A 71,310-nucleotide genomic window follows, 5' to 3' on the forward strand; every position below is an offset into this window, starting at 1 on the left:
GGAGGACTAAACAACCAATTAGAAGCCCCAAAATCAAAGGGTTTTTTTTTTTGGGTAATTAAAAATAGAAAATAAAGGTCTCTCATCACCGTCTTCTCTAATTTTGTAAATTAAAAGAAGAAGAAGAAAAAATAGAGCATGTGCAAGTGGGGCCTAAGTTTCTTAGCATCTTTGAGAGCCCTATCCCAAACATTTGCATGTGCTCTTACAAACCCCCTCGTAAATGACTTCAAAAAAAAAAAAAGTTTGCTATTTGGTCCTTTGAAATAGTTATAATTACATGTAGAGGCTTCAAATGTAAGTCCCTCTCTTTGTTTTTCTATCACACACATGGCCTCTTGCCCAATCCTCTTCTATATAAATCTCCCATTTCTCCCTTTCTTCTCTTCTAAACCCACAAACCCCACTTTTCACTACATTTTCAAATTATAACCGTTCTTAATATCATGGCTTTTTATTCACTATTTTCCTCTCTCCTTCTTCCTCTCTTCATCTCTTTTCGCTTTGCTTTTGCGGATTACGGTGGTTGGCAGAGCGGCCACGCCACCTTTTATGGCGGCGGTGACGCATCTGGTACCATGGGTATGTCTATACTAATATCGCGAGATGTCAAATTTTTTTTTTCAATTCAATTTTGTTTAATTATTTTTTGTTAATAGATGCTAAATATGATGCATATATATACTTATGATATTTCCTTAGTGTGAGGTTGGTATATGTAAAATTTAATGGAGAAATTAAGCTATCAAGAGAACTAATTCCCTCCAAAATTTTAAAAACGTTTCCATCTTTCTTTTTCTTTTTGCCCCCTTTCTTAAACAACCCAATTCCTTTGTCAAAATTTTATTCAACCTGAGGTAGCTAGGCAGAAATATATAATTTCTTGCTACCCACTATTAAATAATTTTGTTTGATAGATAGGAAACATAGGAAGAGAGAGAAGATAAACTTTTCCAAATTTTAAACCGTACTCGTCAAACATTCAACATAGACACAATAAGAAATTTCTTACCATCTAGTTATTTATTTAGTATAACAAATATGTGTAGGAGATCATTTGAACCTCAAACTTCAGAAAATGAATACATTATTACTAGATTATAGTCATATTGACACATTAATTAATAAGTTAAGTTTTTCAAATATGTTTTAATGTTATGATTTGACTTCAAATCACCTCCTCCTCTTACAATCTTCGAAGAAGTCTCAACCTCTCAAGCATGATATGATAAATGAATTGTGTAGGAGGAGCTTGTGGGTATGGAAACTTGTACAGCCAAGGATATGGAACGAACACCGTGGCACTGAGCACGGCACTATTCAACAATGGGCTAAGTTGTGGGGCTTGCTTTGAAATGACTTGTACAAATGACCCTAAATGGTGCCTTCCCGGAACTATCAGGGTCACTGCCACCAACTTTTGCCCTCCTAACTTTGCTCTCCCTAACAACAATGGCGGCTGGTGCAACCCACCCCTCCAACACTTCGACATGGCTGAGCCTGCCTTCCTTCAAATTGCTCAGTATCGAGCTGGAATCGTCCCCGTCTCTTTTCGTAGGTAACAAACAATTTACTCTCTTAAACGTCTCAGTACATGTTTGGGAGTGATTTTGAAATAGTTAGAATTAGTCACTTTTGTTTTTTTAAAAATCATTATATGAAACATATTTTATAATTATTGAACTTATTTTGATGGTATGAAAAGTGTATTTAAAAGTGTAGATTTCAATACTAAAATTAATTTTCGTATTTTAAAGTGATTTTGATGAATTTAAAGTCACTCTCAAACATACATGCATTTAATTACTCAAAATCTCAATTCATGCTTAATTTTACACTTTTAATTTTTGCACTCTTTAGATTTAATTATAAAAATGATAAAAATGAATTTAACTATTTCAGAATCCTCCCAAACAAAGTTTTTCACTCCCTCTCTACCCTTTTCCCAAAAGGTTACTAACATCTTAACCATTGAATTCATCATTTTTCACATCTTCATTTTTTTTTTTTTTGGACAATATGTGGAGTGGGGGAATCAAATATCTAACTTCGAAATTGATAGTACAAACACTATGTCAATTGAATTATGTTCATTTTGAAGCGTCTTCATTTCATGCCTCCCGAATGTTACTAATTAATATCTTAACTACTCAATGTAATTATACAAATTTTATTTATATGCATGTTTTTTTAGTTAGGTTATTGAAAATATGACTATAGTACAACATTTGCCAAAAGAAGGAAAGATTTCAAGAATATACATGAAATATATCATTCCTAAGTGTCATACAATTGAAATATCTAAATCAATAATAGTTCAAAATTGACTTATTTTTTATCTAGTAAATATCTATCAATATATACATAAAATTGAACTTATAATGTCAATATATTGACATTGATATTTAATCTTAGGTGTGTGCAAAACAAAGGCTCTTTATGATAATTGAAAATGATAAATATATAATTAAATAATATTATATTGCATATATAGTTTAGTGTGTTCAATTTTTTTTTTTAACTGAACAATGTATGTAGTTTGAAACCCAAAAATAATATTTGAATACTATTATAATTACATATATAGGCCTTATGCTCATATTTGGATTATAAGAAAATTTAATTCAATAAATTACAAAATCATAATGAATAATTAAAGATTATACGTGAATATGTAAATTATGTTAATAACATTTTAAAATTATTAAAAACAACATCAATCAATTAGTATAATGATTATACTATTAATTTTGATGTTAGATATTCGATTCCTCACCCTATTTATTGTCAAAATAATAATAATAATAATAATAATAATAATATTTTTAAATTATTTTTGGAACATTGAATTGGATAATATTCATTAATTACTAAAAAGTTTGTAATTATTAAAAAGAGCTAGGTCTATACAAAAAGTTCTCTACAAATTGACATCTTTTAAATGGAACCTGATGGAAATTGTTTTATCATATATAATAATGCACTTATGAAACAAACAAAAACTAAAAGTGCGATTCTAAATTTCAAATAAATTATTGAAGGATTTATTTTACTATTTTATAGGTCATGTGTTCAAATAATAATAAGACAAAAGTCAAATCCTCTTAAGCTAGGACTAGATTGACAATTTAGAATTTGCCTACAATTAGAAATAATTTAGTTTAAATTATCAATTTGGTTCAATAGTTTTGATAACAAAAAAAAAAAATTGGTCTTTATAATTGGGAGAATATTAAATTTAGTTTCAAGTATTTAACAATTAATTTTTTTTTCTTAAGATTTGATAAAATTCTTTAATATTTTGCCAGACATGGAGATTATTATAAAGTTTTATTGGAATTTTATTTCTAAAAACTAATGGGTACTGAGTTTTAACTCTCTAAACTATAAATATTCAAATTTCACTATTGTGTTTGTCTAGCTCTTTATTTTGAACTTTTTTCGTTAGAATATTTTTTTTTGTTTCGAAGTTTGAATTTCTCCTTTCATTACGAAAGTAGAGATTTTTAAGGTTAAAATTCACTTGTAGTCAATAAACTTTAGCTTGTAATGGTTTAAAACATGTTTGAGAGTGATTCTACACTTATTAAAATCACTTTTGTTATTTTACAAATAACTTTGACATATGCTTTTAATCATTTAAAACTGATGATATATGAGAATTGCAAAAGTGAAATCAAATATAAATTAATTTTAGTGACTAATTAAAAATGTGTTTTGGAAACTTTTGAATATGACAAAAATGATTTTAACTCTTTCAAAATTATGTCTCACGGACCTCTTTGTATATTCTTCAATTTTGTAATATTTTTGTTCTTAAACTACATATACTTTAAAATTTGTAACGATTTAATCCCTACATCTGAAATATATTGTTAGGATCATTTAATAAAATTTCTTACTTATAAAGATCAATAGATTAAATAACGACAAAGTGTTTACAAACTACAAATACTAACATAAGTCATGAACATAATAAAAAAAAGTAATACTTATTAATTTTGATGAGGTTTTTAACTACATGCAAGGATTACATGGTAAGAAAAATTTAAGTATAGAGACTAAGTTATAAATTAAAGTTGATGAAAGACTAAATTGTAACATTTTGTCTTTGGTGGAGTTGAACTTCCGTCGATATGTCAACATTTTCATCAATATTTACACATATCTACAATTCAATATCGATATAAGTGGTGAATCAACATTTCATTATATCATAACAAAAAATGAAACATATAAGATAAAACAAAAATGTTATTAACGTGAATATAATATAAATAAAAGATCTTTTAATTAACTTATTGAAATAGTCTTTTCAAAATTTTCCATAGACATTTTTCGAATATTTTCATCTCGACATCTTCATCAACTTTGCATTTTAAAACTTGCAGAGTACCATGTATGAAGAAAGGTGGAGTGAGGTTCACAATCAACGGCCACTCGTACTTCAACCTCGTTCTGATCACGAACGTCGGTGGTGCAGGCGACGTTCACGCCGTGTCGATAAAGGGGTCTCGAACCGGATGGCAAGCCATGTCTAGAAATTGGGGCCAAAACTGGCAAAGCAACAACTATCTCAATGGCCAGGGCCTTTCCTTTCAAGTCACTCTCAGCGATGGTCGCACTCTCACTGCCTATAACCTCGTCCCTTCCAATTGGCAATTTGGCCAAACCTTTGAAGGCCCTCAATTCTAAACCATCAACCATTACTACTACAACTACTACTACTTTAAAAACAAAACACACAAAACAAATAACAATAGAACGAGAACGAGGATCGAGAATCGGGGCGCATTGTTTCGCTTTCTTTTTTAAGTTTTTTTGAAAAAGAAAGAGAACGTTTAAATTTGGTGTTTTTTTCCCTTTTTTTACATCTTTTTTGGTTTGAGTGTGTGATGTTTATTTTTTCCTTCAAAAGAGGTCTTGGGAGAAGGTAGGGAGGGATCATAAAGAGGGGGTTATATGCATGAAATTGCCATAATAATGGCACCTTTGTTGCTGTGGTGTTATAATCTGGCACCCGCTAGGCTTTCACATTTATATATATAAATATATATGATATGATATGATATATATGATGATAATGATTATGGTTGTTGTAATTGTTGAGAATTTATTATGAGATATAAATAAATACATAATAAATTAAATTATATTTCAAACTCCTACTTCACAAATTAGAGCCAAATAAGTAATCAATCATAAAATTGTAAATAAAGATGATAAGGTAAAAAGAGAACGACATCGAAAAATATATACTGGTTCGCCCAAAACTCGGGATTACGTCCAGTCTTCTGCAACTGTAGGTTATGTTATTATGAAAATTACAAATATCCTAAACTCGTGCTACAAATCTTTCCCAAATAGTCCAACACAAACTATTTTTTATTCTAGTACCACAACTCGGTATCTTGAAATTAACAATAAAAGAGAAATGCCCAAAACCCAAAGAGATACTCACTGTATTCTCTCATTTTCCTCACTATTGCATGGAAGATACACAGACAAAATTTCTAAGTGGCCGTTTAGATTGAGGTTTTCTCAATACCCAGGAATTAAGGATGTCTGTGAATTATGGGAATAAAATTACTAAGAATCAAGGTTGACTATATTTGGTTGTGCATGGGAAAACAATGTCTGAGAATAGTATGTGTGGAAATTAAAGATAACTATGTTTGGTTGGGTAGAAAATGTTATCAACTTTTCCTGTAATAAGTAATACATGTGTTTTGTGTTGCATGAGAATATTATTAGATCACTCAAGTAAATATTATTTTTATTTAAATTGTGTGATCACTTTCAAAATTTTGTGCAATTATAAAGCATATAACTAATAAAAAAAAAACTTGCCTTAATTGATTTTAAATAATTAATTTGTGCAGTTTTATTTTTATTATATAATTATTAAAAACAACCTTAAGCAGTTGCACTATATTTTATTCCAAAAATCAAATATAACCAAAATCAAAGTATAAATACTAAACATAAACAAAAATAAGCATTTATATGGTAGTAGAAAGGGAAGAAGAAGTGAAAACCCACACTTCTCAATGAGTATGTAATTTCTTCACTTGTGTGGCTAAAAGATGTATAGGAAATACCTTTTTCAAGATAAATAAACAAAATCCACAAACTAAACATGGGCTTTGTAAACCCATTCCTGTTTCCACCCTCTTTTCCCTCCAACCAAACTGTGCATGAAAGGGAAAAAAAATAATAATAAAAATAAAAGAAGCTGCCGCAACCTCCAATTTACATTTGCCTTTTTTTTTTTTTTTTTGGTTCACTTTAACATATATATATATGCAAGCAAAGACCTAATATTCAAATGGGCCCAGCCCAAATTAATCTTCATTTCAACCCTTTATTTTTCCTTTCAATTTTGACTTTGGTCAAAATAGCTTGCCTTCTATTTTGACTTTGGTCAAGGGTTATATAAATATATACATACATATATTATGTATTTCCATTAATGTGGAGTTTTGTCTCCACAATCCTAATATTCTTTGGATTTTCAATCAATTTCAAGATCTTGATATTGAAGATTTTAATTAAAAATCTCTTCTTTCCAACATTTTAAGAAATTTAATTTAGATATCTTGAGAGACTAAACTGAAATTTTAATTTTCTAAATTAGAATTGAAAATTGAGAATTGATAGGCTGCAAGAGATTTAAAGGCATAATTTATTCTAAAATTTGCCTTAATTTATAATGCATGGCGTTACAACCAATCATAAAGCCCTATGATGGGTCAAGGGATCTAGTAAAGCACCTTAATACTTTTCAGTCGGGGATGGGACTTTAGGGAGTACAAGATGTAATCAAGTATAGATTATTTTCCTTCACTCTCATAGGCCTCGTAGGGAAATGGTTTAGACAGTTGAAGTGAAAATCAATTTCTTCTTTCAGAAAGTCGACTCGACTATTTGTAACCTAGTTTTTAGGAGAGCGAGATCAAAGAAAAGCACCGACTCACTTGCTCACTATTAAGCAAGGTAACAATGACACATTAAGATAATATGTCTCCCATTTCAACAGTGAAGTGCTTCAAATCGAAGGATACATTGACAAGGTAGCCCTTATAGCCATCGTGACATGACTTAAGGATGAAAATTTCCTATGATCTCTCATTACTAGTGTAGACTTATTGGTTTTTTTTTTTCAATAATTTATGGTGTGTTTAGAATACATTTTCAAGTGTTAAATTTAAAAAATAAGTCGTTTTAGAATAAATTAAAATGTTTTGCAACCATTCCAAATAACTTTTCAAGTGTATTTTAATTTCTTTTTATAAAAAATATTTAAATAAAAATGATTTTTTTAGAAAATATTTTTTCTCAAGTTAATCTAAACGACCCTTAATTAGGTTAGACAAATTTATGGTAAATTTTTTAAGATTCTATATTATTATTATTATTTTTAATTAAAATGAATCCCTCTATATTTTGGAAAAGTCATATCTAGGAATTAAATAATTTAAAATCTACCCATATTTTCAATCTTTTTATTGAATTGTGATTAACAATATCTGAGTACAGGTTTGAAGATTTTTTTACCCATGTCTATTAGATTGTGATAAGCAGAATAAGAATCGATGTATATTTGAAATTAACGATTAGCAAAATGATTAATTAATGCAGATTTATTGGTTTTATTTAATTAAAATTTCTAAAGGTATTGATAAACCTATATAAAAAACATGAACAAAGTCATTATTTGTATAATACAATAGCATGACAACAAAGATATAGTTCAATCGACATGAAGTTATCTTATTGACCTTAAGGTTCAAATTTCAATTCCACATCCTATAATGAATCTATACTTTCTAAATGTATTATCTAGTTATAAGAAAAGCTAAATTATAAAAATATCCGAAAGTTGCTATTTGTTTTTAGAAAAATTATCTTCATACTTTCAAAAGTTTTAATATTATCTTCAAACTTTTATAAACATTTCAAAATAAATATTGGAATATAAATTATTTAGAATTTTGAATATAAATAAAGACTTAGAATTATGTGGTGATAACCATAAAATAATGTGGTAATCTAAATTTTCTTTTTATATCAAAGCCATACCATTTCTACTTCAAGATTTGTCCAAAATTGTAAAGAATTTCTACCCTCAAGGTATTCTTGACATAATTGTGAAATTTAAGAGGGTGTTTGGGCCCCAACTTCAAATAGATGAAATGAGCTTATGTACCCTCACATCCATGTTTGAGTCTTCAGTTATAATATTTGGTGTTTTCAACTATTATAATCTACAATTAACTGTGACATTACTTTTCAAATCACTATTTGTTACAATATTTACTATTTACTACCTATCATCTCTTTCTTTATTATATGTTTACTATTTTCTACCAAAGCTAAAATAGTTTACTCCAAACACATACTATTATAACTTAAACCAAAATAGTATCCTAAATACATACTATTATAACCTACAAACTATAATAACTAACTCAACGCTCCAAACATCCCCAATCGGCAACATTCCTATTTTTGAAATAAATGACAAATTTCAAGGATATATATATATATATATATATATAGTAAAGGAAATTTTTTACAGATAGAAAAATGTCAAACTATTAATAGAAATAACAAAAAAAAAAAAAAAAAAACTAATAGACACTGATAGACATTATGTCTATTAGTGATAGACTTCTATCAGTTCCTATCACTGATAGACAATGATAAACTTCCATCAACCTCTATCAATGATAGACTTCTATCAGTTTCTATCATTGATAAACAGATAGACTTCTATCAGTGTTTATTAGTGATAGACTTGTATCAGTTCCTATCAACCTCTATCAATGATAGACTTCTATCATTTTCTTTTACTGATATATACTGATAGGTTTCTATCAACCTCTATAAATTATAAACTTCTATCAGTTTCTATCATTGTTAGACGTTGATAGACTTATACCTGCGTCCATCTGTAATAGACATTGATAACATTGTCTATCACAACTATCTAAAAGTAATAAAACTCAAGTATAACAAAAACTTAATGGGTGTTCAATAACCAAACAAAATTAATCCAAAATGCCCAAAATCTTACCCCCAATGGCAAAAAATCCAGCGAACTCTAACCTTGGCGATGACATGACAGCGGCGACGAGGATTGGGCTGCACTGATCTAAGAATTAAAGGAATAGAGAGAGTGAGTTGGGTAGAGAGAGAAAAATCGACTCACCGACGGCGACATACAACCAGATTAGACTCAAACAGTGGTGGATTGACGATTGGGCATGAGTATAGTGGTTGCTAGATGTTAGAGTGTGTGGGTTAGAGAGAGTCTGAGATCAAATTGAAGAAGAAAAGAAAGTGTGTGGGTTAGATAGAAACAGAGATAAGACTGAAGAAGAAGAAGACGGAGAATGGGGAAGATGACTAAATTTTGTTATTTTGTATAAATAGTTTATCTTATTTTTCTATTTTTGAAAATTTCTTATAGTAAAACCGTCGAAAATATTTTCAAATATGACAAAATGTCACGTAATAGACTTCCATATACAATTATATATTTATAAATAAGTTGGTTCATTTTTTTTATTTGAAAACAACCTATATATAATTATTATTTTAAGAAAGACCAAATTTCGGACTTCCGTCAACTTCTATTTGTTCTGATGACAAGCACGGCTCGGCGGAACAGTGTAGCAGTGGGCAGCTCCATTCTCCGCAGGGCATCGCTATCGCAATTCCAATCCTTCACTCTCTCTTCAAATTTATCGTTTTCACCTCATTTCCGACGATCAACAGCAAGAACCTTGGCCGTTTCAATGGCGAATGAATCGGGGAGTGGAGTGGTTCGCTTCAAAGTATCTCCCTCAACCGCTTGCGTTATTCAGAAGGGTGATATCACACAGTGGTTCATCGATGGTTCTTCTGACGCCATTGTCGGTGACTTTATCTCTCTCTCTCCTTAGAATATGCTATTTTATTAAGGGTTTATGTTTATTTGTTTACTGGAAAAGGGTAGTGGGAATTAATCCGTTGAAATCTCCTCTGCCTTGAGTAATGATCAGAACTATCCTTTGTTTAAATGATGGGATGGTTTGTTTTTTATAAATTGCTTTCAGTTTGTAGTTGAATAAAATGGGGATAATGCTGTAGGGTTGGATTGTTTCCCATTGCTTTGCTTCGTGACCTGGAGGTACCTAGAATCATCAATGAAGTTACTGAGAATTATTTTGTAGAATTTTGATTTTTTTAAAAAAATAAAGAAACGGTTTCATTGATGAATGAAATACATAGAGGTGAATTACAAAAAGACTCTCTAATTGGAGATTAAATAGGAAAAGCTATAAAGAGTAAATTGGTTGTTTGTTCTTGCACCAAAATTTAAAAAAAAAAAAAAGAAAAAAAAAAGATGACCGACTGAAATATCTAGAAGAAAGCATGACTGAAAACAAGCCAACATTCTTTTTAATACCATGAAAAGGATGACCGACTGAAATAATTGTCAGGAGATGGGAAGTATTGTTGGGGAAAGGCAAAGACCAACCAAAAGCCTCCAAAATAATGGCCCAAAATCAAAAAGCAAAACGATAGTGCCAAAATCGTGAAGTTTTGTTTTGTAGATTTGTGATTGTGGGTTTGTATTTGTATAGATTTAGGTTACTGTATGGACTAGAGTTCATTAGGCATGATTCTGATTTCCATGATTTCCAAAGGATATGACAGCCTTGGTGCGATCACATTAAGTGAAAACAACTAAAAATGTAGTCACTAATTTTTATTATTTTCTTATCTTTTATATACTACATAAGTGAGAAAAATAGTTTTTAAGCTCAAATTCGAAATGGCTCCCGTCCAATATATATAATATATTTGATTAAGTGTAGTTGCATTATAAACTGTACCATAACTCCAAGAATGAAGATAAAGAAGGAGGGTACCAAACTAATGAACTACCTTGACGGTCTAAGGCAAGATGACCCTTTGTCACCTTTTCTCTTTCTCTTGGTGGTTGATGACCTTTGTTAGGTGTGGAGGAAGGAGTAGATAGTGGCTGAGGGGTTTAAGGTGGGGAAGATTTGGTTCACCTTTCTCATTTTTAGTTCACAATTGACATACTCTTTTTTCAATTGGGCCAAGTGAGTTCCTTTCTTAACCTTAGCTGGGCTTTTTCGCTTTTAGAAGTGATTTTTTGGTCTTAAGATGAATAAGGGGAAGAGCTCCATATTAGTGTTGAATTATTACAACCCTAATATGGAGTTATTTCTATAAAAAAGGGTTGAATTATTACTGGTTCAAGTTAGGCTCTTGGGTAGCTATGGTTCTTTTGGGTGGTAATTCGAATACCTTGTTTTTCCAGAACCCTGTCTTTGAAAGTTTTCAAAGTGGTTTGTCTACATGGAAAAAAAAAACCCGTTTCTCCAAAATAGGAGCTTACCCTCATCCAGGCGATGTTGAGTGAAATTTTCATTTATTTATGGTCTTTTTTTTAGAATTCCAAACTCTGTGAGTAAGAGTCTTGAGAGGGTCATGAGGAAGTTCAAGTGGGAAGGGTCGAGAAGGGGTAAGGTTTGCAATTGGTTATGCAGGAGGTCTAAGAATTATATCAGATTGATGGAAGTCTAAAGCTCCAAATCGAATTAGTATTCTATCTTGGATTTTGCTTAGTAATAGTCTAAATACTATCGAGGTGCCTCAGAAGAAGATTTCTTGTCTATCTCTTCTCCTACTCTTTCTGCTTTGACTTTCTTTGCTTTTTCCTCGTGCTAGAATGTTAAAATTCCAAAGAAGGCTAGGGTTTTTGCGTGGCAGATTTTACATGGGAGAGTTAGGAGCTAGGACCATGGATCATGCCCAAAGACATTCTTCCTATGTATTGTTCCCATACTGGTGCATTCGTTTTGGAGGCATGACTATGAGGAGAATCTAAATCATCTACTGTGAGATTGCTAGTTTTCTCTTTACCTTTGGGGTCATGGAATGAGCTTCCGAGGTTTTTGGGGTTCCCAATAAAATGGGAGATCTATGTTGGAGGAGGTGCCTTTGAATCTTCCCTTTAGGGAGAAGGGAAAAGTGTTGTGGTTTCTTTGCCGTTGTTATGAAATCGGCAAGTAAAAAATACATAAAACATAAAAGAATAGAGAAGATCAATACATAGATTTACGTGGTTCACTAACAATGCGTTAACTACGTCCATGAGACAAAGGGAGAACAATTTTATTAGAGAGAATGTTACAAAATACAAAATAATATGGTGCCTCTAGGGTTAGAGAGTTTATATAGTGCACTCCTCTCTCCGTACTAGGTCGTTCGAAGCGCCATAACAGATTCAGGACATTTCAATAGCAATTTTGTGGGATATTTGGCTTGAGAGGAACAATAGATTTTTTTTTAAAAAAATTATTATCATTTTATTTATTTATTTATTTATTTGACAATATGTGAGATGGAGTGGAGAATTGAATCTCTGACCCTGAGGTGGATAGTACAAGCTTATGCCAATTGAGCTATGTTCATGTTAGCAGAAACAATAGAATTTTTAGATAGGTTAAGAGATCGGGTGAGGAGGTTCTAGGAGGGGGCTAGGTTTAATGTCTCCTTGGAGGGCCGATCTTTGGACCTTTCTGTAACTATGATCTTAATATTGTTCTTTTAAATTAGAGTCATTTTCTGTAGTTAAGGTTGGACTCCCTTTTTTGTTGAGCTTGTTTTTTGTATTCCATTGTATTCTTTCATTTTACTCAATGAAATTGTAGTTTCTTACCTAACCAAAAAAAAACTTGTCTGCTACCTTGCCTTGCATGCCAAAATTGCAAACTGTCTTAAAATGATTTCCTGTCTGACCGTTATATGGCGATAGTGTTTCTATGATTCATCTAATATTGTGCATCTTAAATTCAATGTCGACATCACTCTTGACAGAATTCAGTGTGATCATACTAGCTTGGTTTGGATCAATTGCATGCCTCATGAAGTTTAATGTATCCAACTTTTGGGACGCTGTTTGTATCTCCTTATTAAGCACCTGTATTTAGCTCATTGTGCAGTGCAAGTGATGCAATCATGCATCAAGCAGAGAGATCTTCAGGAACTCTGAACCAAAAGTGTTTATTATTATTTGAAGGATGGCTAAAACAAGAGATTAACCTTTATATTTATAGAATATTTAGCCCCACTAACCAAGTAAATTAACTAACCAACCAGCAAACTAAAGCAAACTCAAAATTAAAATTACCAAACTATTACTAATTATACTACATCTGTAAGAAGGATTCATATGGACCATGTGCTTTGTCCTGTATTTTCTTATTTTTAGGAGTTTTCAATACCATGAAATCTATTAAACTTCAGTTTCTTTGGCCTAAATTTTATTTAGGTTAATCCAGCAAATAAGGTAATGCTCGGGGGTGGTGGTGCTGATGGAGGTAAGGAGTTTCAACATTATTTTAGCTTTATAACTTGTTGGACAAACTTACCATCTTAAATATTCTTTCCTCGCTGTTTTGTAGCCATACATAATGCTGCTGGGCCAGATCTCGTACAAGCATGTTATTCTGTCCAAGAAGTCCAACCTGGGATCCGTTGTCCAACTGGAGAAGCAAGGATTACACCGTAGGCTCTTCTGATTCAGTAACTGATCATGACCAATAGTTTTGTTTCTACATGCTAACGTGATCTTAAAATGCAGAGGTTTTCGGTTGCCAGCATCTCATGTAATCCATACTGTTGGACCTATCTACAACGTCAGTAGTAACCCCCAGGCCCTACTGAGAAGCGCATATAGGTTCTTGTTATGTAATTGCATTCTCCTTTTGAGTTTGATTTACCATTCAGGATATAACGTTTTCTATTGTCATATTGATTTAGAAATTCCTTGGCCGTGGCAAAGGAGAATAACATTCAATATATTGCCTTTCCCGCCATATCCTGCGGTGTTTTTCGGTAAGATATCATATTGATATTAGAAATTTTGGTGTGTGTTTTCTTTATACCCCTTTTTTATAATTAAAAAATAGTAGTTTCATGATTGATTGGTAAAGTTCCTCTAAATTTAGTTTTCTAATGGCTTGTGCGTGCGTGTTCGTGTTAGTTTGTACCATATTTCTGTTATTACTATTAGTTGGTCAATGATGGATTGATCCAGATTCCTATTGAAACATATATTTTTTTATTGATTTTTATTATACACTTGCAGGTATCCTTATGATGAAGCTGCCACAGTAGCCTTATCTACCGTTAAGGAGTTTTCCCAGGGCTTGAAAGAAGTAAGGTGTAATGCTCCAAGAATTCAATGACTAATCTTGTATTAATGAACAAGACTGTAGGCTAAAAGCCTATTTATACACACTGAGTGACTGGACACCTAGGTAGCCGGTCAACCACGTTTAGTAACCGGTTTACAAAGGGAATTACAACCTCTTAGGCAGCCGGATAACAAAAGCATAAAAGCTACAAAACTTAAAACTAATATTAAAAAAATTCAACAAAGGAAGATTGTTATAATTCCTACATCAATTTTCCTATGGTACACTTAGGAACGTGTCCTTCTTTTCGTTGCAGGATGCGAATATGTTCTTCAAATATTTTGGACGTGTTGGGATCATCCCATCATGGTCCTCTTATCTTTGATAGGAAAGTTTTCAGTTAGCCTTAAAGAGAGGGATTAACTGCCTTGGTGGGCCTTGTCGGTTTTTCTTGTAGTCGCTTCTTCTATGTGTGGTGAACCCTCACCCGCTAGTTCCTCCATCTTCTGCTCGGTATGGAAGGTCAAATTTCTCAACCAGGTTAGATTTTGTTTGTGCGAGTTAATACCATGGATCGTGGTTCAAGGAAGTTGATGGGTTTGTTAGGGTCATAGTGTTGTATTCTTTACAGGGGCGGCTTAGGATCTTGACCACCTTTTTGGGGGCTGTGACTATGTGTTTTCGGTTTGAAGCTGGAGCCTTCAGTTTTCATCTAGCTCGGCCTAGAGGATGTATCTCTGTATCTCTTTGATTCCTATTGTGACTTCTTCACTTGCCCTTTTGTGACGAGGGGCATTGTCTGTGGTTCACTAGGGTTTGTGTAGTTTTGTGGGGATGTTGAGTTGAGAGGAACAACATAATTTTTAGGAAGTTTGAGAGACCTAAGTAAGAGGTGTGGTTTGTTGTGTTGTGTGATTTTTTTTACACCATGCATAACCATAAGTGTACAGTATCTAGTTTTAATACATTGATTGAATGCCAGTATCGTCCATAAGATTGTGCCATTAATTTAGTTAAGTACTACAATTATTTCTACCTCATTTTATCTAGAGAACTTAAACTTTGAAGATGGATTCTTTAAATTATCACCACTCCTACTCCCAACTAAGTGGAGACACCAATTGGAGAAAAAGTTTAAATATGATTCATGCAATGAAATAAACTCAAGCAAATAAAAGATTACTTTTATCATGCAACATACACAAGCCAAGAAAACGTTGTGGTTATTAACTTCCTCTTTTGGGCTCAGTTAATTCTCTTGCCTATAATTAAAACCTAACATAGCTGTATAATTTTTAAAGACAAGCAAGACATTATGAATCTTTTGTTAACTACTCCTAAAAGTATCCCCGATCTATCCCATTGTCACTACAAGTAGAACATTCTTGTCTGTCACTATAAGAACTCAGGACTTCCCTTAAAAGTAATCAACGACCTCGATTAGAAAATATACACTCTCATGCAAGATCCCACTAATAGTCATGCATATGTTATTCTAATCTAAATTCCACCCTCTCGAGTTAAAAACTTAAATCAAAAGAACAATTAATCTTTTATCAGAAGAATAAATGCATTAATTACACAAATACATGAATGGATTGTTGCATAATATAAGTCTTCTAATTAAATCAAGAATAAAATGAATTACTAATAACAGGCTTTAGTCAAGTTCAGATAAGTCTCATGCTTAGAGTTAAACCGTAACATGTCTGCATGTTTTTAAAAAATGAGTAAGGCATTGAGCTCCTTCTCAAAATGATCACTAAATGAACCTCTCATGTTTGTTTTAGGATTTACAAATAGCCATGCGAATATGATGTTCTAATTCAAGTCCCCTTTTGTCGAGCTAAAACCCAAATCAAAGATTATTCATTAAATGGCCTAAATAATAAAAGTTTAAGCATTTAATTTGCATGCAAGATAATTGTAACATGAGAATCTTTATTAAAATTAAATAATAAATCAAAAACACTGATCCATAAAATTAGAGTTCCACAACTCAAATCACTAATAAAAATTAAGAACTCTAATTAAAATATCCAAATAAAATCTACAAAGAAAGGGAAAAGAAAGAACTTCTTATGTGTGCCACGTTCGTTACTATCATGAGCTCCACAATCTTAAGAACTATTATGCTATTATGAGCTCCACGATCTTAAGTCTTAAATTTCGTCATTAGCTCACAAGATGTCAAGATGTCACTCAACAATTCCTTCCATATGCAGAAAATATTTAAGAACTTTTCTCTTCATTAACCTCCATTGAAACGAAATGGTTGGTTCAATTCTAATCTTAATCTATTTAGGTTCCTTTAAATATTTTAGGAATCCTATTTACATTTAGACGAACTCTCCTTTTCAAAATAGGAGATAAAAAGATAAAATTTTGGCTGAAATGGAAAAGAGGTGCGCAGCTGCTGCTCTCTGTCAAATGTCCTAGCATCACAATGCTGCTCTGCTTCGTCTTCTCACTTTTTTTAATGCCCAAAAAGCTCCCATTTATCCATGAATTCTTCTGTTGTGCTCTAATTGCTTATAAACCTGAAATTCAAACAAATAACCCGTGAAAACTCATCTATTTATACATAAACTAGCTAAACTAAAACTCAAGCATATTTATGCCACTTATCATGGTCCCTTGTCGGGTCCATCTCTCTCTTTCGGGTTTGGTCTCTATGTCCTTTTGTGATTATTATATGGGTCTTATTTTACATTTTTTTAGTATATGATGTTTATTAAACATTGTTATAAGTTTCTCGGACTTTTTGGATTATCTCTACAGGTTCTCCATACTTATGTGATGTTAGTTTTTACTCGAGCCTTAGCTTTTGTTTGATTAGCACCATGTCTCCAACTCAGAACTTCAAAAGTTGACGCTGAACTGCTTTCTGCCTATTTCTTTTACGTGCCTTGAGAGGCTCTTTTTGTTAGCTTGACTTGAGCCACTTTTGAAGTTCGGTTGCACTCTTTCTAGCGGAGAATGATCAATAAGATGAGAACATCATAGGTTGCCAACAACTAGTAATCTCAAGAGAACCCTTTTGAACTGGTTACTCTTTTGACAATTAAAACAAGACTGTGCCCCATTCAGCAATTGGACCAAATTCTTTTGTCATACATCAGCAGCTTAAACAGCTTGATCTAAATGGTGCTTGTAAATCCCTCATTTCTATTGCGAACAATCTTTTCAAAGATTCCTTAAAGCTTCACAGCATTTTTTAAGAATAGTAGAGCGATCATCTCAGCAAAGCACAACTTGATTGTGGGAATAGCAGTGTGATGTACTTTGAAATTTGGACAACTCTTGGATGCCATTCTTATTGTTAAAAAGCCGGTAGAGTGGACATCTTTAAAGAAAAGAAGTTTCAGCTGAATGCATATTTTGAAAAAGTCTATGAGGTAGGTTGGTCTTACCTTGACGACCTTAGAGCTTAAAGGCTTTAGACTTAGCCTAGAAGTCTAGTGGATAATATTAATGGATTCCGGATTCTGTATTTTTGCCAACACAACAGTATTATCAATGAGAAATCAAGGAATAAATTGTTGATTGTAGTAGCCTAGACTGGCGGACCCTTCACTTCCTTCCTTTTCATGCTAAAGGGATACTCCTTTGGCTGCCTTATTCATCATTGTTGTGATAAGAAGATCCTTGAAGGCTTCAAGTTGGGAAAGTAGAAACTAGAGGTTTTTCGTTTTCAGTATGTAGGTGATTGTGACACCTTTAATTCTTATCCTCTATGAGGATAGTTTGTTGGAAAGTTGGGTGTTAATTGTTGAGCTCTCACTTGAAGCTTGTAGCCTCTATCAACCTGTCCCTACCCTCCATCATAGGCCTCAGTGTCAGTTATGTGGAAGCTGCTTCTAAAGCGGTTCTTGGATGTAAGGTAGAGTCATAACGGTTTCGTTTTTGGTTTTCTGGCTTCGAAATTTATGTTGTTTCTTCTCGATTTCCTTGGATTTTGACATTTCTTAAAGTAACATTGGAGTCATGTTTTTAAGTTTAATTTTGAAAAACCATAAAACAAAAATTAAATGATCATTAAACGGGCCTTAACCATCTAGGTTTTCCTTTTGGAGATAACGCTAGACAAGCCAGATAATGGCTTGTTTTTGGATCAGGTTAGCCAAGTGGAGGAACATCTCTACCACTACTCACTTTGGTGCAGGCAGGTCTTTCAGACATCCCGGGTTGTCTCCTTCAAAATTCCTAACAGAGTGACTAAAACCTTGGAGAAAATTATATGGGATCTCATGTGGGGAGAGGAGCTAGTCTTGATCTATCTAGGTGAAGTTTTGCTGGAAATGGGACTGCCCTTACTCAACTTTCAGTGGTTCTTCCTACTGAAAAGTTTCAGTAGTTCTGGAACAAGTTCTTTAAAAGAAGAAAGAATGCGGAATGCCCTTAAAGGCAAGTGACCACTGATCAGCAAAAAATGCAGAGCTTCAAGTTATTATGCTAGGCAGTTAAAAAGCTTGCTGTCTCGTGTCTATGACCATAGGCAAATAGCACACCACCCTAGACAATCATGGTTATGACATGATACGCGAGCCTTCCCCCTTCCTTCTCTTTAAAAAGAGAGAGATGTTCAGAGAGATGTGTGAAGTAGGGGTGTAATCAGTTTGGTTCGGTTTTACAGGTTTAAGTGTCAAATTGAAGTCGAACCGAAGTCACTTAAGTGTCAAACTGAAGTTGGTTCGATCTGGCAATGCTGATCAGTATAAGTGTGAAACTGAAGTCGAATGACAGAAGTTATATAAAAAATTAGATAACTGAATCAAAATGGTATAGACACAACTGAACCGCTTGAAACCAATAAACAAACAGTTTAGTCAATTCAGTCTGCCGGTTCACTGTTTTGATAACTGCAGGGATACATGGGCTGGGCCTAGGGAAACTACAAATGGACACGGCTGGGTTGAATTGGTTGACAAGAAGGAAAATCATCATTAAATATATTTTTATAATAAAAAAGTTGCATCCCCCCTTTTATTGAACTCAGGACCATAAGGTTATAGAAACATGTCGTGAGCCAACTCCACTGCTAACGATTTTTTAAATTCAATTTTAAATATACTATGTTGTCGGTCAGCTCAGTATATCAGCTCAGCCTTGACAAACATGAAACCAACCTAACATTTTTGGTTTTTCATATTTGCACACTCATACCATCAAACCAAATTGACAACCGTTTCATTCGGTTTAATCGAAAATTTTTTGGAAAAAACTGGGGTGTAGCCTAGCTGCACCCATCTATTGTGCAGTTACTGTTGCACCCAATTAAAAATGACACCCAATTAAAAATTGTCATGTGATAGTTCATTTTTTTCTTTAAAAGGAAATTAAAAAAATTATTTTTTAGTGTGTGCAGGGGAAGGGAGAGCAAGCTGTAACCTATCCCATTAGTTTCTGTAACCTATAGGCTTTAAAAAATGAAAAGCCATTTGCTCATAGAATATACACCTGACGTTTCTTATTGTTCTTCTCAAATCTAATCTTGGTTAATGACTTTCTACATTAATGCAGGTGCACTTTGTCCTTTATGCTTCTGATATTTACAATGTTTGGTTGGACAAAGCAAATAAACTGCTCAAGAACTAGTGCAGGCTGCGTTAGTAATGGTAATGGTATCATTCACCTTTGCCCTTTAAAGCTTTTGTGTTGTATTCATCTGAACAGAGTCATGCTTTCTTATCAAATTCTCTGAAGGGGTTATTAGAATAAACATTGGATCCTTTCTCCAATGTAGAGTGCTAAAATTGCATATGCTTGAATCCTCTTGATCTACTGCTAATAGCTTTTATCTGTATATTTAATGCTTGGAAATGGTTTCTTGATCAGACAATGAAACTTAATGAAGAATCTAATGGCTCTCATGAGAACAATTTGTTGAGTGAGGTTGCCACAATATTGTGGGATCCCTGTACATGGTGAATTAACCAAATTTCAATGGAAATGAAATCTTTAGAATAAATTAATGCAAGTTAGGATTTGCTGACCACACCAATTCAAATCCAGCTCAAATTAAAACCATGAATCAAGTAGCCTACAAATCAAAATTGATTATCCCAATTCTATAAATGTTTAAGACTTCCAGTATCTTATTAATGGCCATCGAGAAGTGCTGTAGTTAGGAGATGTAGGCCAGTTCTTCTATCCTTTTGGATTTCTTTTCGTGAAGGGGAGAAGACTCTTTTTTCATTACTTCCCCACCTAGCTACTTTAGGTTAGCAACCCTCTCAACAATTAAGACATACATACGAGGAACACAAGTGACTAGAGTTCAAATTTAGGAGCCAAAGAAGTGGACAGAGAAGAAAGATGGAACTATGTAAGGGCAATCCATCTTGATGACGAATGCCACGATAACAAGAAATTTAATTGGGGTTTGTGATGCTAGAGGAATTGGATCAGATTCGGAATAAAGAGGTTCTTGGAATCCTTTAATCCAAAACGAGGATTAATCGTAGGATATAAGATTTGAAGATCTATCTATTCTTTAATAGCTATTATATAGCTTCAAAACTGTTTTTTGTAGTTTCTCTTTCATCGATCAAACACTATTAGCAACATTGTGATAGTATTCACTAATAGATTTTCCTTTATAAGAGGATCGAGAGAGATGAATGACAATTTAGATGGTAAGAATATGTTTGTAGCAAAACTTTATGGTTTGTGTTCTAGACATAGTGAGGAGAATATTAACATTAATTCGATTAATCGTCTTTATCTTGAAAAACCTTGTTCCGGTACAAGGATCGATTAATTGTTGAAGGATGTTTGTTTGAGTTTCGTAAATGCAATTGAAATTAAATTACGTCGACTTTCGTAATTTTAGTATGAAGAGAAGATTCATTCATGTTGATGGAATACATTACATTCTAAGAGTAAGCTATTTGAGCTATAAGATTATCTATCAACATTACTAATTTGCAAGGTTAACTGTTTTGTCAAATCGCATATATCTTAGATGCAAGATCAACATTCAACACACATATTCATCACTCCATTTTAGATTTAGGATTTAATTAAAGAGTACTTTTATAATTTTTTTTATTATTTATTTATTTATTATTATTATTTTTTTGTTGTTGTTGTGAAAGTAACAGATAGTTATAGCAATTGTATTAAAAATTACAAATTTGATCGGTAAAATTTGAAGTTTTGAGTTTAAAGTTTGAGTTTATTTAGTTTTTTAACTTTCAGAATTATAAATTTAACTTTTAATGTCTCGTTGGTAATTATTTTGCTTTTGATTGTTTGTTTTGAAAATTAAGTCTAGTTTCTCTCAGTTTCTTATAATAATTTGCATATTTCTTAAATACAATGATTGGATTCTTAGTCAAATTTAAAAAATAAAAACAAGTTTTTAAAAATTACCTTTTTTAGTTTTTAAAATTTGGCTTGTTTTTTAAATCATTAGTAAAAAGTAGATAACAAATGAAAAAAAAAATTGGAGGTGGAATTGGTGTCTTAATTTTTAAATTTAAAAAAAAAAAAACTAAAAACCAAATGGCTGTCAAATGAGGTCTAAACTTTCAATTTTTTAAAAAATCTTACAAATCTACTATCCATAAAATAGAAAATTTAAAGTTTTATTGGAATTAAAATTCAAATTTATATCTAATAGATCAATTACTTTATTAAAGTTTTAATTTTGGTAGGGAACTACCAAAGACGAAATTAAAAATTTACAAATCTATTAAATATTTTTTGAAGTTTAAAGACTGAGTTGATATAAACATTAAAGTTTAGGGATGCAACTTGTAATTTAACTTAACTTTTATATATATTCCAACTTAATTATAAATGGATTTTATGAAAGAGAAACCACTACTAACCTACCATAAGAGATGTTACATTTGACATTTAAAGATTGCAAAATGGACAAATCATGAAGTAACAGGGTTTCTTGTTTATTTTCTTAAATTGTCCGGTTGAATAGTAATTTAAACATGATCAACATGAATATAACTCAATTAAATTAAGATATTTTTTAAAGAAAATAAATAATAAATAAATAAAGATAATATTTTAGGTTGTAACATAATTTTTACGTATTCTTGTTTCTCCCTCTCGCCATTTTTTCATTTCGCTTTTTTCTCTCGTTTCTCATCAAACACAACTACAATTTTCTCTTTAATTTTTTTTTCCGAACATTCGGATTCTCTCTTGTTTTTTCTTCTTGCTTCTTGCTTCTTGCTTCTTCCTCTTGCTTAGCACAACTACACAAAGGGACAAATTGAAATCTAACGTAGTTTTTGGAAATCATGTTTTTTTAGCCTTTTGTTAACATCAACATGTGGTGAAATTAATAAAACGTACAAATGATGCATGTGTTAGGAGTGTTCAAATGACCCGACAACCTGGACTACCTAACCCAAAATGTAAGGGTTGAGTTGGGTTAAACCTTTTCTATTTTTGTTGGGTTGGGTTGGGTTGTGGATTGGCTAAAAAAAATTGGGTTGACTCAATCTAAGTCGAATTATATATATACACATTTGTCTTTGTTTAAGTTCGATTACTTTGCATTGATTAATTTGTGAATTTTTAATATTTTCCTTTTAGAATAGTTATAATATTTGTTTTTGTTTAAAGTTTGCAATAATATCATACATATTTGGTATTTAATATTTGAATTTTATGAGATTTTAGTTATTAGTCATATATTATATATAAATTTACATTTTTTAATTAAAAAGAAAAAGAAAAGTTACAATCCGACAATCTAACCCAATCCAACCCGACTTTTAAGGGTTGGATTAGAGAGTTTATTTGAGTCGTTTGGATTGTCAATCTAGTCAACTCGAATTTTCGGATTAATCCAAAAATACCACAATCCAATCCAACTCAATCCATGCGTCGAGCATGTGTGATACTATGTTTCTCGATTCTTGCTCATCTCTTCTCACTCCAGATTTGGAAGCTTCTGCTTATTCAATTTTCTTTTCTCCGTTGTTATTCTGTACAACTTCCTTTTGTTAGAAAAAAATGTGCAGTCACTTTTTTTCTTCAATCAGTCGGCAGCTTTTTTCAATTTTTTCTTCTTTGCCATTGCCAATACACCTCCTCCTTTGGCAACTTCTTTCAATTTTTGAAACCTTTTCTTCCTCCTTTCTTTTTTTTTCTTTTTGTCTTCTGTGTTTCTTCCTCTTTTCTTTCTTGCATTCCTTCTTCTTCCGAATCCGTGCGAAAGGACGAAACGAGAGAGACCCACGAGATCAAGGAGCAAGAAGAAGAAGTGACAGAAAGAATCCAAATAAAGAAAGAAACTCAATTTATAGTTGTATCTAATGAGGAACGAGAGGAAGAAGCAAGAGAAAAAAAAACGAAACCTCATGTTAGCATCAAGTTCTCTTGTGCGTTTTGGATTAAATAGGTGCTTTCGCATGTACCTAACTTCAACAAAAGACCATTTTTTCTTTGTTTTTTTTTATTTGTAAGTCAGATTTCAATTGGACACCTAAAAAGAGGCATTCATACCAACTTAACAAACTTATGTGCTTAATTTTAGGGTTTTTATTTTTATTTACAGAAAAAAAAGTCAATTTATACCCCTGAACTATGAGGTTTGTATCAATATAAACCTTAAACTAATAATTGTATCCATTTAAACCTTGAACTTTAGGATTTTTACTAATTTAAATCTCAAACTAATATTTGAATCAATTTAGACCCTAAACTTTTATAAATGTATCCATTTAAACTTTGAAATTTCATAATTGTATCAATTTAAATCCTCTATTATGTTTTATTCAGATATACTTATGAAAGTTGAGGGTTTAAATTGATATATTTATTAAAGTTTGGGGTTTAAATTGATACATTTATGAAAGTTCGGGGTCTAAATTGATACAAATATTAGTTTGGAGTTTAAATTGAACAACTCTCAAAGTTTAGGGTTTAAATTGATACAATTATTAGTTTAAATTAATACAACTCCAAAGTTTAAGGGTATAAATTGATATTTTTCCTAATTTATATTTAGGGTAATTGTTTAAAATAGTAAAACTGTTAAAAATATTTATAAATATAGTAAAATATCAAATCTTGATATTAATAGATGTCTATAACTATCTATCATCATTGATAGTAAAATTTTACTATATTTGCAAATGAGCTGTCTCATTTTTCTTTATTTGAAAATAAGCCTATATATATTTCTTTGGCAATTTTACATTTCTCTTTGTTGGTTTGGTTCGGCGGGACCGGATATCTCAATAAAGCATTCACCGGTACAGATCTTATTTCTTCATTTTCCCACAAAAACCCTAATCGGCTGCTTCTCTCTCTCTCTGTCTGCTTCATTTGAAGATCTCCAACCTTGTAACAATGGTAAGAAGATCATCATACCGTTACCTTTTCCTCTGAATCTTGTTGTAAATCTTTCTCTCTTCATCTTTTTTCCTTTTGGCTCTGCCAGACTTTCAAGCGCAGGAACGGCGGACGTAACAAGCACGGCCGTGGACACGTTAAGTTCATACGGTGCTCCAACTGCGGCAAATGCTGCCCTAAGGTTGTTGTTTTACTCATCTTTCTGCGTAATTCTTTGCGTGAATATCTTCTTAGTTTAATGGCAGCGATCAAATCTATATACCTTGCAAATGTTTCCTCTGCGGAATTGGGTCATTTTGTGTTTAATTAGGTTTTTTTAATTGCTTGATTGCAAGTGTTAATGGTGTGTTTATGATTGATTTATCTGGAAATTGCAAAGTTCTGGGGATATGATTTTTTTGTGTATACTGTTAGTATCTATATGAGTTTGTGTTTATATTGTTGTTAAGGGATTGTTCGGGTGGTTTTTTCGTTGAGTTAAAAAGCTAGACTTGATATTTAGCTGAATTTTAAATTGGTTTTTTGATGAAACACATTGATAGCATTTTTTCCAGAACATTTTATGGAAGTGTTCTGTTAAGAAATGGAACTCCCGTCAGCATTCCAAGATTCGATGCTTTATTAGGCTCGAGGCTGGCATGAAGACAAGATTCTAACTTTTAGCCTTGAAACTTATGCCTTCTTTGGTCTACAAAGAGGTTTATTCTCTTATATGATCCTCCCTGAAAATGCACTAAGGCTATATAGTCTTTACATTTCTTGAAAAGATTAGGAGAATAACATTAGGTTACCCAATTTCTAAAATATAGAGGGTTCCTTTGTGTTTGTAATGTTAATAAATGACTTGTGGCAATTCAACCACTTACTAATTTGACCATCTATTATTTAAGATTCTGTATAAATAAGTCAATCCTCATAGTGATGATGTTATCAAGTACTTATTAGAAATTTGTCCAAATTATAAAAAAAATATCCATTAACTTTGTCATTTGTTTAATAAATACCTTTATTCTTTCAAAAGATACAATACATTATCCTCCACTTTTTCATATAATTTTTCAAACTATCCTTGAAGTAGAAATTCATTTGAGTTTTGGATAGAAATTGGGACCTGAAATAGATTTGGCAATGATTTGGAATAGTGTTGTGATATTTAGCTCTCAATTTCCTTTTGAAGTCTCTACCACAACGTTTCAAGTCGCAATTTTCATCCAATATTGTAATGGATTTCTACCCTAAAGGTAGTTTTGATACATTTATGAAAGTCTTAAGTGCAATATTGCAATTACGGTAAGAATATGGGTATTTTTGTAATTTAGACTAGAAATTTTATATAGGTGGTAATTGATGGGTAATTTTTTCATTACTTGAAGAAAAATCTTGAGCCCACCTTTTGTCATTTTAAACATTGCATGAGCACACTAGTTTTGAATGGAGTAAATTTTGAGCATCCGTTGACTATTGAGCAAGAGCAGTTTAATTTTTTTTGTTTATTTATTTATTTATTTTTTGGCAAAGAGCCGAAGTTGATTAAATCTAACTTCATTAGTTTTGATTGATGAGAATAGGACAAGGCTATTAAGAGGTTTCTCGTGAGGAATATTGTGGAGCAGGCTGCTGTTAGGGATGTCCAAGAAGCCTGTGTCTATGACCGTAAGTTTTTCTGTTCACTATGATACATTTTGGTTGCTTTATTTCATATAACAACGGTATTTTTGTTCAGTGTTTGATATAGATCTTTGTTTATGTTTTCTGAGCAGAATATACTCTTCCTAAGCTTTATGCTAAGATGCAGTACTGTGTCTCCTGTGCTATTCACTCACATGTTGTGAGAGTTAGATCTCGTACCGATAGAAGGAATCGGCAACCACCACAGCGTTTCATCAGACGCAGGGTTAGTCTTTGCATAAAATATTTATAGCTTTGATTCATAACGAAGTAACCACAATCTTAACAGTGAATCTGACGAAGTCTGTCTATTTTATTTTATTCTTAGTACTCATATACGGTGGTTGGTCCTACGCATAAAATATTTATAGCTTTGATTCATCACGAAGTAACAATGTTCACAGTGCATTACTCTTAATATTTGATTAGCTCAAACTTTTTTGATAGGCTGTAGAAAGAGTATTTGCATCATAAGTTATCTAAAATCTCATGCTGCTTTTATAATCATTGAGGAATGTGAAAAACTCCAAGTTTCCAGCTACAATTTTTTAAGATTAATTAATATGGATACTAGAGACTTTTTGATTAGGTGTACTTTATTTGCTATGTATTAAGAAAATAAACCATCAGACATCACCATATTTTAAGAACTTGGGGTTCAAATGATGCCCCTACAATTACTTGTGGTCTGACCTGTTAAAATTCCTACTTGTTTTGATTATGTATATATTTAATTTTACTGATGATACCAACTATTCAGTATGATCGACTTTCATTGTATACTTATTAGTACATGCAACTCATTATATGTAGTGGTGCTCAAGCATGTTTACTTTCGTACAAACAGACGGAAAATTTTGATTTGATGATAGTAGTGATATTTGGAGTGGCCTCCTATTGTTTGTTACCTTATCCCATTTCTGTGTTCATTTCAGGAGGATCAGGCAAAACCTGGTCAGCCAGGTCAAGCACCTCGACCCGTTGGAGCTGGAAATCCTGCTCGTGTATAAATGAAACCTTTTCATGGCTTAATACGAGATACTCATAGGGATCTTTCAGAGTCGCTTCACTATAGTTGGGTTGTTTCTTTTGTGGATGTAAGTGAATTTTTGAACATGGAAACAAACTTACCCGAGAATTTTGCAATTTGGTATGAGGTAAAGACCGTTTTTTGAGTTAATGGTTTTTCTTCAGTTTTCTTGTTTGGATTGGCTGTTCTCCCATTTGTTTCGTTTTTTTCTTGACCATTTTGAAGCAGTTATAATCATTTTTGCAATAGTTAAAATCAATGTCTGTGTGCACTCAAAATCTCAAAATCAGTTTTGATTGTTTGGAAATCACATTTTAAAGAATAAAATTAAACCTCAAAATCATGTTTTGTGGGATGCTTTTGAACATGATTTTGACATTTTTAAAATCACTCTCAAACATGTCTTAAGATATGGATTGCCATTCCTACAATCAAGCCATTAGACTTTTTATTATTGAGATTTTGATTTTGTTTTCTTTTAGTTGTTTTATATAGATATTTCTTTAAATTTATGATTATATTTAATGATTTGCAAAAGATATATATACCATTAAAAGATATATATACCAAGTATATAATGTGTGGGATATGATGACGATAAGGAACAAATATATCCAGTATATATTTGCAAATAACTAAACATATCAAGTATGTATATGTTATTTTGATATCAAAATGATTAGAAGTTTTTAATAATAGAAAAATTAGAATTTGGTAAAATTGCGGGAACCGTGAAAAAAGTGAGAGAAGGAAGAAGTTAAGCTAAATAGAGAAAAAAAATGGGAGAATTCATTCCTAAAATCATGGGACAATCACAATAAATAGAAACAAAATTTAACCAATTTGTTAGGAAATTATTTTAAATAATAAAACTAATGAAAATGTTTACAACTAGTGCAAAATGTGACCGTCAAAGAAAATGTTATTTATTATACATCAAATTTGGAATATAAAAATGTATTATAAAAAGTGCATTCTTACCATTCTCTTAAATCCAACCAGAATCAATATTAAAAAGCATCTTTCTCCTAGTTTTTCTAATTTCTCTAAGTTACGGAGTTTTCATTGTAGAGTGATTTGAGTTAATGTAATGTTTTAATTTAGATATTGGTTGACGTATATAAATTCAATATACACTATAGGGACTTAAATTTTCTTAAGGAGCACTCTGCGTCTCAACCTAATTATTTACGTGTTTGTTTCTCAATATTTAATTTTATTTTTTTCTATTATGTGTAATTCTCCATATATATATTGTTTTGCATCATTTGCTAATTTGATTTTCTTATTTGTATCATCCACTTCTTTCATCATATTTATCACAAGGAATGTCATATTATGTTTTTTTAAAAAAAAATCACAAATAGAAAAATGTCAAACTATTTACAGAAATAGTAAAAAAAAAAAAACATTGATAAACACTGATAGACTTCTATTAATCTCTATCAATGGTAGACTTGTATAAGTTTTTACCACTGATAGTATCATTGAGGACTTGTATCAGTTTCTATCATTGATAGACTTGTATCAATATCTATCAATGATAGACTTGATAGACTTATATAACATAACTTCTATCAATGATAGACTTGATAGACTTATATAACATAACTTCTATCAATGATAGACTTGTATCAGTTTCTATCACTAATAGTATCAATGAGGACTTTTATGATTCTATCACTATCTAGACTGTATCAACATCTATTAGTGATAGACTTGTATAAGTTTCTATCATTAATAGACGTTGATAGACTTCTATCAGCGTCTATTTGTGATAGGCATGGATAATAATGTCTATCATAACTATTTACCAGCAACAAAATTTTCAATAAAAATGTCTAATTTATGTATCATAAACTATTTAAAAGCAAAAAAAACTACCAACAGCTAGCAACAACAAAATGATTATCTATTGATAGACGATTGATAGTAGTCTATCACTATATATCATTGACAGTGATAGAAAACTATCATTGTGTATCACAGATAGGTCGTGATAGATAATAATAGTGTTCTATCACTTGGTCTATCACTTAGTCTATTACTTACCTTTCATTGTCTATGATTATCATTCAAATTACTATTTTGAAACTAGCAATAAAACTACCAAAAATTATTACTACTTGGTCTATAATTTGACCTTCCATTATCTATCATTGTCATTCTAATTAACATTTTGAACTAGTAACAAAACTTTAAATAGAGAAGAATAAAAAGATTTATAGTTGAAGAAGGAGAAGAGGAAGATGGAGAGAATAATTAAATTTTACTATCTATGTAAATATTTTACCTTATTTTTTTATTTTTAAAATCCCCTTATTTAGAATTGTATATGTTAAATAGAAAAATACCCTATCAGTCTATCACAATTAGAAGCACATGTATGGATTATAAAGAAAAGTACTTTTACATCGTTATACAAATATGAAGTTTTTCCTAGTATGTAACAAATGTTTCTCGTTTTCAAAATGCTCAATAAATTGAAATAATCAAATCATTCATAAATTTGAGTAATTGAACCACCAATATTTTCTTCAATGATACGTACTTTTTTTTTCTTTTTTTTAAAAAAAAAAAGAATAACCATTGATTAAAATTTGTATGCGACTAAATTTTTTCATACAAGTGAGAATCCAAAAACTTATATAGTATCTTTTCTTAACAAGAACATATATTAGCATAAGCATAGGTTAAATTACAAGACAGGGTATTTAACAACTTGCAAAAACACACTAAACCTACTCGTTACGAATTCGCCCATTGTCCTTACAAATTTAGTCAACATGTAAGGAGCGTTAAATTGACGAATTTAACAATATTCTATTACATACAAAATCGAAAATTTTACGTGCTTTTTAAGTACTAAACTCATAATGTAACCTTAACCTATATATTAGGTTAGCTTGTCAGCAAGTTCAACTGAAAATTGAGAAGAGATATTTTACTATCAGCCTACACTTCTTTAGATTAATATTTCATTTTGGTGCCTAGGAAGAAAACATCTTACAATGGCTCAATGAGAGGTATACATAAAGCGTGGGCAGGTCCTTTATCAAATCATGTACTTGAGCTTCGCTTGGCTATTGTTCTTCGAAATCAAAGTTCAACTGCTTCAATGACCACCGTGAGATTATATTTTGTTCTCATGTACATGACTATTTCGTTCTCGTTTGCCTATGAAGAGTTGTAGTTTCAAAAGCTATCGCTACGACATTCATGTGACTTGATGAAAACCAAGACAATTCTGCTGCAGTTCAAGAGCAATTCTGATGCATTCTGCCATAGGACAGTTTGTCTTGATTGCATTTGAGGCAATATGAGACCTACTAGCAGCATATCCAGCCTGCAACAACCAAAATCCTCAGAAATAGAGAAACAAAAGAGAGAACGGTTTTTCTTTTCATGCACTCACATTCCAAGCAAAAACCTGTTCACTTTCCAGTTATGAAATAGAAATACTCTAGTTTGGATAACTTGTCAATGTTCAACATGTATTGGACACCCTAAAACATGTTAAACACACGTGATATACTTGTACACAAAATAGACAAGTAGACATGTGTTAGGCGCTAATTGAACAAATTGAATTCAAGTTTTAAAACTCATTAGACACGTGTCAAACACTTGTTAAGCTTAAGCTTAATAAATTGATACGTATAGTAATAATGAAATTTGAAAGTAAAACATATCCAACCTATTTTTTTCAGAACAGATAAATACATACAGCTTACAGACTTCAAATTGTATAAAAACGATATTGTTTCAAAACACATAAATTTTAGTAAACATGTATCCACTCCATGCCGAAGCGAGAATAGCTCAACTAGCATCCAGATGTATTAGCAACTAAAAGATCTATGGTTCAGATCCCCCTATCAGTATTGTACTTGAAAAAAAAATATCTGCACCGTGTCTATATCCTACTCATAGAGAATAAACTATCATTGTTTTGTGTCCTGTCATATTTGTCTCATATTTGTGGCAATATTTATTTTCTTTCGAGTATTCAGGAGAATCTCATGACATCGAAAGAATAACATGCATCACACAATTTATAACATCTTAACTACCAATATTCTCACCTTGATCATCTCGCTCATCATGGTATTGAGGGGAGGTGAATTTACCTTTGCCCGGCTTGCCACCTAGAGAAGGAGATCTTGATAGATCAGTTCTTACATTGTTCGACCAAAAACAGAAATGAAATATTAAACCATGAGAAGAATAAATAAAATTTGGCTACCTCGTCCATTTTGATGTACCCTACTGGTAATTTGGAGTCACTCTCATCCATCATCTGCCCCAGAAGTTTCTCAAGATCCTTCCCCTGGCCATTACCTATCCATTTCCATTGCTTGGCCAAGGATAACATGTTTTCAATGTAGTCTGCACTGTGTAGAGGTCCAGTCCAAAGAGGTCCCGAAACCACAAGTGAGTCAGAAACCTAACAAGTCAAAAAACTTAATGCATCTCGAACTTACAAGATTGAATGTTGCAAGTGGTTACTATTAAATCAACGATTGACCCAAAAGCTTAAGCTGATGGATAAATTTAATTTTATACAATACTTTAACACTCGGGCTTTGAAATTTATAGAAGACTCAACAAGTGGAAATCAATATCACTCAATATTACTTGGGGAGGAAATAACATTGTAGTTGTAGGAGTTTGAACATAGGACCTTCTAGATCTCCAATGCTAAAACCATATCAAATCCCAGTTAAATCAAAAGCTTAAGCGGTTGGACGAAGGTATATTTAATATTATATCAACACTTTAACAATTACATTAGAAATCAAGAACACAATAACACAATGAATAAAAAAACAACAAATTCAAGCATATTCAGCTTAAAGCCACTGGTTATCTAGACCATGCAAATTAAATGAGAAACTTTTGGTATCGGTTTAAAATGTAGAAGCTGAAACCGGTGGATGCTTCAGCTCAAAAGAGTAGCAGAATGACAGTCATATTAGTCATAATCTTACCCTTGAATCATTGCAAGGGCAGCTCATCTGTCCAAGCTCACTCCATGAAAAAGCTTGTGAATTTCCACATTTTTCGCAATAGCTGATGAAACCATAATGCCTGATATAAATAGTGACAGCCTGAATCAAGCACCATCAATGATCATACAAGATACATCCAGCAATAGCAGACATGCTACTCATCAACTATCACCTGTTTTTATAAACCCTCCCACGATTGATTCGTAGCATAACTCTAAAAACAGGTCCATGGTACGAATAATACGAAAAGAGTGGTGTAGCATAGTGACCCAGTACAGAAGCTTCACGTGCAACCCCACCTATTAGCATTCGCAAACCAATTTCGTTTGAAAATGGCATGGGACGCACATATGCTCCATATGCAGCTAAAGATCTAGAGAGATGAAAAGAAAAAAGAAGAGAAACAAGAAAAAGGAAAAAATAATTTTAATTACCACATTTCATATAATTGCCCACCTATATTCAGTTACTCAACCACCATTTCACTTTTACATTAAAACTTAGCACAAGTAAGGGTGCAAATCAAGACCAAAAAACAGTCAGAATGATATGGATAAACTTTGTTATTTTTAAGTAAGCCTTATTCAATTTTGGCTGGTTTTGTCGGTTTAGCTAGTTCAGTCCAGTTTTCTAAAAAAAAACCAGCTTTAAAGCCAATTTTAAGTTTTTGTAAACCAATCCGTCAGTTCCAAGTAGAATTGCTTAGTCCTAAATACAAAGACTCAACAAGTGACCAGCAATATTAATTGAGAGCTAACACCAAATTAAACTACTAAAATTCAAAACTAAAATAATACTATACTTAATCCTTTCATTAAAACACGGATTGACTCAAAAGCTTAAGCTCATGAGTCCTTGTTTATAGGTAACAAACAAGTATATTCATCAAAAAGGAGAGCACAGCCTAAGGGTGAAGGATTGAGAGGACCCCTCCCCGGAAGATTAATATAAGAGGGTCTTCCAATTGTTAAAAATCATCAAAAGGCTGTAATTACAAAACATCACCAAGAGGCCGTGTTTTAAACACAGGCCCAAAAAGAATCAAAAGACAAAACCTTATCTTAAAAAATTCTACTGTTTCTTTCATTCCAAAGACACCAAAGAAGAGCTCGAGTGGCACATCTCCAAAGAGTCTTCCCTCTACTGTTAAAAGCATGGCTGTCAAGACCTTCCAGAAGCCAAACATCAATCTTATCCAGAAGACAAGTCCACCCGAAGATGTTAAAAACGTTGGCCACCCCTTGAAAGCAAAATCACAATGTAAGAAAAGATGATCCAAGGTTTCCTCGTCTCTCATACAAAGGCTACAGAGAGAGGGGGAAAGAGAGCTCAAATTAAGCTTCCTTTGCAACTTGGCATGAGTATTTAGACTTCTATATGCTAGAGACCAAAGCAAGAATCTGCCTTTTTGGGAATCTTCATCTCCCAGATAATATTAACCAGTGGAAAGGTGGTATGGGGAGTGTGTTTCGTAATCTTTGAAAAGGTGGCCTTAGTGGTAAACTTCCCAGAAGCATCGATCTTCTATTTAAGTCTGTCATGGCCCCCCTGCAGGATCCAAGCGTGAAGGATCTGTAAAAGCGCAGCCACATCATCCAATTCACTGGCTAAAATGTTCCTTCTAAGACCCATGTCCCAAGATTGATTCAAGGCACACCAGCAATCCGCTACCATCGCCTCCTTCCTGTACGACAGAGCATAAATACTGGGAAACTTAAAAGCAAGGGATTGAGAGTCGCACCATTTATCTTCCCAAAATCTAATAGCTTTGCCATCCCCCAGAACAAAGTCAGTAAAGTTCATAAATATTAAAATGCCAGCCCAAAGTCTGTGATTTCTTCCCTTCTTAGGAGGCTTAGTGAACCAGCCCTCAACATCTTCCCCATAAATAGCAACAATTACTCATCTCCAAAGAGCATTCTCCTCATGACAAAATCTCCAAAGCCACTTCATAAGTAAAGCAGTGTTCTTTTGGTGAAAGGAACCAATCCGGAGGCCACCATATGTAGTAGGAAGAGAAGCCCAATTTCACTTAACAAGATGAGAAAGCGGCCGGAAGGAGCCTCCATCCCAAACAAAATCTGTCTTTTCCAAGCTATTAATGGTCTTAACCGGAGCTTGCATCAAGAAGAAGGGCCAATCTGCCTCCTTTCAAAAGAGATACACCTCTCCATTTATCGACCTTCATTTTAAATTTCTCTTCAAGCCCTTTCCAAGATTAAGCTCATGACTCAAGTTAAATTTAATTATATCAATACTTCAACACTCTACCTCACTAGTCGGTTAGAAAATTTATAAAATGCCCAACAAGTAGAAATCAATATTAAGTGAAGGAGGAAATAATTCAGGGTTTGAACACACGGCCTCCAAATACCATATACCATGTTAAATCATGATTAACCAAAAAAACTTAAGCTAATGAATGACGGTAATTAATTACATCAATACTTCAAACTACATACAAGCCGTTACAATGATAGGACATTGCATATCAAGATTTCCAATGAAGCGGATAAAGCAAATAACTAACAGAGTAGACATTGTAACAGATAAGATTCTGCACTCACTGAGAAGGCCGATGACCGCCGGAAGAGAAGCCATCCGTCGACGTAACATAGAGTAATCCATCCAATTTCAACGCATTAATAGCGGGCCTCAAAAACGACGAATCACTGCCAAAGGAATCAATATCAATAAAATCAAAGAAATCCTTCTGCAAATAAAACCCCGTCATAACCCTATTCGCATCACAATTAGTAACCATCCACCGTCGAGCATCCCCAGAATCTTCCGCAACCCTCGATAGATTCTTCACAATAACCCTCCGATTTTCATCATTAGCGTCATTCGCCAACACAAAATCAGCCTCGGCCTCTACCAAGTACCGAAGTGACCGGATGCCGCAACCGCACAAAGCGTCGAGAACCCGAAGGTGGCCCTTGGATTTCCGGTAAAGCGCGGCGGCGAGGACGCCCAAGTCACGTCCGGTGGCGCTTTCATGGCGGAAGAAGGTGCCTCCGATGTCGAATTCTAAGCCCCTTTCGGTGCGATTGTTTGGGAGACAATTATTGAGGGAATTTTTGTTGGAGTGTGAAAATTGAAAGAGATGAATTGTTGAAGCGGAGAGGGAATGGGAGTTTGTTTGTGGGCTGTGAAGAAACGGGGAAGGAGATGGGGTTCTTGGCAATACACTTAACATGGCGGGAAGTCATTGGATTATGCATTTTGATGCAATTTATAGAGTTTATACCATAAGTGAATAAGAACAGATTTTGATTCGAAAATCGAACGTACGTGTCTTATGGGGGTAGGTGATGCACAAATGTTGTTGAGTCATGTTCGATTAAGTAGGGTTGCAAAATTTTTCATGGGATCGGGTCCCCGTTGTTGAGTCATGTTCGATTTAGTAGGGTTGACAAAATTTTCCGTGGGGTCGGGTCCCCGTTATTGAGTCATGTTCGATTCAGTAGGTTGGCAAAATTTCCAGTAGGATCGGATTCCTGTAGGGCCCCGCCCCGATTGGGGCGAAGAATCCCCGGTTTGACCGAGGATGGGATCAAACCAGATAAAGTTTTTGGGGCTCCGTCCGAGGACGAGATGGTATCCCTGCCCCGACCTCGACCCCGATTTTATATATTTATATTTTTAATATTTTATAAATATATATTTATAATATATAAAATAACTTATATTATGTATGTTTACAATGTATACTATAGATTTATAGTGTTGTGAGCCCAATATTAAATATATAAATTCTAAATTTAAGTCAAAAAGTCAAACCCAAACTTAAAAAATTAAAAGAAAAAAATGGGGAATCCCCATGGGATTTAATAAGGGATTCCACGTGAGAAATGGGGAATGGGGCCCCGCAGGGACCCGTTTCCTCAACGAGGAACCCGTCCCTGCCTTCAAATGGTGGGGACAAGGGCGGGGATAGGGGAATTTCCTCCACGGGGCCGGGGATGGGGGACCCTCCCCCACCCCATTGCCAACCCTACGATTCAATCAACTATCAATGAAGTTTAATATCTACATAACAATATAGACTCGAACCTCTAAGAGAAGAGTCATACAATCACAAGAAAAGACAAAGAAAGTTTATTGTTTTTATTTTTATTTTTTATATATGAAGAAATTTGAACCTAATTAGAAGAAAAGTAACCGACTATCCAACAACGACACCAATTTGATGGACGGGACTTGTGGAAGGTTCTAGCCAATCAAATAAATTTATACAATCAATAAAAAACTTCTATTACTAGGTAGTAATAATAGCAAGATCTAGCTAGTCGATTCATAGGAAGCTACATGTTTTCTTTTAATTGAGTTTCAACTTCCATAAAGGTAACCAAAAGGGGGAGGGAGCGATTGTTTGTTTGCAAGAGAAAAGTGAATGACAAGAAAGTTAAATAGCATGAAAGTAAAGACAAGAAAAGTAAGGAGTTATCAAGTGAGAGAAGATCTAGTTTAGGTATTTTGATCAACCGTCCATGTAATTAGTTGTTCATTGGTCACTACAAATAATCATCAAAATCAAACAAGTGCTTAGCCAACACATTTAGTAATGCTAAATGGAAGACCAAAATACCTAATCGATCACACATTTAGTTGTAAACCGCATTAAGTTGACTATAGAAATAAAACTAAGGCGATTAGTTACTAAGTAATGCTTAAGTAGTCTAGCTAGTTCTATTCTTGAACTTAACCAATTATGTAATGTTGTAAAATGGTCACCACGAATAACCAAACAATCTACACACAATCATACTTTCATCCATGCTACTCGACAGTTTGTACAAGGTTATTATATCACATACTAATTATGAATCTTTAGCAAAACAATGGAAGTATGCAAGAGTGATCAAATAGTAAATGGAGATTTTGTTAGTTATTTATTTATCACCCTTATTCTTATGAATCTTGAATATTCTTCTTCATTTTGAAAGTTAAATTTCATGTCATATCACATAAAAAAAACTTTTAAATGGTAGTAGCAGCTAAAATGTTTCCCCAATAGATTACCTCAAAATACAGCAACTCTTGAAGGCTTAACACACACTATTGAATCTTTATAAAGTAGTTGGGTGAAAATTTATCCTTTTTAAAAAATAAGAGAGAACCAACCATTGGTTGGAGAATCCCACATTGAAGAATTTTGAAAAGGAAGTCTCCATTTTGTACTCCAATCTTGGGCTATGGGTTTGGGCCCCAAGAGGTATCCATGTTTTGGAGGGAGTGAGGAGATAGACCAAGTGAATTCGGTGGACATCCCACACACACGCTGCCGGATCCTTGACCCTATTATAAACTTTCGAACGCAGTTCCAACTTCTTTCCTCTCCATAACTCAAAAGGTACACTTTTCGAGGGAACGTTGTTCAGGATATAACATGCATTGCATAACCCCAAAACGAGTCTGGAAGATGAGCATAACTCATCATAGACCGAACCATGTCAACAAAGTTCTATTTCTTCTTTTTGATACACCATTCTGCTGAGGTATACTAGGGGCCGAGATTTGGGACGCAATCTCATGTTCTATCATATAGTTCTGGAACTGGAGGTCCATATACTCTCCATCACGATCAGATCGTAGTGCTTTTATCTTCTTACCTAACAAGTTTTCAACTTCAGCCTTATACTCTTTGAACTTGTCAATGGCTTCAGACTTATGTTGCATTAGGTAAAGATACCCAAACCTTGAATAATCATTTATGAAAGAGATGAAATATTCATACCCACCTCGAGCTCTAACATTCATCGGACCACAGAGGTCTGAATGTACAAGCTCCAAGGCTTCCTTGGCTCTGCAACCTTTTCCAGTAAAAGGTCGTTTGGTCATCTTGCCTTCGAGGCACTTCGAGGCATGATTCACATACTGGCAAGGAGTTTTCTTCTAAACTCTTTAGAAGTCCACTTTTCACCAACTTCTCAATCCTATTAAAGTTGATGTGACCTAACCTAAGATGCCAAAGATGGGCGTTTCCTTAGGAGAAACCTTTGGTCTTTTAGTTGTTGTTGCTGTACTGAACATTTTAGTGTTAAATAAGGCTTTTATGACTAACGGCCTTAGTACACATAAGTTATTTTCCATTGAACCATAATCAATCTCCATTACATTCTTGAAAATAAATACTTTATTCTAAAAAAAGGAGACGGTGTAGCCTTGTTCAATGAGACAAGAAATCGAGATTAAGTTCTTCTTAATATGAGGAACTACAAAAACATTATCCAGTAACAGATAACATTTCTTGTCAACAAATAATTTCAGTCTGTCTACAGCAACAACCAAAATAACCTCACCAGTACCGACTCGAAGAATCATCTCTCCCTGTGGCAATGTTTGCCAGGAACTAAATCCTTGGTAAGAGAAACTGACATGATTGGTAGCACTTGAATCAAGGATCCAGGTAGAATCATCATTCTTTACCAGACACATCTCCAAGACCAATAAATCATATTTACTGTCTTGTCTCCTTTTTTGGAGAGTAGTGGGATCGAGGTCGTTTTCCACGAAATTCATTTCACACGATTCTTTCCACTGTAAGTAGTCGGTCATTTTAAAAGCTTTAAACGGAAATACTGACGAGTTGCTGAAAAGAAAAACACATTAACCTACGTTAAGTTTTAAGCAAATACCCATTGTAAAACGAAACAACATCCAATAAGGTTTTAGCAAAACTAACATGAACCCCATGTGACATCTAGTTTCGCAATGACGCTCAAAAGTTTAGGACAAAAGCCGCCGAAGGGAGGTTAGTTATCCCCCCTCTGAATTGAGAAGTTCTCAACCAGTCATTAATACCAGAACAACTCTTGTTCCTATAACGACTAGCCGTCATTGATTTGGCCAAGAGATCATTAACTTGCTTAACAATCTCCGGTAAGTGTGACTCACTATTTTAAGCCCTAGAGGTCCATCCCAAAAGGCCAATCCAAAGGGGAAAAATCCAATTGGGGCAAAACCTAAAGCGATCCTATCCATTTCTGGAGTTCACCTTGATATTAACCAACTGCACAAAACCCATCTAAAGGGGGATGCACAAATGCGACACGAGGGAGTACAGAATGATCTCACGGTGTGAACCAATGACAAAGACCATAAGAAATGTTGACACATACCCTTCACCCACTTACTATAAACACTCTCTCCGTCCAATTTGATATTGACTCATGCAAACACCATTTGAAGGGGGATGCTCCCAGAACACCACGAGGCCAAGCATGAATCTCACGGTGTGAACATATAGGGAGAAACGTGAGTGGAATCATAGACATATCAGATACGCCTCTTCCTCCCACTGAGTATTTTATAACCTAGGGTTTAGCTTACTTAGAAAAAACATGGTTAACGATTTTAAGGTTTGCCCAAGAGTAACATTTACCTTGGATAGTTAAACAACTTTTGATCATCATCCATTAAACTCTTTAACGGAGTCTTTGACCATATTGTCGCATGCTTATTGCAAATCTATCTAATTCACCTTTCCAGATAGGTTCCCAGGTAGAGGTGTTACGTTTTCATCAACTTAAGAACCCCAGCCTAACCAGAACCCGCCTTAGACAAAATGTCCCTTATAGATAGATTCAAAACAAATTTAATCTTTTATGTCAACCAATTTAATCCTATTAAATCGATTTTAAAAGATTAAACTAGGTTACTAAACTCTTTAGAACCACTTGAACTTAGATCTATCTCAATCCAATTTTAAAACCGTTTTAAAAAACTTGAGTTCACCCTAAGTCCGCATGCAATGCTGAATTATTGATTTTAGGTCTAATTTCCTTTATAACACTTAAAAATGGAAACCATAACCACAATATTAAGCTAATACATGCAAGGCATTCATAACGATTATAAACAGCCTAAGTGTCATGCTCAATACATTGTCCATTCATTACTACTTCTTTTATATAACACTTATACAAAACATCAATGAAACAAGCAAAACATCCTTCCATTCACCCTTAGGCTATAACACTTATAATAAAAGGATGATGATGATAATGCTCATTGCATGCAAAATATAATTCTTATATTTCATGATGCATGCACATGCTTTCAAGTAATTTCTTCATGCTAGATTATACATTTATAATACATGATGCATGAATAATTATACAACCTAAGGTGGGTTCTAAACTATATGTCAAGCACTTTGGCATAAATGCACCAAACATCACATGTATAATAAACCAATGTTGATGAATCGGGTAAAATTACCTTAAAATCACAAAAAAATAAAATAATAATAATAAAAGAAAAAAATCCAGTTGGCCGCGTGGTTTTCCGTGCGCTCGTCTTTGGGCCGCATTTTCTGGCCCGCCTTCACACGTTCAGAGGTTGCCCATGCTTCTCTCTCGCCGTAGTTCAACTTTGAAGGCCTATAACAGACGTGTCCTTCAACAGTTCAAAAACACAATTCTTACACTTCCTTTCATCGCTCTCTTCTACTTACTTTCTTTTCTGGCTTTTGTTTTTCAAGCATTCAGTCAGAAGTGTGTGTGCTCTAGTTGGTAATGGTGCATTTCCGATCGGATTTTCTTTTTCGGCTGTTATATCCTGGGACGATGTGGCAGTATTCCTGACTTGCTTGCACACTTGGGCAGAGCCGCAAAACGTCTTAAAGAGAGCGAGCTCTGCAACTCAACCTATAATGAGCTTCTATTTGCAGGTTTTGTTCTTTGCTCGACCGTCGTTACTTGACCATTTGCTGCTATCATGTTCGTCGTCTGGAGGTCTTGTCATTAACAACAGAAGTTAATAGATGAAATAATGTTATATTTGAAAATGAAGCCAAGCTTTATTCTTTCTATGCACTACTTCATAGTCAAGCAATTGTGTGTGAGCTTATTGAAAGCATTGATAAGTTTTGAGTCAATATAGTACAATCAACTTTTAATTATGTCTTATGAGCAACACATTCTTTATCTAATTTGTGAAAGAGAATCACTTTGTGGTTTCGTATTTTACGTTTTTCATGTGATCAAATTGAAGGAAATGTATTTTGCTCGGAAAATTTTACGTTCTACCGTGATCAAGTCACAAAAGTTCTTAACTAAACTACCTTAGACCTTTGAGTTCTAACTTTATCACAAAAGGAAGTTGATGAAAAGATTGAACAAAAAGTATTTGGCATTCCAAAGGTTGCACCAACTGAAGTTAAATATCTTGAGAAGTGGCACCAGGCTTTGGAATATACTAACAAATGAAGAATATACTCTTTTGTGAATGTTAGGGATTTTAGGTCTCCACCATGACTTTATTGATTGGTTAAGAAAAAGGATCCCAATGATTGTTTTTCTTTTCCTTTCTAAAGCCTTTATCGTGCATTTTGCATATTCGAGCTTTAGCTTTATCTTTTATAAACCATGGTGGCTACAAGCTTAATCTCTATCCCTTGCTTTTAATGATAGAGGTATGATAATCCTTCTTGATGGCTTTTTCACATTACTTATGTAAATATCCATAATTATTTATTTTCGAGTGTATTTCAGAAATCAGAAGTAGAATCTACTGAATGCGACCAAAGTCCCACATTAGTTAGATAAGGGGAGGACCATGGGTATATAAATGAGGACAACTGTCTCCATTCGTATGAGGCATTTTGGGGTGAAACCAAAAGCAAAGCCATAAGGATTTATGCCTAAAGTAGACAATATCATACCATTGTAGAGATAGTTGAAGGGTGGTTGTTCCTATCAAGTGGTATTAGAGCATCAGGTTTGTAGTTTATTGAATTTCTAGGTATGAAACGGGTTGCGGTATTGCAAATAGTGTGGGTCGTTTGCTATTTGTTGATTTGTTAAGAAGTGAAGTAGATGTGTGTCGAGCTTTACAAGTCCAATAAAGTTTGGTATGGAGAAGTTTGATGGAAGGATCGATTTTGGCTTGTGGTAAATGCAAGTTAAGGATGTGTTGATACAAAATGGGTTACATAAGTGCAAGTTAAGTGGTGATGGTGTTCTAATGCAATTCCAAAGTGATTCTAGCAAAGGTTTAATGAAGAGACTTTTCGAGCAAAAGATAGGCTGGGGAGACGGTGACTTCCTCTGAAGAAGATGGAAATCATTCTTGTGATATGTTCGCTTTACCATGATAGAGGATGTGATATTAGCGGTTCCACAAGTTTGCACACGGACATTGACTTGACGGTAATGCAAGGTGTGTGGTGGAAGTTGTGTCGATGGATAAAGAACTTTCAGGTGAGCCAAGTAAGTGGATGTTGCATCATGAATATCAACAAAGTTTATCGACATGTGACAAAAAAGGAAAATCTTGGGAGGCGGTATTCCAAGTGGTCTACTTTTCATGGTGGAGTAGGTTATAGTTCTCTTACTTGAGTATTATGATTGTCGGTGAAGACAATGAATGTTGCAGAAGCTGTAGATTTTTCAAATATCTTGCCAAGGTGGAATTTGTTGGATTCATGGCAAAATATTAAAAGTGCAGTTTTTCCTATATTGGTTATATTGAAGAATAGGGATGAGCGTCAAACCTATAAAAAGAGCTTATATCTCTAGTTTCAAGTCGTCCCAATTAGAAACACTTTAAGCTTAGTGTGCTAACTCTAATTAAATTCCTTTTGTATTCTCTAGTTGGAGAGTAGGAAAGAGGTGTGAGTAATCAAAAGCTTTGAGATAGTGCTTTTGTAATTGAGATCAGGGAGAGAATTGTTCCTTGTGATTGTAACAATTTTTTACATAGTGGATTTCTTTCTTGTGGGTCCGTAGTTTTTCTCCGAGCTGGAAGTTTCCTACGTAAATTCTTGTGTTTCTAGTTTTATTACTTTTCTTTAATTTCTCTGTTATTATTTTCTGCTTATTTCTATAGTAGAAGTGAGAGATTTTTCCCATCAAGTAGTATCATAGCCATGCCCATGACTTAACCATGTTGGTAGAATCCTCAATTGTCGAATAGAGATGTAGTGGAGCCTCAAAAGTAGTCATAGTATGATCCGTGGTTGAACTCTATTGGATAGGTAGGATGCTTCGGTGAAGAGGAGAAAGCCTCGATAAGAGTTAGACAGATGAGAAACTATTTAAGGGGAGACTATGTGGTCCTTTGTTCGAGGGGAGGATTGTTGGAAATGCAACCAAAGTCCCACATTGGTTAGATAAGGGGAGAATCATGGGTATATAAATGAAGACAACTATCTCCATTAGTATGAAACATTTTGGGATGAAACCAAAAACAAAGTCATGAAGGTTTATATCTAAAGTGGACACTATCATACCATTGTGGAGATAGTTGGAGGGTGGTTGTTCCTATCAAAATTATTTTGCAAAGCCCGTGGTCTTGCAACTTGTGAAGATGAACTAGGAAATATGTCACCCCTACCAAGCAAAAAGCTTTTTCTAGTCCTAGAGGAGTGTCTCAAAGATACAACTTTCTAAAGCAGAAATAACATCAAGGTGATTATCTATATAACCCAACATTTCATCATTTTTCTTTATAGACTGTTAGGGTTTAATTTCTGCATGAGTTTTCTTTTCTCCTTTCTATTTGGACTATACTGTAATGTGAAAGTTGTATTATTCTATAATCAATATTGTTTCCATGTGGGAATGAGAACTAACTATGTAGAATGTTTATAAATTCATAAATTGTTTAATGCCATATTTTTTAGTTTCTTCTATATGTTTGTTTGATGAATTTTGAACCCATGATATACACTTTGATTTAAGGTTGATGAGGTTGAAACAAATCAATCTCATGTTTTTTCATTTTTAAATTAATTTAAAAGTCACCTTGATCCCTAAACTTTCAGGAAAGTAACAATTTAGTTTTGAAAATTTAATCGGCAACAATTTAGTCTTTAAATCTTAATCAACAAATCAATCTCATGTTTTTTCATTTTTAAATTAATTTAAAAGTCACCTTGATCCCTAAACTTTCAGAAAAGTAACAATTTAGTTTTGAAAATTTAATCGGCAACAATTTAGTCTTTAAATCTTAATAAACAAATCAATCTCATGTTTTTTCATTTTTAAATTAATTTAAAAATCACCTTGATCCCTAAACTTTTAGGAAAGTAACAATTTAGTTCTGAAAATTTAATCGGCAACAATTTAGTCTTTAAATTTTAATAAATAACAATTTAGTGTTTGTAATTTACAACCTAAAATGATTTAGTCCTTATTATGAAAAATATTATTAAAATTTAATGAAATTTCTTATACATGTAGAGATATATATAAGTCATTACATAATAAAGCTAAATTTTTCCTAATCTAAGTTTAGGGACGAAATTCTTCTAAATTAGGGGTCTTTTTAAATATAAAAAATATTTAAGAATATCTACATTTTATAGCAAAAGTTCCAAAAATACAAAAGTTTTTTTTTAAAAAAAATTTTCTATTTATAAAAATTTTCCTAAATTTAAGAGTACATAAACTAATTCGTTACTAACTAAAAGGACTAGATTGGGTTTTACTATATATTACTACTGATTTCTTTAATTTAATAATTCTATTTCAGTGTGTTGGATGCATAATCTTAAAGTATTGTTTACATGTTGATATTTTTACACTTCTATAGATTTGACATAAACACGAAGGATAAATAAGCAATAAATTATCTCATGTACATATAATATAAATAGTAAATATGCTAACCTATTTAAAAAGTGTAAAATCAAATATCTATCAACATTAACATTTTATTAATATTTGTCCAAACATTTATGTTCAAATGAGATCTCAACAGTTATGTCGATGTTGACATTTCTTACACCTCTCGTCTAGATCACCACATTATAATGATAAATTTGAGATTTTTCTACAATCGACGATGAAAAACTATCAACCACATTATAGTATTTTTCTTAATATCTATTGGTGTTTGGCCAACTTACGTGCATCTCTAATCTCATGAAACAACTCATATATCCTACGGCATTTGAGTGTCAAGTCAACTACGTTATAGTAGTCTCATCGATTAATCTCTCTAATTCATTACATTTTAAAATGAAAGAATATGAGGCAACTTGTTAATATTTGAATAAAGTTATTTAAAAGAGAGAGAGACTAAAGTTTATATTTTAATATTTTATGGAACAAAATGGATCAAAACTCTCAAATTTGTGATAAAATGGAAGTTACACTTTATTTGGTATATGTATATAGAACTAAGACATGCCACTAGTTTCCTTTTGAGATATATTTAGAATTAAGTTTTTGAGTTCACACATACATTCTAACATTGTTTAACATTTTATATATACTAGTAATAAACATGTCAAAATTTTAGTAAAATTTTAAAATAGTATTTAATTCTCTGAATAAATAACTCAAATACAAACATATGATATAACAAATACAATGTTTTATTTTTTGAAACTACACTGTAATAAACAAAATTTAAAAAAAATACTCATAAATTAAATTATTTATGCTATAAATATAAGTATCCTAAATTTCAAATATACCCAAAATCATTAGGGAATATAAATAAGATTTGAGATGAATAAATAAAATATATATTACATATATAAAAACAAAACCTTAATTTTATTCGTCTCTAATGTTTTTGTTCTTTTCTCTAAATTTCGATTGCATGATTTTTAAAATTTTAAACAAACTTGCGTTTTTATTCTTTATTATATATGCACTTCATTATAAATAAAGGAATGCACCACCACAATTTCAATTTATTACTATCAATCGTATCTATTGGACTCAACAACTACATACGTTCAAAGAATTGTGCCCCTTCTCGAAGAGTTGCTCTCGTTAGCATCAATTGCACCTATTAGAATCAACAGACCTCTACACTCGAAGAGTTATATCCATGATAAGGGTAAAGTAGGAAAGTATTAAAAAAAATAGAGCTAAAGAGGAAAAAAATTCTCCTTCCCTACCTCATTTATATATACTAGTCTTTCAACATGCCCTATGCATGTGGCATTTCCAATTTTTTTAAATGAACGTAGTAAAATTAAAATAATTTAAAGTAAAATTTCAAGTCAACCAAATTCAACAAATTCACTTTTAAAATAAAACCTTCCTTTTTAGAAACTCAAACTTACATGATCCATATAAATAGTGATTTTTTTTTTAACATTATAAATGGAAATCGAAAAATTTGAACCTCCGACCACAAGGAAGATAATACATGTTAATTATTAGTGAGTTATGCTAATTTGGGTCATATAAATATATTAGAAAGGTAATGTTTCAATTGAAAAAAGTAGAATATGTATGTTGAATATGAAATTTCGGCTAATCATGAGTTGTCATGTCATCAAATGAAAGTTAATTTTATTAAAATAGGGCCAATTGTAAAATATTGTGTCCCTAATTTAAAATCTATGGAGACAAACAAATGACTAATTAAAATACCACGTGTCTTCAGTCCGGTCGTTTGATCACAATAATGAGCTTATCAACTTCAACGGCAATGAAACCTAGACCACAATCGATAAATTTGGCCATATGTTCGATTGGGCTTTAGATCATAAATTCAAGCCCACATTGAAAAAATTGGGCCGAATTAAGAAAAGATTGAGCCCAAGCCTAAACTTTAGCCAAACCCAAAGGGTAGTTGGGCCCAAGCCAAATAGCCCAAAAGCAAATGGGCTCAACCCCAGTTAAAAAGCCCATAGAAATCCTCTATAAATAGAGATCTTGCCCTTTCATTTGGAGAAGGTTGGAAGCATGGACAACGAAGTGCTGAAACTCTAAAGACCTAGAAATTGAAGCTCTAAAGATTTCAAGACTCTAAACTCTGATGGATCTCAAGATTACAACCATTTAAAGATTGAAGGCTTGGAAGACTAAAACTTCCTTGAATTTAGAAGACTGAAGCTCTGATCGATCTCAAGTTTACAACTTCCTAAAGGTAGGAAAAAAACTGAAGGTCGAAACTCTCTGAAGATCTAAAGTTCCAAAGACTGAAGCTCTGAAGATTTGAAGAATATAACTCTTCTCAAGTTCTGAAAACTGAAGTCGTAAAACCCTCAAGTCTTGAAGACTGAAGCTATGAAGCTCTCAAATCCTAAAGACTAAAACTCTGATCGATTTCAAGTTTACGACTTCCTGGAGATGGAAAAAACTGAAGGTCGAAACTCTCTGAAGATTTAAAGTTTCCAAGACTGAAGATCTGAAGAATATAACTCTTCTCAAGTTCTAAAGACGGAAGTCGTAAAACCTTCAATTCCTAAATACTGAAGCCATGAAGCTCTCATGCTTCAAGCTTAAAGACTAGAAGATTGAAGCACCAAAGGTTAATCCAAGACGATCAACAAGCTATAAGCCGATCCAAGTTGATAAACAAGTCATGGGTCAATCTAAACTAATAAACAAGATCAAAAAGTCCAAAGGCTGATCTTCCAAGAAGATTAATAAGTCCAAAGGCCGATCCTCCAAAAAGATCATCAAGCCCGAAGGTCGATCCTCCAAGTATATCAACAAGCTCAAAGATCGATCTTCCAAGAAGATCATCAAGCACAAAGGTCGATCATCCAATAAGATCAACAAGCTTAAATATTAAAGTTTATTTTTCGAGAAAAAGTATCAAAGGATTATGTATTAGAGACTGTACTCAATGAAATTAATATAAAAACAAAGTTCAAATTTCATAAATTAAATTTCTTTAAACAATGTAAATTATTTAACAACGAGATTATTAAAAGAAAAATGTTTGTTTAAAAAAAAAATCTAAAATGAAAGGAAGAAAAAAAATGTGAGGATGTTGAAATTCATGTATTTGAAAGCTAAGATTTGAAATTTTCTATAAAACATAATATGATAATACATTAAAAAAAAGCTTGTAATTAATACCTAATTTCTTAAATTATAACAAAACTTTTCTTTAAAAGTATGTTATTATCATTTTAATATATATTATATAAATAAGTAAGTTCACATTATTTCTCATCATTGTAGCACGAAAAAGTTAGTATCAATTATATCGCCACATGCGAGAGACAATGCAGAGCAACTGACATCTTTAGAAGGGTTTTTTTTTTTAAAAAAAAAAAAAAGAGTAGGCACCAATCATTTTTATCGTATGAATAAAAAATGATAAAGATGATCTATGAAATCTAGAGTTGAGTTTAAGAGTTATTTGTGTGCATGGAAGGTATTAGTACCCAGCAACACCCGTTTAGAAAATAGCCAAATTTTAAATTTTGAATTGAAAATATTTTGTAAAGAAATTAATTTTTGGGAAATAAAATTTTTAAATAATATTCTATTTTACACCTTATTTCTCCAATATTTAGAGTTATGATCCCATAAAATAAGTGAAAAAAATTCCATCAATTTGGCTATATTAGAATTTAGAAAAATGTCTTCACCCCGAGAATGTGAGAAAATAGTATAATCTCACAAATCTATCATAAGATAGTCTTTTAATAAATAAAGTTGTTTTTTAAACATTCATTAAATTCATTTTTTATTGGAATCAAATCTTAGACTCCTAAAGACTATGATCCTTCACCTTAAGAATTCTAAAAAATCAGATTTCCAAATATTTATAGTTTCAATCTTAAGATTTCTTTTTAAAAGAAAATGGTCTTAAAAACTAAACAATTTTTTTTTAAACATTCACAAAAAAAACTAAACAATTTTTTTTTTTAAACATTCACAAAGAAAAAAAAGTATAATTTAAAGAAAGTTTAAATGGCTTAAGATAAGAAAGGATTAAAAAACTTAAAGAAATGTAAATTAAAAGTTAAAATAAATTTAATGTAACGATGATGAATGTAACAAGCCAAATTTCAGAAAATTGCATGTATTTATCTTGTTGGATTTTGAATTTTAGAGATTTAGAATTTATTTGTTTGATTAAATTGATTTAAATTAATCTTGGTCAAGATATGAAATTAATTCGATTATTGGGGATAGAATTTAATTTTGGTTTTGGAATGAGTGGATTTCAATTGGGTTTTAATTGGAGTTTGGTGGAGATTTAAAATCCTATTGGAATCTTAATTATTGGGTTTGAAGTAAAAATTTTTTTTTTTTTTTTTTTAAAAAAAATTGTGGTGGTTAGAGAAAAGAAATATTTTTTGTTTATATTTTTAGTTGAGGGAAAAAGGGAGAAATTAAGGTTTTAAGAGTTTATATTTATTTAAAGGGGTGTCTCGGTTTGCGTGCAAAGCAAGGAAAGAAAAAAAAATAAAAGTAAAAGAAGGAAATTCTTTTCCTTCTTCCTTGAGCGCCGCGCGACCCTCCCCTTGTGAGGATCCTTGCCAAACGATCAGCCAGTCACGTTGTCCGATCTCCAGCGGACGACCGCCTCCTGATGAAGTCACGCCACCACCCGTCCGCGTTGTCGCCCAACTTTTGTCCCCGACCAGCCAGTCGCATTGTCCATGGTCCAGCCAATCGTGTTGCCCGTGGTTCGAAATATAGGAACCAAATTGAAGTAGAACTCAAATGTCAAAGATTAAAATTATAGCACTTTAAAATTTATGGACTAAATTAAAATCAAACTCAAAACTTAAAAGACTAAACGTGTAACATTTTGAAATTTATGAACTAAATAGAAACTAAACCAAAAACTTAGGACCAAAAAGGTATTTTTCCCTTTTTCAAAATAATTGAGTGTTTAGACAAATGAGGAAAAATTGGACAAATACCTCCTTCAAATTTTCACTTTTTGAAAATTTGTTCAATTAGTTTTTCTCGGTCAATCTCGGACGTAATTGACTAGCGAGATTTAGTTAAAAATTAATTTTATTCTAACCTATTGATTGTTTTGTACCTTCTCGGTACACAAATTACAACGACATTCTATCAATTTTTCCAAATATATTATGTAAACTTCCGAAGTCTTCTTATATATTTTTAAATTTTCTCTCAATTTGGTTACCTTTACCAAATATACATAATTTTTAAAATTTTTAGGGCAATTTATAGTTTTCAATTCAATTTATTAATTATTCAAATTACTTTTTTTAGAAATCCGAATTAATTTTTTAGATGGATTTTAAGTGATTTTTAGAATTTTGTAAAAAAAAAAAGGAAAATAGATAAAATATGGAAAATATATAAAATCTCGGTACTAATCTAAACGATATTTTATATATTTCTCATATCTTACTTATTTTTTTTGCAAAATTTGATATTTCTCAAAATTTTAAAATCACAAGTCCATCACTTGAAAACCATTATGGTAATTTGGAAACTCAATATAATGGTGGAAACAAAAATTAGGATAAAAATTTGAGAAGTTAATATTTGATATAATATTCTTAACCAATTTATAAAAAATTTGAAATTATATAAGATTTGATACAATATTTGTAAAATTTAAATAATATTTGAAAAAATAATTTAGGAAGGTTAAATAATATTTGAAAAAGAAAACAGAATCTCGGTGTGTAATGAACTAGATGTATCGACAAGGCAACTTTTTAACTAAATCTCGGTGACCGATTTGAAAACTTGTAGAGGTTATTTCTGATGATTTCCTCACAAATGGGTGTATGTGAAATGTCCAAATCGCCCTCTAGTTAAAAAAATCCAGGAAGTTTGTACGGATGACCCGTTTTTTGGGTCCAAAATGTCAAATGACTCATTTTTAAAAAGTAATGTCAATTGACCCTCTGCTGACATTATCAGCATACCAAATTACGTAAATTACCCTCATAAGTGCCTCACGAGGTTAGTCTCGCTCTTGTCTGATTAAACACTCTTACTTTCGCTTGAAATTCCCTGGTTTGATGTGATTGCTCGTCAGTGTACGAATGATTTGAAAATTTTCACGACGGAAGCCTCAAATCAATAATACCTAAACACAATACAATGGTTTCTTTAAACTCTAAACTCCATTTCAACGATGATTACTTCTCTGGTTTTCGACGGTGTTTTGTTGAATGGAGATTTTTCAAACGGGGATTTCTAAGACAAGGCTTTTTCAGAACAGAACAGGTTTTTCAGAAAGGTGTTTCATTATTTTAAGTATGTTTAATTATTTTTGCTGTGTTATTTCTGGAAATGTAGCATTACAAAATTTTGTATTGGGAGAGAGAGAGCGAAAGATAGAACGAGAGTGAGAGAGAGCAAGAGTAAGAGAGCGAGAGCGAGATTAAGAGAGAGCGAAAGTATGCTTCAATTGCTTGTACAACTTAATGACAAATATTCTCTTGCTTTGTAAGATGACAGAAAAATGTCTACTTATTAGATATGGAGGTGATTGAGATGAGAATGAAAGTTCGTATATTGGGGGAGAGTTGACAAGAATCATTGTGCCTGATTCATTGAATTATGAAGAACTTAAATCTCACATTTATAGGGTTACAAATATCAGTTCTTTAAAGTTTGATCTTATACTGAGAGTTAAATATAGGCTTGAAAATGAAGCCCCTCCATAATACATAAAGAATGATGATGATGTTTGTTTCCTTCTTTTCTGAGAAGACCTTAGTAGACTTTAGTTATCTGTAACATTGAAATCAAATCAGGACGAAAAAATTAGAATGGGGTTTGGAAATGTGAGTTATGATGATACGACTGTGGACAGACAATACAAGGAATCATATCAGTTTCATCAGGAAGAGGATGATATTCCATTGTCTACCAATACTGTACCATCAACATTATTAGTAGACAACGACCGCACTAATCCAGCAAGATTGAATTCAGAATTTGGCGATACTTCAATTGTTGGTAATGAGAGACTATTTAGATTCGGTTATATGGATTGTGGTTATCCAGAGCAAAGTTGCGGTCCTTCAGTGGATATTAATGAGCAACCAACAGGATTGAATGAAATGGATCGTGATTATGGAGATGTGTGTTGTTCTACAGCAGCTTCAATGGTTCCACCATATGTGTCTTCAAATCATAAGACAAAGTTGATTATGCCTGGTACCACTTCATCTGGGACAGAGGACGTTGAAGTTGGTAAACTATTTTTGAGTAAAAAGGACTTGAAAATGCGATTATCTATTTTGTCCATCAACAAAAATTTTGAATTTAGGGTCAGGAAGTCAACCAAATCTTTGTTCACTGTTAGATGTATTGGGGAGACTTGTAAGTGGAGCCTTCGTGCAGTGAAAATGGAAGGGCTTGATATATTCCAGATCACAAAGTACTGCAGTTCGCACATATGTTCCATTGGAATTCTGAATCACGACCATAGACAAGCAACTGCTACGGTTGTTGGTCAGTTGATTAAAGATAAGTTCAGGGGAATAGGACGTATTTATAAACCTTGTCATATTGTTGAGGATATGAAGAAAGATTATGATGTGAAATAAGTTATGATAAAGCGTGACGTGCAAATACGTTATGGAGAAGCCACATACGATCTCACTAGAGGTACTCCAGAATACTCATACTCCATACTACATACTTATGGAGAAGCGTTAAAAATAGAGAATCTGGTACAGTCTTTGAGATTGAACTTGAAGATAAGGTGCATTTCAAGTATATGTTTATGGCATTAGGACCTTGTATTAGAGGTTTCGCAAGCTGTCGGCCTGTGATAATTGTTGATGGGTCGCATTTGAAAGAAAAATACAAAGGCACCATGTTGTTTGAGGTTTCTATGGACGGGAACAATCAATTATACCCACTAGCATATGCAATAGTGGACAATGAAGTTGATTGATCATGAAAATGGTTTATGTCAAACTTGAAATGCAGTATCGGAGAACCCAATAATCTTGTATTTTGTGTTTGATTGGGTAGTATCTATCAACAATGTTATTCGTGCATTTTTTCCCACGGTATTTCATGGATTGTGCACATGGCACATAGAATAAAATCTTGTTACAAACTTTAAGGATAGCACGGTTGTTGGGATGTTTAGAGATGTAGCAAGGACATTTCGCATGACAGAGTTCTAGACAAAATGGGACGAACTCCGTAGTTTTCGAGATGGTACTGTCACGAAATATTTGGAAGACATCGATCTTCAAAGGTGGGCACGAGTTTACCTAGAACGAAGATATGATAACATGACGTCCAACAGTGCAGAGTGTTTCAATTCATTAACTAAAGAGTATCAACTATTGCCCATAGTATGCTTGATTGAACATGTTAGAGGAATACTCCAATCGTGGTTCTACGAACGGAGGAATTACTGGGCATCTCGAATGACATTGCACTCTGACTACTGTGAAACCTGATTGGCAAGTGAGGTCGATAAGGGCAGACGATATCGGGTTGAGCCTATTGATTGTTATCGAGTCTACGTGCGAGATAACCGATTAGACGGTATTGTCAATCTTCACACGAAGGAATGCACGTGTAAGAAATTCGACTCACTTGGTATCCCATGTTCGCATACAATTGTTGTTGTAATGAACGAAATATACCCATTCATAGTCTTTGCAGTCGATTTTATACAGTGGACTCTCTAATAACTGCATATGCGGAGCCTATAAATCCACTTGGGCACATATCTAAATGGAAGAGACCTCCTGGATATGTAGAAAAGATTATCCTTCCTCCGACGTTTATGGCACAAGCCACGCAATGGAGAGTGAGAAGAATACTATCCAGAGGAGAATTTCGCAGACAAATGAAATGTGGTCGGTGTGGGAATTATGGGCATAACCGCTAAAATTATAGCGAACCGCTCACAATCGTGCGACGTGCTAAAAATGCCAGAAACCGTGACACAAACACCTCTCATCTAGTTTAGTTTATAACAAACTTGTAACATACATCATCTTTTAACATACTCTCATATTATCTTGTAATGGTCTATTGGTATGTGTTATAAATACCATTGATCAAGCCCCAAAGAAGAGTTTTTCATACTTGTAACATGCTTCATCTTGTAACATACTTTCTAGTTTTTCATATTTGTAACATACTTTCTGTAAACAAAAAACGATAACAAGTAGGAGTAAACAAAAAAAACAATAACAAGCTGGAGTATTTCTATAATAGCAATCTTCATCTTGTAACATACTTTCTATTTTTTCAAAGTTTCGCTCTCTCTCAAAATCTGGCTCTCTATCAAAATTTGGCTCTCTCAATGCTTGAACTTTGAACCTTGAATTTTGATATGATGTTTTATATACTATTGATATAATGAAAAGAGCAGTAGCTCAATTATACATGTTTTGATAAAATGTATAATATTGAACTTTGAACTTTGATAAAATTATTTTATACATGTTTCACATACATAAAAAATCCATGTTTTTACATACACAAAAAAGACAACAAAAAATATATGTTTTATACACATAAAAAATACAGATTGTTCGCCCACAATTGACACGCTGACTGCATCCTATATTCACTCATTTTCTCCTGAGTGACTACGGACGGATCAACACCAGTCACCAGATGTTCTAGTAATTTTATTGCAAAGATGCCACAATCAAGCGATCCGTGCTGTATGTCGAAGTTAATAGGTTGCGATATTTTCCAACGGGATGTGGATAGGTCCGATTTTGAGCGATCCACGTCACAATAGTGAAGTAGGGATGATACTGTGATAGTTAATGGCTCCAGCCAATTCACCAACTTTGTCATTGGTGTGTATGACGGAAGTGAATCGAACACGAATATATGGCCTCTGTTAATGTCCATTGCAAGAACCATCCAGTGCTCACTGATATTCATTTCCGTATAAACAAAATTCACATATGCCCATTTGACATCGAATTTGTCGGTGACGTAGTCCTTGTACGTGTCTTCATCCTCTCATGCTAGGGCAGCCTCCGATCTCGTCTTATTCTTTATTCGTTTAAATACTCCGCCACGAGCATTAAGGTGACTCTGCCAAATAAAATGAGAAGCTAAGTAACGAAATATACCATAGTAAAATGACCCTGCACAACAAAATATATCAAAATTTACCGTTACATCAATTGGCAAGATGGTGAACTTGTGCATGCACATGTCAGGCCAGGTATAAAATTTTTCTTTCATAAAATGAAATAAAGTATTTATGGTTTGCACAAAAAATTACTATGTTAGTAAAAGTACAAGATATCCAACTGTAAAGAATTCAAAACTAGGAAACTTACATCGCACTTGACCCACGAATTTGTGGAAATCAATTCCTTAAAAAATTGTTTGGCAAGTGGTTTAAAGGAATTCTCTCGAACCCTGTTGTCAGTATTCTCGTCTAAAATCCAGCCCATCATTTCTGTAAAGATATTGTGTGGAATGTCATGTGCTACATTGTACGCGACAATCGCTCTGGATAGTGACGTAGCAATACCTGGGATAGAATGCTTAACCACACTTTTCTTCTTTACTTGAGCTAGAGGTGTATATTTATCAACAACTTTTCTCTTATGAGTGGTTATTCAAGATTCCTACATAAACAGATAACAAAAAATTACTCGTCAAAAAATATAAAAATATAAACAAAGACTACTAATCAATAAATTACTTACCAGTGTAACTCCTTCTGTGGTCGTAACAATACCAGAAGTGTCGGCCTCTGGCATGTCAGACATGTCGGCCTCTGTATGTGGCATGGTGAGTAAGTCAAACATGTTGGCCTCTGTTTGTGGGACATCGGTCTCTATAGGTTTGATTCAGTGGATGATGTTGTGGTGGTATCAGGCTCTAGAGAAGGGATGAGAGTAGGTGAAGTGGTAGTATTTTAAGGCTCTACAAGGGGATGGGAGTATCAGAGACAGTCACATTAGTGGTATCGGGATCCCGAGATGGGATGGGTGACCTTGTTGTCTCCTCATTCACCATGGAACCCTTCAATTATAAAGTAAAATGATGAGTTCACGAACACATAAAAACTAAATACGTAAAGACATAAAATGATAGTAAATGCAAACCTCGCACATAGACTGCAACAGTGACAGGATGACCGACAATTGTCCTTTCATGTCTATCATGTTTTCCTCTATATTGGATACACGACTATCTAAACTCGATATACAGTCATCCAACCTCGATAGTGAGCTGTCAATGGTCCGTAGGTATGAACAAATATAATTATTGGGATTGACTCCCTCCCTGCAGGCAGCACACTCAGGACACTCCTCATCCATAGATCGCTCTCTATGAGAGTCTACAAGATAGACATCAGGTGGGCTCAACTCGTCCTCATCGCGTATGTCCCCCACCACATCATGAAAAATATCATCACTACGTGTATATGTCCCTCCTTCCACTCTTCCACATTCAGCATCCTCGTGCTCGAAATACTTGTGTTCACCCCCCTTCTCCACCTTTCCACATTCATCATTGTTACCTCTACGATGATCATCACTATCACTTTCAAAACTATCCTCACTACTCGACCTATTGCCACTTTCAGGACTATCATCATGGGCACCTAGATCAAATATAAGTCGTCTGTCCACTGGGGTATCCCGAAACTCCCCCTAAGTGTCTGTCATGACAATACCCTCTTTAACCTTTATTTGCATTAACAACCCAGTAAATTGGTTATTGTGATTTTAACAACTAAATAAACATATTATGCATAGGGTAAACGTACATTGTTAGACTCGAATATCTCTCTCGAGTACTTTGAAGGACACTGAGTGGGAGCATGACCATCGTAATATGCGAGGCAAAGCCACCTTGCTCCTTCGCTCTGCAATGTTCCCAACTATCGATGTAGCTAGGATCTTGTACGTCCATATCTAAATAAAATTTATCATATATTAAGAAAAATATTAATGTTAAATCAAACAACACGATTATTATATTAGGCAAATTTACCTGAAACGATTGTGAAAATCCACGCAAAGAGTACTTCACAACGTAATTTTTATTTCCTTTCTCCTTCATCTTGTATAGACTACTCTTATCATCCAATGCAATCTTTAAGGCATCGAGTGTCCACTCCCAAATAATGGTACCCCAATCAAGACTGTTGTAGTACTTTGTTTTGAACGTCCTTAAAACGTTTGAGGTCCACTGCATTTTTCTGTTTTTTCTTTCCCATCATTGCAACCTCAATATAGTAGACTAATGTGATCTTCACAGCATCCTCATCATTTTCAAACTCCAACTCCTTGTATTTTTCTTCTAATAGATGGACATGTAAGGTGTCCTCTGTCACTCGATTACCAAAATATTTGATTGCAAGTTCATACGAGGACTGCTCATTCTGATCAACTCGCATTGGGGATCGCCACAAACCAGTCAACAAAAAATCATCCTTAAAAAAAGTGACGACCTTTCCACAAACAAAGAATGACATTAAGTCAGATCTCGTCCTCTTCACTTCTCCCAGCAACATATGATGAATAATTGGGCTGTTAAACACCATGTCAACGTCTACAAATCACCCAAAAACTGTTCTCTTGAACTTCTCTAACTGCCTTGGGGTAAGCTTCTTCTTCATAATCTTGTTTGCATTAGCAATGTGGGCCAAGCTCGTTACTTGACTGGAATCGGTCGACTACGGGTATTCTGAAACGTGTTGCCATCTTAAATCACTCTTGCATGAAATAAAGATTCAATCAGTAAACTCCTACAGAAAAAAAATTGTAAAAAACATTATGTTTAAATCTCGCTGGTATCGCTCTCGCTGGATTCGGTCTTGCTGGTATCGCTCTCGTTGGCTTCAATCTCACTGGTATTGCTCTCGCCGGTATCGCTCTTACTGGTATCGCTCTCTCTGGTATCGTTCTCTCTGGTATCGTTCTCTCTGATATCGCTCTCTCTGGTGTTGCTCTCTCTGGTATCGCTTTCGCTGGTGTCGCTTTCTCTAGTAACTCTCACTTACTCGCTCACATTCTCTCTTTTTACTTGTATTCAACCACAGAACACATCGAACACCAGTAAAACAAATAAAAAAAACCAAAAGGTCACAATATTTCTAAACCCTAGAATGACCCACCCTTTATGGTGTTGCTCTCTCTAGTATCGCTCTCGCTGATTTCACTCTCACTTATCTCACTCACAAACTCTTTTTACTCGTCTTCAACAACATAACACATCGAAAAAAAACAAAAAAAAAACCATAAATTCATTGTATTTCTAAACCCAGAATGACCCAAAAAGCCCCATTACCATTTTCAGGCACAGATCGAAAGATTTACCAATCAGATTCGATTTGTCGGCGACAGTGAAATCATTTGCAAGTCCAAATGATGGATTCTAAAGAGTTTTTAGTTTATGAGCGATACGAAGCCGTTACGCTTAGGAAATTTGAATGAAGAGTTTTTAGTTTTGGTTGGTTTTCAGTAAAAATGTAAGAAGACGAAGAGATAAGAGTAATTTACGTAATTTGATATGACGATGATGTCAACAGAGGGTCAATTGATATTATTTTTTAAAAATCGGTCATTTGACATTTTAGACAAAAAAAAAAAAAAAAAGGGTCATCTATACAAATTTCCAAAAAAATCCCTAAAAAAAAATCTAATTGTACCTTGCGATTGAAATCCTCTCGTGTGCGACTGCTCCTGCTCCTCGGTGAACACGGGCTTCCATTGAACGGCGACCACGACGGAGCCTCAGACGGCAGCGCACCATCGGACAGAGGCGGAGACTCAGACGGCGGCGCACCATCGGATGGAGGTGGAGACTTCGGCAGCAGCAGCGGCGATGGAGTTGCGTTTCGACGACTTGAACAAGTAACTACTTCGGACGGCGGCTAAAACCCGAAGGCTACTTCTTATTCAAACTTCAACCTTTATTTTGACTTAGGAGAAAATTTCTACACATTTGGGTTGTTTACTGATTTTCGGCTCGTGTAATAATGCCGAAAATCCTCTTTTCAGCATTTTTCAACATCAATTGGATTCCTCATCAAGCTTTCAGTGTTTCGTCGTTCTTTTGAGGCCTCTCCCATTTTGGCGCCTCCAACTTTTGAGCGTCTTAGCTGCTTTATCTCGTCTTCTCCGCATGTTTCAGGTATAGTGTATTTCAAATTTCAAACTCTGATTGCAGCTTGGATGTTATAAATTTATAATTTTTTTTCTTTAGTTGAAGTTTCCTATTTTTGTGTTAAATATACTGGTGTTTGAATGGGTGGGGATGTTTTGCAATTAACAGATAAGAGAAATATGGTGACGAAAGTAAATATCGAATCAACGTTGGTACTGCATTCAAACGGGGTAAGGATTTCATTCTATCGCCATTCATTTTATAAACCAGCTTTGAAATTATGATGCCTATGTTCTTCATATAGAGCTTCTTTAATAAGAACAGTAATGATGGGTCTTATAGTATATTGCTACTTTTCTTATTTAGCTCATTTGTTTTTAGTTTCTGGTTCTTCATGAAGAGTGCATTTTCAAAAATAAGTTTCTGCTCCAAGCTCAACTTTGGAAGAAAAAGAGGATGTAGATATTCTGCAACAGCCAATTCTGCGTTGTCTTCTTTGAACTATGTGGACGATGGCTGCTTTACTTTTGAATGTCCGATGGCTACAAACTATGATAATGACTCTGTTGAACAAAGTCATTTTGGCAATGAAGTTCAAGTATCTAAAGGTCAGAAAGCTGATCAGGATGAAATGAAAACAATAAAATTGATACTTGGGAACCATGGGATTAATCTTGGTTCGCATCCGAAACAATTTGAGACCGTAAGGATTTTGGACATTCTATTTGAGGATAGTTCAGATGCTGGACTTTGTCTTTACTACTTCAAATGGTCAGGATGTTTATCTGGATCTAATCAGTCGCTGGAGTCAATCTGTAAGATGTTGCATATTTTGGTTACTGGGAATATGAATCATAGGGCAGTTGATTTAATGTCACACCTAGCTAAAACTTATGGTAGTAAAGAGGGATCTTCAACCATATTGCTGAAACTTTTGTATGAAACACATACTGAAAGGAAGACTTTGGAAACCACATGCAGCATGCTGGTTCACTGTTATATCAAGGAAAGGATGGTAACGGCTGCTCTTATATTGATGGGTCAAATGAAGCACCTTAACATATTTCCTTCTATATGGGTATACAAGTCGGTGATACAAGCTTTATTACAAACCAATCAATTGGAGTTGGCTTGGGATCTTCTTGAAGAAATGTACCGGCGAGGTATAAGTTTAAATTATTCAATCAATTTATTTATTCATCACTATTGTGCAAAAGGTAATCTGGGAAGGGGGTGGAAAGTGCTTCTGGAGTTGAGGAATTTTGGATCTAAGCCTGATGCAGTTGATTACACTATTATGATCAACTCACTTTGCAAAATTTCTCTATTAAAAGAAGCCACCGCACTGTTGTTTAAAATGATTGCTTTTGGTGTTTCCCCTGATTCAGTTATGATGAGTTCTGTTATTGATGGTTATTGTAAAGTAGGAAAGTCAGATATAGCTTGTAAAATATTGAAGTATTTTAGGCTTCCCCTAAATATTTTCACATACAATAGCTTTATAACAAGGTTATGTATGGAAGGTAACATGGCAAAAGCTTCTAAAGTTTTTCTTGAAATGTTTGAGGTGGGCTTAGTTCCAGACCGTGTTAGTTACACAACCATGATAGGAGGCTATTGTAAAGTGGAAAACATAAACAAAGCATTTTCTTACCTGTGCAAGATGATAAAAAGTGGAATACAACCATCTATTATCACGTATACTTTGTTCATTGATAACTTTTGCAAGTGTGGAGATGTGGAAATGGCTGAAGTTTTGTTCCAAAAAATTATTATTGAGGGTTTAAAACCTGATGTTGTCACGTATAATATTTTGATGGATGGATATGGAAAGAAGGGCTACTTGCATAAGACTTTTGAACTCCTTGATATGATGAGATCTACCAATGTTACCCCTGACGTAGTGACATATAACACTCTCATTAATGGTCTTGTTATGCGAGGGTTTCTTAAAGAGGCAAAGGATATTCTAGATGAGCTCATCAGGAGGGATTTCAGTATAGATGTTGTCACATACACCAATATCATTTACGGATATTCCAAAAGGGGAAACTTTGAGGAAGCTTTTCTTCTTTGGTATCATATGACTGACAATTGTGTAAAGCCTGATGTTGTTACTTGCAGTGCCCTTCTTAGTGGGTATTGTCGAGAACAACGTATGGACGAAGCAAATGCTCTATTTTGTAAAATGCTGGACATTGGGTTAAGTCCAGACTTGATATTGTACAATACTCTAATCCATGGATTTTGCAGTGTTGGTAATGTGGACGAAGGTTGCAATTTCGTAAAGAAGATGATTGAAAGCAGTATCATTCCGAACAATGTTACTCATTGTGCACTTGTCCTCGGATTTCAGAAAAAAAGAGCTATCAATCCAATAGGGAGTGCCACTTCTAAGCTTCAAGAAATCTTGCTTGCATATAATCTTCAGATCGATGCCAATGGATATATATAATGTTGGAGAAACAAGATGATCGCAACATTCTGCATGTGGTAAACTTCTCTTATTTGCATTCTTTCTTCTATCTCATTAATCATTACCTTAGTCATGAGCAGCGACAGAATCTTCAATGTAGTTGAAGCGATACAATTTCTATTTGATGTAGCTTTATATATAACAGGTATTTAAAATGGCCCAAATCATAATCCTGAAGAGGAAAGAAGATAAATCAGAAAATGGTGCTTTGGTCTTCCCTGTCTATTTTATCTTCCAAGCCAGTTCCTGAAACCATACTTAGATATTTTGAATCAAAGGTTCTTCCAAAATATAGAAGTCTCCGGCTCCAAGTTGCTTGGGAAATAAGGGAGGAGAAGCAGCCCAAGGAGGTTGAATCTGGCAAGTTTTTCTGAGATTAAACCAGGTAATCTTGAAGAGAGTCTATGAATACTACTTTGGGCTTACGTGCTATAATTCAAAAGTGAAATATCCAGTTTTGTTGCATAGTTGGGTTGTTTGATTAGTTATCGAGATGAATTCGTTTTGTGTCTCTTCTAAAGAGAGTGATATGAAAGGAAGGGAAGAGCTTGATGATTAGATTTGTTGGGATGCTCAGATCATTTCTTTGTGAATAAGTTTGGATGCTTAATTAGATGATCAAACCTGTGGCAAAATGATTGTGAATGTAGATATCTAGGTCCTGGGTATTGGGATGAGGTGGTGGTGTACTTGTTTAGGAAATCGCATGAGAGACTGTTGAATAGCTATCTGTGCTTGGAATGTAAAAGTTCTTTTAAGTTTTGCATTAAAGAGACCAATATATTGGATTAATATGGAATTTAGTATTCATGTTGCTGGATATCACATGGAGGGTTTAAATGGGCAATGGTGAAACGTTCTTTTTTTTTTTTTAATAAATATTTTAAAAAGAGACAAGTTTAATCTGGTTGTTTTTTTTGGATAAGAAGTTTAATCTGGTTGTTTTCTTTTTGGATAAGAAGTTTAATCTGGTTGTTGAAGGTTGAAATGGTAGAAATGCTTATTCAAAATTGAAGATATTTAGCATTGTCACTTTTCTTCTATTTGTGACATGCAAGATTGTAATGAAATGTTCCTAAAGTGGAATCCAGATGCGGAATCACCTAATTTTTAAAGGCCTTCTAAGAGGATTGGGGCTTATTTTGAATTATGAAATAGAGATTTTCCCCTTGCAGATTCTAACATCTTGTAAAATTTCCATCCGCCATGGTGATTACAGACTCATGCAGACTTTATTGTGTCCAATGCATATTTTAAGGCTCTGAGTGGTTCTAGATGATTTGAATCGAAGGTTTAGCAGAGTTGGAAAGTAACCGTTATTTAACAGCAGTCGTGTATTGACTAAAGGAAAATTTCTCTTTGGTTGTGCTCAATATACCTCCTAGAGTGGATTTTCTCATACATGCTTGTTATCAATTGGTTTATTAGTTATGGGGATATACTTTCATATCTTTTTTTTTTCTGGTTATTGTAACTGTATATTTTCTGTTTCCCCCTCCAACAACATAATTTATAATGCTCTGCTTCTTACTTTTCTTTTTTCCTCTTGGTTATGATGTATTTTTTCACAAATGAACTAATTTGTCAACTTGTCATTGAAGGATTGGATTAGTTTCATTCTTGGTGTTCAAATGCCATGGTTGTGGGAGCAAAAAGTTTGACCCATCATGGCAGTATATTGGAAAAGGAACTAAACTAAAGATGTCCATTGCCACAAGGTGGGTAAACTATAAGCTTGAGCTATATTTGTATTGGTATTAGTTTAACTATGTTTCTATTTCAAGATCCTCAAGTTCAGCTATAAGGTAAATTAAAAGGTTTTTGAACTTAGTTTGAGTAATTCTTTCTCTGGGTGCAAATGTATAATTTAGAGAAGGGATTGAAAAATAGATTGTTTGGATTTAAGTTGTTAGTTGTTCTTCGGGTGGCTTTTGTATACTGTAACAACTTAAAATTCATGTTTGCTTTCAATTTCATTTTGATGAGTTGTTAGTTGTATCTGGATTTTTTTTCCTTCCAACGAAAAATTTTGAACTTTTTATGTTATATAATGACTTTAAGTTTATACACTATGTTATTTATATACCACATATCACAAGCAAATGTCAAAAAAGGGCAAACGACCTATATACAATACAACTCATGCAAATTAATGTACTCTATTGCAGGATTATTTTCTTTGAAGTCAATAAACTATGTTAACTAAGCAAGTAATTTGTAGGCAAGCAATCTGCCCCTTTTTGCTTGTTTTTTTTTTGAATGATTGTTTTTTTGCTTTCATCTCAGGATCACTATGTGAAGTTTTGAAAGTTCTCCTCAAGCAGCAACTTGAACATTAAATTTGGTCCTTGGGTTGACTCAATTCGACTCATAATCTGGCTTTTGACTTGATCTTGCTGGACAACCAAGCTCTTTACGTAGGTAGATGAAATGAAAAAGATCAAAAGTGGAAACTCAATTCCATGATTAAATTCAATGAGGATTTGGTTCATCCCACACGTACACGCCATGGGCATCCTGCTTTTTTATGTTATATAGACTTGTATGTAACTATTGAGAGTGAGGATATTATACATAACGTCACTATTCCACCAAATAGTTTACTTTTTATTATGACATCTTGAACATTTGATGTATTGTATATACTGTGAACATTGTATATTTGTAAATTACTTTTGATGTATTTCTTGTATTATTGGATAATTTCATTAGCTTGTAATGTAAATTGATTACTAAATATAAACAATGAAAGGAAGTCATCGCATTTGATGCATCCATTACGAAGTATTTCATGTGTATATTCAGCTTAAAAACAAGTGTTTGTAAAGTAAATAAGCTACAATTTCAATAAGTAAGTTTGTTTATGTATAAGATTAAAGCTATATTATGATATAATAGCATTAAAAAAAAAGGTTACTATGTGTTAAAAGATAACATTGAGAATATGCTAGTGTTGAAAGTAAACTATCATATGATAAAGATAACTTTAACAATTAATGCTATAGAATATTCTCATAGCAATATGTATATGCTATATCTTCATACTCTTTATAGCATTCGTCATGGCTATACAAATATGCTATAAAAAATCTTTAGACTTTTAATAACATGTGATATTAGGATCTTTGAAAAATGATATTAGTTTTCCTATTTCCCATCTCATTAGTCATTACCTTAGTCATACGCACTAGTAGGTTGGTTTCTTTGTTTGTAGTTTATACTTTTTGAGAGTGTTTTCAAAATTCAACCTACGTTTTGAAAACTAAACATGCTTCAAAATTTTGTTTTTGTTTTTATATATTTTTTAATTTAGCTAAGAATTCAAATATTGAAAATCATAATTAAAAAATAGCGAGAAAAGAAGCACAATTTTCAAAAACTAAAATAGTTATCAAATGGAATTTTAGTCTACATTATTATGCATAAACAATGTCAACGATAACTTATCACCCTATTGTTGAGGACAAACGAAAACGACCATTGTGCCCCTCTAAACTGGAAAGTCTAGAAGTTGGTTATCGTTTTGATATGGTAATGTTCCTTCCAATTCCACACATTGTTTTTTTAGGCTATTTTATTTTTCTAATTAATGGAATAAAATCTTTCACTTGAAAATTTTAACCATGGGAAACAAGACCATATAGTTAACGACATAATAGTATGGATATAACTGAATGTACATAAATAGTTCAGATGGCAGCATTTTTTAACATTTTATTCTCTATTCCTTCCTACATTCTCTTTTCCTTGTTTTCTTTACTTAATTTCTTATGAACGTTTTAGTAAATGACTTACAGGAAATAGGTTCAAGTCACGATGATCACTCAAAATTTAATATTTAATGTAGTAGGATCAAGTAGTCGATCCCTAAAATAGTTGAATCTGCGTACAATAGATCTCTCTAGACAATTACCTTTACATAACGTGACTGTATTGTATTGTCTTTCTTGGTTCATTTTTATAACAAACACTAATTTTTAGTTATTTGATGATTTTGAAACAAAAACAAGGTCGACCTCAACATACATGATATTATTATAAATGAAGAGGTCATAAGAAATTGTTAGTATTATCTACCTGCTCTTTCAAAAGTGTTACTCTTTCTCCCTCGTTTAGGAGTGAAATATTCATAAACTTTTTTATGTAACTATGTTTAAGGAAGCTCTATATTTGATTGTGGTGTGTGCTCGATCCTTAGCGATTCACTAGAAAGTCATAAAAAATAACACGTTTAAATTTTCACTTTACAAAATTAATACGTTGTTTGAAAACTTGTAAAAATAGTTTTTTTTCAATCCATCTCGAACGAGATTGCCCACCGAGAATCAGTTAACAAATCAATTTTTTCTAACTTATCGATTGTTTTGGTAGGTACATCTCACCTGATTACACACTGAGATTTATTAATTTTTTATTTTCACAATTATATGAAATTCCGAATGGATTTTCCAATTATCAAAATAGATTTTCCAAATTGATTCAACATTTTTAATTTTTGGGAAAGATCATATAGAATCTCAATGTCAATCATGCCCGAGATTTCAATGAGAAAGCTTAAATACATGAACATATTAATTATGTCCGAGATTTCACCAAGAAAGCTCAAATATATAGAATCTCGATATTATTTTACCCGGGATTAACACCGAGATGTATATAATCTCGATGTATAATCTGACAAGATGTATCAAGAAAACCTCAAATAATCAATAAGTTAGAAAAAGTTGATTTTTTAACAAAAATCTCATGGTCGATATAGACAAAAAAAAAAAAAAAACTATTTTTACGAGTTTTAGAAAAAGATACTAGTTTAGTAAGATAAAAACTTAAACGTGCTATTTCCAACCTTTCCCCACCACATTAAAATTAGGATAGTTTCTTAAAAAGATGCATAAAAAACCGAAGTAAATGTGAAATTAGCTACATGGTCCAATTTCCCAAACACATTTGAAACAACAAAACACAGACAAATACTCTATAGGCGTATCTTTTGTCATTCAAGGCACAATAACAGAGAGAGAAACACATCACAAAGCAACTAGAATCCCTTTACCTTGTATTTCATTTCAATACCCAATTGAAACAAATAATTTAGTACCTTTACAAAGATGAACCATCAGAAACCATACAACTGGCTCATAATAGCTACAATGCACCAGAATGAGGCTAGCCCAATTATTGATTTATTACCTTCTCCAGTTCTGATGGATCAACTTTCACCAATGGCACATGAATGGTGGCAGGAGGATCACTTGTGAGTTTCAGACAGTTGAGGATGGATAATCTACATTTCAGCACGGGACGTCGCCACAGGTGTGAAGACGAACATTTTACAGTCGTGAGGATCAACTTCTGCTCCAAATGATGCCACTGCATCTCCTGCAATATCTTCGTGCTGCAAGAGTCGAGCTACCGAATTAGCACAAAAAAGGTTGAGAAGTGAATTAAAAGAAGTGAAGGCAGGCTATTGTTCCGAAAAATTGTGTGTTTGTATGAGCTGATTGCAACTGAAATGGTGACATAAAATGGACCCAACCATCGAGTCTCCTCTCCTACCTAATGAAAAAGAAACTAGAGAAGAATATGGCCGGATTATTAAGATGGGTTTCGATACAGGCCAGTTGTAACATCACGTGTCGGTTGTACATGCTTCTACCAGTCCTATGTAACACCCTAGTTAGGAAGATAATAGGATAATTGTTATGGCCATTAGTAAGGGGCATATTAGTATTTAGCCAGAAAGTTTGTTAGCATCTTTGGGTTATAAATAGAGAGAGGGGAATGGGAACAAGGTGTTAGAATTTCCTTTTTTGGAATTTGAAAGAGTATAGTCATCTCAAAAGGCAATGATGTTATAGCTTCTTCTTTGATATTGTAATATATATTTCTATCTTTTAGTATTTTTGTGTTCTTGGTTGTTCTTGAGTTTTCTTGTCAAGTGGTAACCTAACCACTACTTGTAAATCCATCAGATTCAAAAGTAACGAGTGTCTATGCATATAATCTTAATGTTAAAAATTTCAGTGATTACTTGTAGGAAAATTCTCTCTCAAGTGATCAGATCCCTTACCAGCCACAAGTCTCTTACTGAGACAATAGTGTTGGGTTTAAGCCTAAGTACGTTCCAATCCGTGGTGATCGTTGATGCAACTGAACATCGATTCCAAAGAACAACAGCCAAGCGGCTTCCAGATAGAGGACCTGCCCAAACCTGTAAGAAAACTCTTAACATTCTGAAATATTCACCCCTAACTGAGCTAACTAACATTGTTAGTTAATCATGTACAAAGCATAGTAATACAACTCAAATAGTTTAAAAAAAAAAACATTTGCCTTATTAACTTGACATTATTCTACATCAAATACAAGGTAAAAATGTTTCCACTAATTAACTTGACATATTCTACATCAAATAGAAGTAAATATTGTCATCTTAATCTATAAGATAATGCAAAAACTGGAATACCTGAAGGCAACCATCCTTTCCAAAAACTTTAACCTTTCTTCCCTGGACCCCAAGAGGATCTGCATATAATAAGTATTAATAAATTATTTTCACTTTTGATTAACAAATAATTAAGTCCCTGTCTGATAACTATTTGGTGTTTAGTTTTTCATTTTTAAAAATGAATAGAAACACTACTTCTACTTATAGATTGCTTTATTTTGTTATCTACTTTTTAGAGATATTTTCAAAATCCAAGCAAGGATTTGCAGAGTAAAAAACGTGGAATTTAAAAACTTCTTTTTTTTTTTATCCTTGAAGTTTGGTTATGAATTCAAATGTTTCCATAAAAAAAAAAAATTGGTAAAGAAAGCATAAGAAAACAAGCTCAACTTTCAAAAACCAAAAGCCAATTTCAACTTTCAAAAACCAAAAGCCAAATGGTTATAAAACATAGCCTAAATTAAGAACATTATAGGTTATCTTGGTGAGCAATTTTAAGTTGTATCCAAATAATAATCTATGGACATTGTAATTTGTAAGAGAGAAAATATCAATGGTATCAATGTTGAGAAAAAATCAATTAATTAGACTAAACAGTTCTATTAGTGGAAATTCACATTTTTTATTTTTATAATAATTTCTAAAATGAAGAAACCAACGTTCATGGCAATGAAATGAAAAAATATGCCAAGACAACACAGAGAGAGAGTGCAAAGGCAACACAGAGAGAGAGGGAGAGAGACAACCAAAAAGCTAACAAACACTACACAAGTACAATGAGAGGGCTTCAGCTCAAGACAATGAGATATGAAAGAAAGATGAAACATATGGTTCACCTTGGTTTACTGCAATGACCTCCTTGTTGCTAAGAATTTCTGAAGTTTCTTTAGTCATGTTTCGAACATCGCAACCGATCAAAAGAGGGGACTGCACATTAAGGCTAAAAATTTGAGATATTAAAGGACAAAAAACAAGATGAACATTTTATTTGTAGTGGCGAGCCTTAATTCCAGTTTTCTTATAGGCAGCAAACTATTTCCCACTGACTTGTAAACAGGCATATAGAAGGAAAAAACTAGATCAATTGGTAAACATGTACACGGTGTGACAAGGGTCCGAACCAATTGAGTTTCATTATCGCGAAACACACATGCATAGAAATGCATATTACAGAATGATGTCAAACTACCAAAGATTTTAGTATTCATAGTCCAACATAACATGATGCCGGATCCCCTTTCAGTTCCCGAGCAACGTAAAGTTAATCTTAACATAAGTGGCATTGGCAGAAAGTGATTAGTCCTCTTCCATGTCATGAGGAGCCACACAATTGAGATTGAAAGCCCCCATCAAATTTCGCAGACATTTTATGGAAGTAAAATACATATTTGAGGATCGAGAACTATGACTCTGGGGATATCTTCTTTTAACTCTCATCAATATTGGTTTAACTTCCCTTTAAACCATTGTCCAAAGGAAGAACTTGATCTTTTCAAGGATTTAAACTTAAATGTTATCTTGGTACATACCAAATCCTAGCACACTATGAAAGTTGGAAAAAAGAAAAAAAAGGAACCAATCCGTCATTTTGCAATTACCATAGTATAGTGTCTTGCCCTTGCCTTGTTGGGAGCAGGGAAGTCTCCTAAAACAACTGAAGTAATCCCAACCACACTAAGGTAAGTTTGTCAACTGATTTGGCAACAGATGACACATGCCTATCCAGACAATAATGGACTAAAAGAGATTTGTTTTCAAAGAGTGGTAAAAAAAATGCTTCTGACTGATTAAAAGAACTTCTCAAAATTTTCTAATAATCAATGGTTGTTTGAGAAATTCAAGAATGCAATCAAATGTACTTAGAGTGTTCTTATAGCAAGCATTTAAATAACTTTTTTTCCAATATGCTTATATTAAGCATTTCACTTAAAAACATCTTTTCTTCCCCCTCCATATTGCATAATAAACAAACACTAAAAACTAAAGGTTGAATTAGAGATTCTATTAAGCTTATTTGATCCATCAATGAACTCTCCTATTGAACAATACTCCATATACTTGAGCAAAATCTTGAAACACAATCAAAAGTCGCATGGAAAATGTATTTTATTCTCAAGGTCACGAAACAATATGTAAAAACACCATTGGACAAAATTTAACAAATAGAAGATCTACAAAATGGTATCAATTTATTTTCCAGGTAATTTGGCAATACGAGGAACATCAAACGACAGGAAGTTTTCTGCAAGTGCAGAGACTGAATTTAGAAACAATGATAGAACAGCTTGGATTGACTACTTAATTTTCACCATCAGCTACTATAAACATGAAAGTTGGTGATGGTAGACTAATATTTATTCCGACATTCCTAAAAGATGTCGATTATCAAACATTTCCTGAAAGAAATCTAATTCAACTTTTTTATTCGATATAACTAGCTTCTAGTTTTAGCAAGTTAGATATGAGAATCATCTTCTAACCACCTTGAGAAGAGATGTACAGAAATTGCCAAAGATGACAGAATAATATTTCCTTATCAATTTTATTATTTCTTTTGTTCAGGCAAGATATTAATTCCCTTAACCCTACCAGCATAGAATTCTACACAACTTATTATTAACGCATGTGCCTTCAAGTCATTGTGGAATGTAGTTTCCCCAGAAAGAGAATGCTGAAGCATCGCTGACAAGTAGGGGACGGCAGGGGCGGGGGCAGTTAATGATCTATGTGGAACTAGATTCAAGAGAATAAGATGTTTAAAACTAAGAAATATAAGCGTAGGATGGTCAATGGATTAGCATGTCTATATGAATATGCATATGTAGAGCTGTAGAAAAAACAACACAGGATGAGTAGATTAACTCTATTGGAATTTATCATACTGTCATATGATAAAGAGAAAGGGATGGAGAAACCTTCATCAGAGCCCATATGCTAAAATGAGCACGATATTCCTGATAAGTCATGCCTCCATTACCAACTTCCAACATATCCGGATCTGTCCAGAAAAGGTTAGAATAAATATAGCCTCATAAACAAACAGAGAAATCAACACCTTTAGACAAAATCATATTCCTACCATTCCAGCCACCAGGTCCTGCATAGGCTGCCCACTTATTGTTGATATCTGCAAGAGTAGTCATGCTTGAACAGAAAACACACAAAAAAAAGAAGAAAAAATCAGCATCATAATAGATAAAAATTAGAATTAGCACCACTTGAAAATGAAAGAGACGAAAGATATGGTAGCGGTAGAGCTTACAAAGCCCATCACAAGGATTTTCCATCACAACTAACAAATAATTTTGTAAGAATTTAAAATCAATACAGAGGAAAACTGTCTTAATTCTACGTTCCATAAAAAAATTTGAAAAGCAACTC

General features: G+C 33.3%; 6 protein-coding genes and 2 long non-coding RNA genes across 11 annotated transcripts in view; 5 read left to right on the forward strand and 3 right to left on the reverse strand.

Moving 5' to 3' along the window:
* Positions 1-355: 355 nt before the first annotated feature.
* Positions 356-5,102, forward strand: LOC120082190 (expansin-A4-like). The gene is made up of 3 exons (XM_039037456.2): positions 356-582; positions 1,246-1,558; positions 4,392-5,102. Exons 1-3 carry the CDS (start codon positions 447-449, stop codon positions 4,693-4,695), a joined length of 753 nt encoding a protein of 250 aa, XP_038893384.1. The 5' UTR covers positions 356-446; the 3' UTR covers positions 4,696-5,102.
* A 4,399-nt stretch (positions 5,103-9,501) lies between these two features.
* LOC120081009 (appr-1-p processing enzyme family protein) lies at positions 9,502-20,107 on the forward strand. Its single transcript, XM_039035691.2, has 7 exons — positions 9,502-9,920; positions 13,358-13,406; positions 13,491-13,593; positions 13,670-13,765; positions 13,849-13,923; positions 14,177-14,246; positions 19,749-20,107. The coding sequence occupies exons 1-7, from the start codon at positions 9,651-9,653 to the stop codon at positions 19,821-19,823; spliced, it is 738 nt and encodes a 245-aa protein (XP_038891619.2). The 5' UTR covers positions 9,502-9,650; the 3' UTR covers positions 19,824-20,107.
* On the forward strand, positions 14,542-15,233 carry LOC150035087 (uncharacterized). The gene is made up of 2 exons (XR_016530670.1): positions 14,542-14,765; positions 14,857-15,233. It is a non-coding gene; the product is annotated as an uncharacterized LOC150035087 (long non-coding RNA).
* A 4,015-nt stretch (positions 20,108-24,122) lies between the features above and the next one.
* On the forward strand, positions 24,123-27,405 carry LOC120081193 (small ribosomal subunit protein eS26y-like). Its single transcript, XM_039035889.2, has 5 exons — positions 24,123-24,557; positions 24,646-24,738; positions 26,126-26,210; positions 26,318-26,451; positions 27,161-27,405. The coding sequence occupies exons 1-5, from the start codon at positions 24,555-24,557 to the stop codon at positions 27,233-27,235; spliced, it is 390 nt and encodes a 129-aa protein (XP_038891817.1). The 5' UTR covers positions 24,123-24,554; the 3' UTR covers positions 27,236-27,405.
* A 2,506-nt stretch (positions 27,406-29,911) lies between these two features.
* Positions 29,912-35,494, reverse strand: LOC120081659 (N2,N2-dimethylguanosine tRNA methyltransferase). 2 transcript variants are annotated; one of them, XM_039036704.2, is made up of 6 exons: positions 34,835-35,494; positions 32,440-32,640; positions 32,247-32,346; positions 31,502-31,702; positions 31,341-31,403; positions 29,912-30,601 (listed from the first exon to the last, which is right to left on the reverse strand). In XM_039036704.2, the coding sequence occupies exons 1-6, from the start codon at positions 35,464-35,466 to the stop codon at positions 30,473-30,475; spliced, it is 1,326 nt and encodes a 441-aa protein (XP_038892632.1). In that variant the 5' UTR covers positions 35,467-35,494; the 3' UTR covers positions 29,912-30,472. The 2 variants fall into 2 exon arrangements, with proteins under 2 accessions (XP_038892632.1, XP_038892633.1); XM_039036705.2 differs by lacking the exon at positions 32,440-32,640 and having other exon boundaries at positions 34,835-35,488.
* Positions 35,495-54,398: 18,904 nt separating this feature from the next.
* Positions 54,399-56,804, reverse strand: LOC120082179 (uncharacterized). The gene is made up of 3 exons (XR_016530880.1): positions 55,591-56,804; positions 55,216-55,509; positions 54,399-54,964 (listed from the first exon to the last, which is right to left on the reverse strand). It is a non-coding gene; the product is annotated as an uncharacterized LOC120082179 (long non-coding RNA).
* Positions 56,805-58,543: 1,739 nt separating this feature from the next.
* LOC120081414 (Pentatricopeptide repeat (PPR) superfamily protein) lies at positions 58,544-64,164 on the forward strand. Of its 3 annotated transcripts, XR_016530671.1 has the most exons (7): positions 58,562-58,752; positions 58,900-59,032; positions 59,174-59,235; positions 59,387-61,498; positions 61,627-61,866; positions 63,083-63,199; positions 63,768-64,164. XR_016530671.1 is itself a non-coding variant. In XM_090315531.1 (4 exons), exon 3 carries the CDS (start codon positions 59,400-59,402, stop codon positions 61,458-61,460), a length of 2,061 nt encoding a protein of 686 aa, XP_090171657.1. In that variant the 5' UTR covers positions 58,544-59,032; positions 59,174-59,235; positions 59,387-59,399; the 3' UTR covers positions 61,461-61,498; positions 61,612-61,658. The 3 variants fall into 3 exon arrangements, 1 of the variants encoding a protein (XP_090171657.1); XR_016530672.1 differs by lacking the exons at positions 59,387-61,498; positions 61,627-61,866 and having other exon boundaries at positions 58,568-58,752; XM_090315531.1 differs by lacking the exons at positions 63,083-63,199; positions 63,768-64,164 and having other exon boundaries at positions 58,544-59,032; positions 61,612-61,658.
* Positions 64,165-66,452: 2,288 nt separating this feature from the next.
* Positions 66,453-71,310, reverse strand: part of LOC120081461 (Melibiase family protein) — an 8,691-nt gene continuing 3,833 nt past the window's right edge. The window contains exons 10-15 of the mRNA XM_039036344.2: positions 71,009-71,073; positions 70,845-70,927; positions 68,766-68,856; positions 67,948-68,006; positions 67,552-67,692; positions 66,453-66,876 (exon numbers count right to left, since the gene is read on the reverse strand). Of these exons, the coding sequence (XP_038892272.1) occupies positions 66,766-66,876; positions 67,552-67,692; positions 67,948-68,006; positions 68,766-68,856; positions 70,845-70,927; positions 71,009-71,073 (550 nt within the window). The 3' untranslated portion in view covers positions 66,453-66,765. The remainder of the gene's footprint in view (positions 66,877-67,551; positions 67,693-67,947; positions 68,007-68,765; positions 68,857-70,844; positions 70,928-71,008; positions 71,074-71,310) is intronic.

The sequence above is a fragment of the Benincasa hispida genome, chromosome 7, assembly GCF_027475165.1.
Source record: "Benincasa hispida cultivar pf3 chromosome 7, pf3_genome.v1.1, whole genome shotgun sequence".
Lineage (NCBI taxonomy): Eukaryota > Viridiplantae > Streptophyta > Magnoliopsida > Cucurbitales > Cucurbitaceae > Benincasa > Benincasa hispida.

Excerpts from the sequence above, each read along its gene's own strand:
- LOC120082190 (XM_039037456.2), top strand. The coding sequence starts at position 447 with ATGGCTTTTTATTCACTATTTTCCTCTCTCCTTCTTCCTCTCTTCATC. Across the intron at positions 583-1,245 it reads TGACGCATCTGGTACCATGG|GAGGAGCTTGTGGGTATGGA; the intron begins GTATGTCTATAC and ends TGAATTGTGTAG. Across the intron at positions 1,559-4,391 it reads GTCCCCGTCTCTTTTCGTAG|AGTACCATGTATGAAGAAAG; the intron begins GTAACAAACAAT and ends TAAAACTTGCAG.
- LOC120081009 (XM_039035691.2), top strand. The coding sequence starts at position 9,651 with ATGACAAGCACGGCTCGGCGGAACAGTGTAGCAGTGGGCAGCTCCATT. Across the intron at positions 13,766-13,848 it reads CTACTGAGAAGCGCATATAG|AAATTCCTTGGCCGTGGCAA; the intron begins GTTCTTGTTATG and ends ATATTGATTTAG. Across the intron at positions 13,924-14,176 it reads ATATCCTGCGGTGTTTTTCG|GTATCCTTATGATGAAGCTG; the intron begins GTAAGATATCAT and ends ATACACTTGCAG.
- LOC120081193 (XM_039035889.2), top strand. Across the intron at positions 24,739-26,125 it reads GCGGCAAATGCTGCCCTAAG|GACAAGGCTATTAAGAGGTT; the intron begins GTTGTTGTTTTA and ends TGATGAGAATAG. Across the intron at positions 26,452-27,160 it reads AGCGTTTCATCAGACGCAGG|GAGGATCAGGCAAAACCTGG; the intron begins GTTAGTCTTTGC and ends TGTTCATTTCAG.
- LOC120081659 (XM_039036704.2), bottom strand. The coding sequence starts at position 35,466 with ATGTTAAGTGTATTGCCAAGAACCCCATCTCCTTCCCCGTTTCTTCAC. Across the intron at positions 32,641-34,834 it reads GGCGGTCATCGGCCTTCTCA|ATCTTTAGCTGCATATGGAG; the intron begins GTGAGTGCAGAA and ends TCATCTCTCTAG. Across the intron at positions 31,404-31,501 it reads GGTACATCAAAATGGACGAG|GTGGCAAGCCGGGCAAAGGT; the intron begins GTAGCCAAATTT and ends CTCCTTCTCTAG.
- LOC120081414 (XM_090315531.1), top strand. The coding sequence starts at position 59,400 with ATGAAGAGTGCATTTTCAAAAATAAGTTTCTGCTCCAAGCTCAACTTT.